Below are 72,089 nucleotides of genomic sequence, written 5' to 3'. Positions count from 1 at the left end.
AACATTGACATCTAATTAGAGATTAAAGATGTTTTGATAGGATTACTACTTGCCTTTCTCATCAAAAATGGGTTTTTCAATGGCTTCTTTGCTATCTCCTTATTGACCCATGAATCCAGGCCAATCTCACTTCTTTATCATAGAGATGAAATCATATCCCTCTTGAAACAGATCTCCTCAGTATTACAGGTCAGTGCCAGTGTGAAGATTTTCAAACTCTTCGACATAACGTAGCCATATGTTTTCAGAAGGGCTGACAGAGAAATAGTTGAAAGTTGATATTTAAAACAATGATTTAGAATCTTTTGTACAACCTTAAAAGTACACTGCCTTCATGCAAACGTGTTGAGGACACACATTGCTTTCCTATTAGGAAAGATGAGCAAATACATTCTCATATTACATATATGTAGCAAGGCTAGTTAGCAAGGTCTAACAGAATGTTTGTTTCAGCCATAATGATGAAAACAAATGCTTGCATTTGGGAAACTTCCTCAAGTGAAACCAATCATTTTAATGGAAGGAACTCATTGTAATGCTAAAATTATGTTCCAGTAAAAAATGTTTACTTGTGGAAATGATGCTCTATTTAGAAATGCTTACAAAGCTTGATGAGGAAGTAAAAGGGCCAATATACTGAAGTGTAGTATTAATTTCTTTGTAAGGCATTTTATGTGGCTTAACTGTTTTGTGAATTCGTGTAAGGCTGTTTGTTTTTGTTCATTTGTTTTAAAGGGGAAGAATTCATTTGCTGATTCTTTTCCCCTTTTTGGGTTTATTAAGTGATTTTCAGGCACATTATTTCAGGCCCTTTATTGGTAAGCTTTTGTTGGGTTATTATTGCCTTTATTTGTTTCAAAGAGTCGGTTCTATGGTTATTTGAGGTGAATTTGTTGACACCTAGGTTTTTTTGTGAAAACAAGAAGCTTTAATCGCAAAGTTGTGAATAAGACATGTGGGAGTTTGTGATGTCCACTTTGCTAACCACATTATGTTGCAGAGAAACCCAATAAAATTTCGTTGATGCTTACTTAATTTTATTAACTAAGAGATGTATCTAAGTAATTTTATAAGACATCTCAGCACAGATTAATTAGAGATCTAAATACAAAATTCTCTCTTACCCCGATGACAGCATGAAGAATTACACATTGTTTGAACAAGTGTGTAAATTTCCAGACATTTCTGTGCATCTATGGAATAGTTTTTTAAAATTCTTTCATCAGTTAATTGCATTTAGTTGCCCAGAAGAGTATATAGTTATGTAAGGCTAATAAAATTCTGTCAAAATTAAATTTTCTTAGAGTTTGAGATATAATTTAAAACTTGAAGCTCATAGAAAAAAAGCATCACTTCTGATGCTATTGACTCTTGGAAAGTTTGTGTGCATGGCCAAAGGCCAATGTCATAAATAGCAGAAACAGAATTGCTTCAGTAGGGAAGATTTGGAGGTGAAACAATCATAGAAAGTGTTAGGAATGGAGGGTGCAGGTTGGGCTCCAGAAACAAGGATCCTTCCAGTAGAATCTGAAACCTCTAATGAAAATTCAGAGAAAATGGCTAGAGAAAGTTTGTTCTTCAGAAAGTAATGAGACAAAAGTCAATCTCCTCTTGTAACTTAAAGTTATGTGGCACTATTGCAGAGTCGAATCATGATAATAACAACTACTATCTTGAATCTAGGGCTTACTGTGTGCCAGGCACTTTGCATATTTTAGCTCATTTAATCTTCACAGTAATTCTCTGGGGTAGGCTTACTGTTGTTATCCCTCTTTTAATAATGATAAAATTGAGGTACAGAGAGATTAAGTGTAATCACGTGGCCAAAGCTAGACAGCAAAAGGACAGAAGGGGTAGGATCTGAACCCAGGACATCTCCAGAGTCTGTGCTCTGCACCACAGGTCTATGCAGGAAGTTGGTTACCACCATTCTTGCTCTGGGTGGCTTGTAACACTGCCTGGACTCATATTGGCTCAGGAGGCTGGAAGAACAATTCCAGCTTAAGGTTCTAGTGGTTATTCTGGGCGCTTCCACAAGGGTCGGACCCTCTTGCCCTCTGTTTCCTGTCTTGGTTGCAGGTGGTAGCAATCAGGTTAGTTTTATGAACTTTGTGAAGGGAGAGAGGAAGGGGAGACAGAACTAACATTTGTTCGAAAGCTAAGCATAAAGAAGGAAAGCTTATCAAGACACAGTCAGGACTTTTCAAATAAGAAACGTGAAAAAAATATAAAGAATCTTAGCATACATTTTACCATAGCCTTGAATAATGGCCCTCCATTAGAAATGCATAATCCACCTACACCAGGGTTTCTTAACCTCGGCACTACTGACATGTTGAAACATGATTTTGTTGTCGTTGTTGTGAGAGGCTGTTATGGGCATTGTAGAATGCTGACCAGCACTTCTGGCCTCTACTGACTGGATGCCAATAGGAGTTTGATATGGTAACCAAAAATGCCACCAGATGTTGTTCAATGTCCCCTGGAAGTAAATTTTTTCCTAGTTGAGAAGCACCCAAACATGTAGTTGTGATACTCTACCTAGGTAGGGTAAAAGGTTTCCATGACTTTAATTAGTATTAGTAGAATGATATGAATTCCTGCATTTTTGGAAAAATGAGAATTTTTCTTTCTTTCCTGATGCAAATTCATATTTATCTTTTAATTCATTAATTGATGGATTGATTTTTAGTAGCATGGTTAGTGTTATAAGATAAGAAGGTTTGTTTGCAGGGTATTAAATACTGAAGCCTAAAACAAACAGGAATGCTAAGACACTGACTTACTGAGAAATTTCAGAAATGATTCAAAAGAGATTTCTACTATAAGAAGAATGGAAGTTTTTCATATAAAAAGATAGGGCTCAGATGGACATAGCAAAAAAAAATCAAAAGTGAAATGTTGATTTTATCAGCTTTCTTAAAAGATTAGTATCAAGGCATGTCAGAGTCAGAAATATCATTTAAGAACCTCTTATTCAATTCTTTCATTTTAAAAAGAAGCAGCGGTAGGCCAGGTGTGGTGGCTCATGCCTTAAATCCCAGAACTTTGGGAGGCCAAGGCAGGCAGATCACGAGGTCAGGAGATCGAGACCTTCCTGGCTAACATAGTGAAACCCTGTCTCTACTAAAAATACAAAAAATTAGCTGGAAGTGGTGGCGGGCACCTGTAGTCCCAGCTACTCGGGAGGCTGCGGCAGGAGAATGACGTGAACCTGGGAGGCAGAGCTTGCAGTGAGCCGAGATGGCACCACTGCATTCCAGCCCGGGCAACAGAGAGAGACTACATCTCGAAAAAAAAAAAAAAAGAAGCAGTATAGGAAACCCAGATAGGAATGGGAGGCAGATCTGATCCTCATTTTCACTAAACACAGTTTCTCTGGTGAATGCATGAAATCAAGAAGTTTAGTTGTCCTAAAGAGCCTTCAATTCCTACTTGTAGAAACAAGGATTCCTTTTTTCTGTTCCCATTAACCATTTGGTTGGTTTCTCTTTCCCCAACTAAGTTTTGTTTTCTGTAGAGGAGAGACTATCTTTATGTCCTTTCACTACCTAGCACAGTAATTTCAGTGTTGGGGAAAACAATATTCTATACATCTTAAGAATGATAAATTCCAAGCCCTGTAGATTGATATAGAGATGGTTGCTAAGTGCCCAGTTGTACTTGTGCTTTCCCAATATAGGGTAAAGTATTATTAGACACTATCATTTTATTTGATTGATTTTTCCATCTTCCCAGACGGGCATGCTTCAACGTGGACAGGACCCTTTTCTCTCTTGCTCAATCTTGGTTCCCCAGGGCCTCACATGGTAATTGGCAAAGAGGAGGTCTTTAATAAATTTATCTGTTGGATGATGAAATAAAGCAGTAGATTTGCCAGGGTGGACACAGTGGAAATTTTCAAAATGAGTTCACATGGAACATAGATACTTGACAACCATTTGCCGAACAGGGTATATAACATAATGTCTAGAAGTGGCAGACTCCACCAGTCGGACTTGGATGAGAAAGCCAGTTCTGCTTGCTGGCAGCTTTACGACCCTAGTCAAGTTATTTAACTCCCCTAAATCTCAACTTCTGCATCTGTAAAATGGACATAATAGTAGTATTTATATATCAGGATTGTTATGAAAATTAAATGAAGCAATGTAGATATATTGATTAGAATAATGCTTGACACTTGGTAAGCAGTCGACGATTGTAAGCTGGGAGGGAAGGATGCCCCTCTCCAATCTCATCTGGCTATTCTTGCCTATGGAGAAAGTTTTATGGGCACAAACGCAGGTTTTTGGAAGGACTGTTATGCCGTCAATATCAGGAGATACACCTGGGCAAGTCTCTCATCACTTCAAACATCTGAGCTATAAGTGCCCTCTGCTGCTCTCCCTTCCTGCCCTAGGTGCTCCAGGGGCAGGACATGGGCCCTAGGCCAGGCCCGCCATCTTTATCCATGTGACTCACTCTGTAACTGGACCCAGAGCTCACCCACAGGACAGCCATTCTGGATTCACAGACATGGTGAAAAACAGCTCTCTGAAATTCAGCCTGAGTCCTGCAATTCAGCAGTGGTTTCCAGAGAAGCCCTGCATGAGGAGCGGTATAGAGTATTCAGTAACTCTCAATAAACTGCACTTCATTTTCCACTTGGCCATTTTTGTCCTTTGTGTAAGGAACCTCTAGAGACAGCACCAGGAGTGAGGCAACAAGCTCCAGCCCTTTTATTATTATTGAAGGAAATGTCGGCCTAAGGATCCTATCCTTTATCGAAATGAATAAATGAAATATACATAACAACCAGCTAAGGGGTGAAATATTTAAGTGAAGGAAATGGAACAAACTATATATTTAAATGCTGCAGAGAGACACTGAGAAATGCTGACTATATCATAATCTACCCCCCACACCCACAGCCACTGCCATTCACTTCATGCCAAATTGTATCATCTATGTACTTCTGAATGTTTCCTCCTATGCTGTGACTTTGGGGTTGCATATAGAGTTTTTTTTCAGTCATTCCAGACAGGGTAATTAGAAGATGATGAGGACTCGGAGTGTTGTGTGGAGGTGAAGCTGAAGCTGAGCCGTCTAGAGTCTGGAGCGCCCCCTTGAGGAAGAGGAAGGAAAGGAAGGTAGCACAACATAGCTGAGGCCTGCAGGAGGTGGAGAGAGAAGGAAGAGGATGGGAAAAGGTGGCCTCGGAGACTGCCTGTGTTCTGATGACCACTGCGATGCGGATCTGCGTAGATTATTTTTAAAAAGTTATCCTTTGTTTTTCCCTAGAGCATGGAAACCTTTTCTGTCTCTGGGACCACTTGTGGGCAAGAATCAGGAAGGTGACAACTTTGAAACTTAAACAGGCCTTGAACATTAGAAGAAAGTATTCATTCATTCACTCATTCACTTATTTGTTCTTTGAATAAACAGTGTGTTTCTCTTCCAGACAAGAAAAAAAAATTCAGATATATATCTCAGTTGTGTCAAAGCTCTTATTGAAAATTCTGGGGATAAAAATTCTAGCAAGCCAGAGATGGTATATTAAAAATAACTGAGCTTTTACTGCAAATGAAGCACATAAGAAATATCAAAACACTTCTTTGTTATTTTATTTTAGTGAATATTAGGAAAATATTCTATCTACATTTTGTTGTAACTGCTTTATCTTATAACAGAATGATAAAAATAAATGCAAGACTTTTTTAGAGAAAATTATCTATCACCCACTCATAACTGGGTGATAGATGATTTATTTTAGTTCATACTGTTGATTGGCTGTTTATGATAATTGCTTTTTGATTGGTTTGTGCAAATTAGAACTTGAAATTCCAAGGTGAGATTTATAATACTAGGAAGATTTTTATTAAGCCCTGAACAAAAAAAAAATATATGTTTATAACGTGAATTTTAATTGCGTTCCACTGGAAAAAAAAACAAGTTCATATTTCACAATTAAATGAAAACCACTTAGGATTAAGAAATTCCTATTGCTGAAATATTCTAAGTTCCTTAAAAAAGGTAAGCATTACTGGCTTGTTCTAGCACTACTGACTCTAATAATCAAAATCACATATAAATTCCAAAATAATAATACTGATAGCTTACATTTATTGATCACTTAGGGTGTGCCAACTTCTGTGCCAAGCACAGGTCTGCTAGTTATTTTATTTAATACTCACCACAGCCACATGAGACAAGTATCATTATTCTCACTTTACAAATGAGCTGCTGTGGCACAGAGATGTTGAGTAATTTGTCCAAAGTCACACAGCTGGTAAAGAGTAGAGGTTGGATTTTCCGGGTCTGTCTGGTTCCTTAGCTTACTAGATTAACTAAGCTGGATGTCATTATATAGAAATTACTTTCTTTCACATTGTCAACTGACATTTGCATTAAAGAAAGATAAACATTCTTACTATAATTCTTGTTTGAATTCAGAACATGAAGGAGAAAATGGAGAGGAGAGTGGGGCCTGTCTCTTGGTGAAAATTATAAATGCCATCTCAATGGGACATGCCCTTTGATAGTTATTCTATTTTGCATCATGGCCTCCCACTCGGCTCTAAGAACTTTTAAGCTTGAAGAACAGCACATCCTAACCATAGTGAGCATTTAAGAAAACTCCCTCAAGTATGCATTATAAGGGGAAAATCCCAAGTGAATCTAAATAAAATAAAATGAGAAAGAATAAAATGAAACACACACACACACAAACACACAGACACACACACACACATACACACAAGTTCAGCTCTATTCTTCCATTCTGCTCAACTCACTTTTTTCCCCACCATCCCCCACTTTTTTCCCACCATCCCCCACTTTTTTCCCACCATCACCATTTGGGACACTTTTTCAACTTTCTCATGGTTTGAGCACAGATTTAGCTTTTTTGAGAAAACCATATTTGTCTTAGGCTAGAATATCTTTCATAAACATCCCCTGCCTATTTATTGAGGAGAGCGTCTGTTCCTTCTCACATTTTCTCCCTCCAAATTCTCTATTGTGATAGCAAGCATAGCCTCCAAACTTTGATAATTAACATTAGTAATAGGAATGTAGGCAAATTTATTCTCTATTTCTCTTACCCCAAAGTGAAATTGCTTTTTCTTTAAGATCTCGAGGGAACACTAGGTAGTGTGGCTGTCTTTTCTGCATCTCATTCTTGAAAAATTCCAGTGTTGGAGATTAATCAGTTAGTATTGCGTTGAGAATAGATTCTTTTCCTTAAAAGCTCTTGACTGACTAATGCCACAAAAATGACATTTTAGCCAGAGAGCCCAAACTGAATTGAGTCCTTCTTTCTCACTATTCTTAAGCCAATCACAGATGTCTGTAGTATTTATCCATTTAAAATGACAGGCCAGACAAATGCCAGATTGATCAAATAAAGATGAAAATAGAAAATGGGGCTGTAAGAGAGACTGGGAATTAAGATGAATGCTACAGAAATATGCTGTGGTTTCAGATGAAACATCAAATTTGTTCGTGGTATAACCCCAAGTATCAATTTATGAATAATATGTTATTTGGATAATACTTACATTTGAAAATATTTGGAATTCTTAATTTGATTTTTTTATAGCTTGTGATATTTTTTTATTTTCAGTTTTATTATGAATTTCTTTCCCACAATCTTTCAGCGGGACTGGTAATCAACTTTCCCCAAAACTAGTGCTAACTAGCCTTTGAAAACTATTCTCACAGTTCCCATCTAAGCCTGTTAAATTAAGCCTCTTACAATGTCCTCCCTCTTCTTACCCCCGATGCTAGCTTGAATCTACTGTTTCTTTACAAGAAATCCTTTCCACATTCCACATTCTGTACTTGTTAATAATTTCTGCTACTCTACTAGTGGGAAGAATATTTGCCCCCACTTTACTGGGGAGAAAAGATAGATGAAATATTGTACCTTTTGGGGCTGAAACATTTTGATTATATAATTTCAAGACATTGTTTTTTGTTATGTTTTTCAGTTTTCTCGAGAGTGGCAAAATTGTCAAAATGTTAGAAAAATGTAATTGTCTCTTCAAGAAAATACAAAGAACTGATATGAAATATTTGGCCATTTTCTGTATTAAATAAAGCAACAAATATATATTAGCTTTCTCATCCTAATCATGAGTAGAAGATTTGTTTTTGGGATATTCAGAAATGTTAACCACTTCTACTCAGGAGATAGAAAAAAAATTCCTATTGATTTTTTGAGGTTTAGCTGGAACTATAGTTGTCATTTTGTTCTTGAGACACCTATATCTTTATCACACTTGAGAAAACTAAAGAAAACAGACAATATAGATCTAAACTCTTGAAAATAGGCAGGTAAAGTCATTAACATGTGATGGGTTTTGAAGGATTCTAGAAGGTTCTGATTCCTGCCCCTCTCCCACACTCTCTCTACTCTTGCCTATTCAGAAACATGTCTACATGTTGGGTTGACCCTCTGTTTTCTTCACTTAAATTACCCTTTTTTAATGTATGGTTTCAAGTCCTGTCAAAATGCAAGAGCATCCTTTTTCTTGTTTTGCAAAAACAAAAAACACAACAATGAATGTATTTACTTTGCAGAGATAGCACCATTGTTACTGCAGAGTGTGACCATGATTAATAGCAACTTCAGGTGTTGCTTGCCTAGGAGGTAGCCTCATTAAATTGGACTGCATCCTCACCTTCTGAATGAAGAATCTGGGTGGTTTTGATAAGACAATAAAAGGTTCAGGGAGAGAACGTAACCACTTGAAGTGCAGGTGCAGGTGATGATGCCACAGAAGAGGTTCAAGGACACAGAAGGAGACAGACGCTGAGTAGAGACAAACTTACTTGCTTCACAATTTTGCTGAAAGCAGCTTTGGCAGAAGGCTGCATTTATTGTCACCCAGCTTGTTTATAGTTGCCAGCCCACATTTTAACCTCACCTCAACCTTCAAAATGCAGCTAAAAGACATGATTAGAAATGAGAACACCTACCACTCAATAAAAAACTACTAGGTCCCAAGAATCCACAGTGACAAAACGCAATTTCAGATAGATACAATTGTAAATTTCCTTATTTAAAATCTTATCTCTCATTTAAACTCTCTTCATTTCATCTTTTGTAGGCAGGGCTTTTCTGCAGTAGAATCTGAATATGAACAGTCAATATGCCTATTAAAAATATATTTCTAAGATAAGGAGGAGTTGTTATTCTTTACCCACACCATTAGCATATTATTAGCAGGATATTTTAAGATTACATAAATAAAGTGTCTTTATGTCACTGAATTGTATAACACATTATTATATATATATAATATACACATATATAAACTCATGTACACATATACGATATACACAAATACACAGAAATGTGAAACAACTTTTTACTTTTGTATTAGCCTTAATAACTAGTAATACACGACCTCCTACGGGCCTAAGATTATTAATATTGTTCTCATTTGACAGAGGAATTACCTTGGATAACCTGTTCCCACAGAGTTTTATGGTCTGCTTTCCAAATTGTACAAATTACTCTGAAGTGAAAGTCACAATGGAAAAGTTCCAGAATCACATTCTTGGCTCTGGAACACAGTGCCTTGGTTGTTTGCCAACTTTCTTTTCTTCATTGTTCAGAATAGTTTGTGAAAAATGTTTATATGTGTCTATATTGAGCACTAGCTCCATTGTGCTCTTTAAATTTATTGCTGGCAGCTTCCAAGATAATTTGGGAAGGAAAAGATCAGTATCAATTGAATAGTTCATTGATATCTAGGAGATCTCGCATTATCCTAAATACATGATTAATTTGTATTACAGAGACTCCATCTGAAATGTGTGGTCAGAGAGCAAAGGCATGAACCAAGACTTGTAGAAACTTGCTGATAGAAAAAGATGCTACTGCCAATTTATGATCTTACCAGGGTAAATCTTTCAATGCCCTGAAGTTTCATTATAAGCATCATTAAAAAAAAAATCATTTAGCATTCCATACAACGTTCTGGGCACTTAAACACAGTGCTGTATAAACAATGCAAGGAACATATATTCTAATATTAATACCCTATAGAAATTATAATACAGTATTACATTGAAATAGCATAAAATATGATTATGTAAAGTTCATTCAAGAATGCAAAAATGTTTTACTGTTAGGAAATCTGCTTATCTACTTACATAACTCATCATATTAATAGGATGAAGAAGAAAAATATGTAACTCAATAAAGAAATTTGGTAAAATTTCATAACCATTTCAGTTAAAACTTGTTAGAGTGGTCATCTATTTTTCTTAATAGGATAAAACTAATAAAATTCAACTAATGTCTTACATCACACTAGAAGGATTATTATAAAATAATGAACAAAATGTGAATTTACTCTCATCATCGTTTTTTAACATCATTCTTCAAAAGCTCACCAGTCCATTAAAAAAGAATAAAAAAAGGAAGTGGTATAAGGACAGAAAAAAATAAGGTACAATTGTCAGTATTTTATTTTTTGATTTTATGTCTATAGATCCCAAGATAATCAACCAGGTGGAGGGAGGGTTGTTAGAACTACTCAGAGTTCAGCAAAAATAAGCCATTTAAAAATTAATTTACAAAACTATTTTATTTTGACAATAATCCATTGAAATATATTGGAAACAAAAATAAAATGTTCTAAGAAGAGCAAGAAACGCGTGACACCTTCATGAACAAAACTATAAATGTTTTCTTGAAGTACATAAAGTAGGACTTAAAATATGGACAGTTGGTTTTCCAAAGATTTCAAATTTTTAATGAATCTGTGTTAAGTCAATCCTAATGAAAATCTAAAGATATTTTGTTTATTTTCTAGAATGTGATCAACTGATTCTAAAGTTGATGTGGAAAAGAAAATATCGATTATACACAAACATCTGAAAAATATGAATGTTGAAGGAAATTTTAAAATTCATTGAAAAGCCATGGTAGTCAGAAAAGTCTGGTACTGAAATAAATATAAAGATATAGGGGAATTTAAATCCACTATTATGCTCCCATAGTGCATATTGAACAGAATAATCATTTCCTGGGCATGGTTTTTAATCACTTTACTCCCATTGACCTTGGCTCCATAAGCAAACAAAATTCACTGGAAAATTTACAGTTCTTGCTCTTGTATTCAACAATCTTTTTGTTTTTCATATGGATAGACAGGTTATATGAATGCAAAAAAAATCACTTTGTAATGTCAAAGGTGCTAATTCATTAGTTCTAATTTCCTATAAACATTTATAGATTTTGCTGCTGTTTACATGTTTTATAATTTTCACATATTTAAAAAGTTATATGTATACACACACGTATACATATGTGTGTGTGTGTGTGTGTGTATATATATATATATATATATATATATAAAGAACACATATTTACAGACAAATGAGAAAATATAGATCTTTACCCACACTAGACATAATTCTTATTTTTCATCATTGGCAATCTGATGGACTAAAATTAATATCTCATCTTAAAAATGTTATATTTAATTACTAGTGAGTTTGAAATTTTGCCTTGTGTTTATGGGCTACTTATATTTTCCTGTGTGGATTGAATATTTATATTTGTAAGCTGTTTTTCTTTCTAATCTGGGTTTATATTTTTACAAATTGATTTATAAAAGTATATTTTCATACTAAAGGTATTAGGCCTTTATCTTTCAAACATGTTGCAAATGATTCCCCATATTGTCATTCGACTTTATTTAAAATGCATTTCATAATAGAGAAATTGTATTTTTTATGTAGTCAAACCCGTCGATCTTCTCCTGAAAGTTGGAACAATGGAAAATGCAGTGGAGGAAATGAATGCAGAATATTTGTGGACAATTAGGGAGCAGTATTATTCTCTCTGAAATATTAGACATTTTAGTAGTTTTTTTTTTCTACCATGATTAACTCCCTACATGTCTTACATTTACCACAGTATCACTAGCTTTCATTTAATTTTTTTTTCTTGGTTTGCCTATTTTTGTTTGTTAAATAATGCAACTCCATGAAATGGGACCTTAACTTTATTTGAATAAAAATGTTTATGTACAAGAACTTAAAAACAAATCAGTCAGCTTCACTTAATTCCTGAGAGGGCCTCAGCAATAGTGATTGTTTCCCTCCTATGCTAATCATAGGCAGCATTTCCCAAAGACTATGACTTGGAACTTCTCCAGAGGTGACTGATAGGCCTATCCCCAACAAAGTGTTCCAGGGCCAATGAATCTCTGGGAAATTCTATATTAAACAAAGTTAAATATGATTTTTTTCTCCTCAGCATGACTTAGAGTCTTTAATACACTAGTGTACACTATGACTTCCTCCCCAGTCAGGGGTATTCAAGGGTATTTTATTCAGGGTTTCTCAAACGTAGTTAGCCACAACCCCTGTTTTCCTCAGAGTCGTCAGGAATACAGGCCCGGGGATCTTTGCCACATCTTAAGGAGTCTCTGCTTCAAACGCCACCCTATCAGAGAGATTTTCCCCTGTTCCCGCCTACCTGACTTACTGTCACACCCACATCAATTTCTACCCTCTCATCTCACTTTTTGTTTCTTCAAAGAACTCAGTACCTGGCATTCTTATTGACTGTTCCTCACTACCCCTTGGAATTGAAGGTCTATCAGAATAGAGTCCTGCTCTCTCCTTAGTGCTTGCCACATAGTAAATACTGAAAAACTATTTGTTGCCTGTGTTTGTTTCTGGCTTTTGACCCCCGAGTCTACAATATGGCTGCCCTGGTTCCAGGCGTCATAATCATATTCTAGATAAAAACGGGCAAAAGGCAAAAGCCATGTGCCTGCTGGGCTTGTCCTTTCTGTCTGGAAAACCACTGTGTTCCAAGTAGGTCTACCCTGCAGACTCCTAAATTGATCAGGACCATGTCACATGACTGCCACAGCTGCAAGAGGGGACTGTTTTAACTAAATTGCTATGTTAAATGAAATAAGATTTCTGTTAATAAAGGAGGCTTTGCTGGGCATTTTGTGCACAACGACTCCCAGAAATCTGTGATTGTCACACACTTGGCTTCACTCATGTCACTTGTTTGGCTCTCATAGGCATTTGAGTTTGCAAATTTGAACTAGAAATTTCTTAAAGTCATTTGCAATCTTTAAATTTAATGATTTTATGATCTATACATCTCCAGAAAATGCCCCAGACTTATCTGTATGCAGACGATTTTCATGTGTTGAGTTTAAGGGCAAAAAGGCTTTCTTTTTTTCCCTCCCATTTAAAAATAAGTCAACACTTCTAGGTAATGGTCAGCTCTGCTCTGAAGTCATTCTTGGTCATGTTCACTGAAGTAGAACAAATGCTCTGGAACAAGTGAGCGTCCCTCCCCTGGGATGGTCTGTCATGCAAACATCACGAGTCCTAATCACAGTCTCAGGACAATGATGACGCTGTCACTGGAAGGTCAGGAGAGGAAGCTGAGAAGCTCTGAAGTCTAAGCCAGAGCAAAAGTGACAAGGACACATTTTTAAAAAATTAGACCCACATACACAAAAAAATGAAGACACGTGAAGAAAACACTTTGTGAAATGTGTTGAAAATTGGAACATTTGGTTCTATAAAATATCCTGTCACCTTCTAACAACTTTCCATTTTGCTGCTTGATAAGTGACAAGTTTCACATTGCACAGGTGGCCAATTTCACTAAAAATAGTTTCTTGAGCCTTATCAGTATCATTTATCAGAAGCAGCAGGGAATGTTGCCTTGCACTGGAGACATTTTTTCTGGGGCTATCTAAACTCCTGACTGGCCACCGGACTTCAGGATGGGCTAAGATGAGATGAGGACATTTATTAAGTGGCTGCTAAGTGGGAGGCATTATAGGAGACTTGTTCACATTTATCATACTATTTATTCCTATTATAACCTTTTTCAATATACTACAAAAGAAGAAATGGAAACACAGGGTTTAGATGTAGGCAAATTATTTGAATCTGCTGGTTTCTCTTTTTCTGTAAGCTTATTGTGATTGGACTGGGTGACACTCTTTTTCATTCATTTAAGACTAATTTTCAACAAGTGTCTTCCTTAAAATTTAGTTTCCTCATTTGTGGAATGGAGATAAGAATAGCTACCATACATCCCTCGCTGGGTTTGCATAAAAATACAGTGAAATAATATGTAAAAGTGTTGTTGTTGCTGTCAACAATATGTAAAATTAAGTTTGTTTTAAAATTTTCAATTTATGTTCTTATGAAGTTTTCACAAAACAATCTAGAATTGCATTTTTGTTTATGATATGAGACTAGTGGGTGAAGACATGTTTTTTCCCAGTAAGTATATCCAGTTGATGCACCATTATTTTTAAATTAATGCCAACCCCTTCCCACTGTTCTGCTGTGTCACCTTTGTAATAAGTAAGGTGACATATAGCTACAAGTCTGTCTTAGGACTCTGTTCTGTTCCATTAGTCTGTCTAGCCTTGTTTCAGTGCTATATTGTCTTAATTATTATAAATTAAGTAAATAGACAGCTTTAAAATAATTTTCAATGCCTACTAGTGTTAGTCTACTAAATTTGTTCTTTTCTGGATGGCCCTAGTTATATTTGGACCTTTACAATATTGAGTTTTCCAGTCAAAGAACATAGACTATCACTCCATTTATATGGGACTTCATTAATTTCTCACAATAATGTTTTATAATTTCCAGTGAGGGAATCCCACATACCTTTTCTTACATTTATTTCCATTCAATTTTTTTTAAGATTTATGTTTTTTTAATTTTAAATATCATTTTTTAGTTTTTCCAAGTGGTATATAGAGACACATTGTGCTTTTTTATATTGACCTTGTATCTAGTATCTTAGTAAATTTACTTATTTATTTTAGATGTTTGTCTGAAGATTCAATTAATCTTTTTAATTTACACATCCGTGTTATCCATGAATAATCATGACTTTATTTTATTTCTTCATTTCTAGTCCCTATGACTTTGGTTTTGTATTCTTGTTTTTTTTGCACTGCTCAGAGCCTGTAGCATATTTTTGAATAGAAGTGGTGACAATAGGTGTCCTTGTCTCATTCTCAATATCAAGGGGAATATTTGCAATATTTTATCAATAAGTATAAAGTTTGCTTAGGTTTTAAAATAGATGTTATTAGATTTAGGATAGTCCATTAGGTTCCTAGGATGCTGAGATAGTTTTAAACCATTGAATCAAATTTTTAAAAATCTCTGCCTCTCAAATGTGACTGGATAGCTAAATATCATCAAACATATGTTGGGAGTTTGTGATGTAAAAGATTCAAACACGCAAGGAGAAACTATAAACGAGGAACATGCATTTCTGGAATGAAAAGATCCACCAATTGATTTCACAGTGAATTTTAAAAAGCCCACTCCAGTGCACATCATCGTGAAATTTTAGAACAGAGATTTTAAGCATTTACAAAGAAAGAAAAAAAGACATAAATAACAAGGAAATATATAAGCTCAGAATCATACTGTCTTTAGATTTTTTAAGAGCACCATAGGGAGAAAAATACTAAATAAATAAATAAAACAATCACTTCAAAATCTTCAAGAAAAATTATTTTCTCCTAGAATTCTGTACCTTGACTAATATCAAGACAGTATGAGGATAGAATAGAGATATTTTCAGAACTGCAGTCTCCAAAAATTCACTCGGATTTCATGAGATCTCACCTGCCATTCCTCCATCATCTTTTCTCCCTCTGTTCCACCAAAATTATTACAGCAGTGCCTCAAATATAAGATTCTTTTGTGAAATTCAGTAAAAAAAATGAATTACTGGAAAAATTAAAGTTTTATCAAGACATAGGCACACACATTAAATTATATTCCAATAAATATGATCTGAACAAACCTAACATCAGGAAAAAAGATCTCAACATCTGTATGTGTTGTTCATTGAAAGTGAGTGTAAATTAATAACAGGAGGAAAATTGAAAAATTCACATATATGTGGAAATTAAACACACTGCAGAACAATCAAAGAGTAAAAGAAGAAATCAAAAATGGAAATTTAAAAATATTTTGAAAAAAATGAAAATGGAAACACAACATATTAAAGTTGTTCAATGCAGCAATAGCAGTTGTTAAGAGGAAAGCTTATAACTGCAAATGCCTATACTAAGAAATGAAGAAAAATCTCAAATGAACAATCTAGCTTTATATCTGAAGGAACTAGTAAAAAAACAAAGCTCAAAGGTAGCAGAAGGAAGAAAAAATAAGGATTGAGTAGAAATTAATGAAATAGAAAATTAAAAGACAGTGAAAAGATCAGCAAAATGAAGAGCCGGTTATGTGAAAAGATAAACAAACCTGTAGTTGGACTAACCAAGAAAAAAAGGGACAGGGCTCAAGTAAAAACAATTATAAATGGAGGAGGAGATATTACAACTGATATCCCCCAAATCCCAAGGATTGTAGGACTATGAACAATTTTGCACCAACAAATTCGATGACCTAGAAGAAATGAAGAATTTCTAGAAACCTACTAAGTCTGAATATTGAAGAAATAGAAAATCTGAATAGTTCAGTAAAAAGTAAGGGGATTAAATCAGTAATCAAAAACCTCCCAACAACAACAAAAAACCAGGACCAGATGGCTTCACTGACGAATTGTACCAAAAATTTAAAAAAGAATTAACACCAAATCCTTGTCAAACTCTTCCAAAAAACTGAAGAGGAGGGAACACTTCCAAACTCATTTTATGAGGCCAGCATTACACTGATACCCAGGCCAGACAAGGACACTACAAGAAAAGAAAATTACAGGCCAACATCTCTGATAAATGTAGATCCAAAATTCTCAACAAAATACTAGCAAACCGCATTCAACAGCACACTAATAAAGGATCATACATCACGATCAAATTGAATTTATCTCTGGTTTGTAAAGATAATTCAACACATGCAAATCAATAAATGTGTTATACCATATTAACAGAATGAATTTTAAAAATCATGTCATCATTTTAATAAATGCAGAAGCAGCATTTGACTGAATGCAACATCCTTTCATAACAAAAAGTCTCAGCAAATTGGGGGTGGAAAGAATTACCACAACATAATAAAGGCCTTATATGACAAGCCCACACCTCACATGATACCCAATGTTGAAAAGATGAAAGCTTTTTTTCTAAGATCAGGAACAAGACAAGGATGTCTACTCTCATCACTTCTATTCAACATAGCACTGGAAGTCCTAGCCAGAGTAGGCAAGAAATAAAAGGCATTGAAATCAGAAAGGATGAATTAACATTGTCTCTGTACATGACATGGTCTTGTATATAGAAAGACCTGAAGAGACTTCATTTAAAAAATGAACTAACAAATTCAGTGAAGTTGCAGGATAGAAAAACATATCAAAATCAGTTGCATTTCTGTATTCTAAGGAAAAACGATATAAAAAGAAATAAAAACATTAACAGTAGCATTAAAAAGAGTAAAATGCTTAGGAATAAATTGAACCAAGAATTGAAAGATCTGTACACTACAAACTAAAGCATTGATGAAAGAAATTGAAGACACAAGCAAATGGAAAGAGATCCCATGTTCATCGATTGAAAGAATTTACATTTTTAAAATGTCTATACTACACAAAACAGTCTATAAATTCAATGCAATCTCTATGAAAATCCCAAAAGTGTTTTTCACAGAAATAGAAAAAAAAATTCTACAATTCATATGGTGGAACCACAAAAGGCCCAGAGTGGTCAAAGCTATCTTAAGAAAGAACAAAGCTGGAAACATAACACTTCCTGGTTATTACACTTGAAAATTGTAGTTGCTCCACATTTGTAACTTACAGTTATTACTGAAATAGTAATCCCTTATTTTAAACATCTGTATTTATAATAAAATGAACACTACATATATGAATATTTAATGTTTGTAGTGCCACAGATGTGCTTGCTTTTTGCTTGTTAATGTATCCATTCTAGGTTGAATTGATTACAACAGTATTCTAGGGAAAAATGTATATCTAAAATGTTTCTATCTTTTTAAAAAATTACATTCATAATAGAAAAGTCAGTTTTCCAGAATATGTGACAAAAACTAAAGAAGAAATTTCAAATTAGTTTCAGCATGCTCAGGATATTCAGTTTTACCTTTTATTTAAAATGAAGCAAATGATGCTGTAATTTCAACAATCATTTTCAATCTTTCACCAGTAGAAAGTTACATCAATCTATGCCTTAAAATATAAACGTTTTCTTTCCAATGAAATAACAAGGTTCTAGCTCATGAATGTCCTGTTGCCTTTTTTTGATATAAAATAAAGATTAAAATGTTCTATCAAATTTGTGAGGTGTTCAGTATTAACTTTTTTAGATTTATAATATTAAGATTACCTTCTACTTTATTGAAAATTGTGTTAAATTATGAAGTATATATCATAACAACCTGCAAAAATTCTCTAACTTGTAAATTTTTCCATTGACTTTCAATTTGATTTACCACTGAAAAGTATGTTGCATTCCTTCTTCACGTAGTAGTCAGATAATTAGAAATATCAGTGATATTAAACACATAAGCAAATTTGTAAAATTTGTGTTCAATTTATATCTTTAAATTTGGGGGACCCAACAAATTTCTTATTTTTCAGGAGCACCAGAGTTGATTCCCTATTTCAATTTAGTCTAGAGTGAGTTTTTCCCCTTGATAACCATTTTACTTCAGCATACAAAAAAGCTGTTTGCAATTGCTTTCCTTATTGTTCCATAATTAGTAGAATAAGGTGAATATAATACATTAGCCTTACAGCTGATAGCTTTTTTTTGGCAATAAGACTTTTTGAGTAAAAGATGCTATGTTATTGATGGACATATTGATCCAAAATGTAATACTTTATAGTTTATATTCTAGACTGCAAACCTAGGTAAATTATTTTCTGCAATGAAAAAGCTTTCTTCAATTTTTACACATTTTAAAATAATTACTACATTAGCCATATATGACCAATTCTCAACTTGTACTAAAAAGTTTAAAAAAAATACTCGCGGCCGGGAGCAGTGGCTTACGCTTGTAATCCCAGCACTTTGGGAGGTCGAGGCGGGCGGATCATGAGGTCAGGAGATGGAGGCCATCCTGGGTAACATGGTGAAACCCCGTCTCTACTAAAAAATACAAAAAATTAGCCGGGCGTGGTGGCGGGCGCCTATAGTCCCAGCTACTCGGGCGGCTGAGGCAGGAGAATGGCGTGAACCCGGGAGGAGGCGGAGCTTGCAGTGAGCCGAGATCGGGCCACTGCACTCCAGCCTGAGTGACAAAGCGAGACTCCGTCTCAAAAAAAAAAAAAAAAAATACTCGCTGGGTTGATTTGTTCCAAGTTAGAATTTGCTATGTGCTAATTGCAAACGTGGCCCTTGATAAATGTGTGCATGCAGTCCCACTATGAAAGTATTATAAAAGCCTTCGAGTACTTACTGTTGATTTCTGGATCCCTCTCATCACAGAATTGTGATAGTCTGTGGACCAGAAATGTCTTGCAGACTCTCTAGTCCACATGGCACTGTATTAGACGATGTACTCCACCAAGACAAGGAAGCAAAGGAAGAACAAGAAAGACCAGACTTAAGAGAATTCAGAGTAAGTGAAGTTATAGAACAGCAACTGTTGAGTAGACGTAGAGCAATTTCTAGACTGGGCAAGGAGGCAATTTCCAGAGGACCAGGAAGAGGCTATAAGGAAAAAAGAAAAACAATTGAACTGTTAGCTTCCCTGATGTGCTTGGCAATGTGACAAGGTGAATTCATGGGTGTTTTTAATTCACTTGGAGAGCTTGGGATGCATTAATTACAATGACAAAAAGTCATGAAAGCAAACAAATAGATATGATTATTAGCAGCAGAAAAAATGAAGTAAATCATGCTTCAAATGATCGTCACAAAAGTATGACATAACTGCTGGAGAATGTAGAGAAAGGGATTTGAGGATGAGGGATGTTAAGGGTGCTTTTTGTTCTCTTTAGAAATTCAATAGATAATACCTAAAAATTATAAGTCAAGAGGTAACAGGAAAAGTATGTTATTCAGAATTGTGGAAGCATATACCTGACTAAAGAATTGTCTGTAGTTACTTCTGATGAGAAGCAGGCCAGAGTAAAGCGAAGTCAGAGACTTCTGATTTCTGGATAAGGTTCCTAAAATAATTTGACATGGAAAAATCTGTATGTGTATAAAATAACATAATGAAAATTGCTAGTCTAATTTAGTATTTTTATTTTTAACTTTATTGAAATTTTGATCTACCAAAATATGTTTCACACAGAGTTCTTCTTGCTAAGTATATGTACATACCAATCTCTATACACTGTTTAAAATTAAACTCAGTTATCATAACTACATCTAATATTCTAACGTGATTTTGAGTCATTCTTAAAACTTCTAAAATTTTATGTGGAGAATAAAATAATTCCCACATCATTGATTTTTGTGTTTAAAGTTCAAGAATCTTTATATTTTAAAGGTTCAATACGGGTGATTGTATTTTGTGCTTATGACTAAAAAGTGGCTCAGAAGACTTCAAATTATCTTTTTAGACATTCATCTCACCTCTGAGCAGAGAAACCCCTGCCCCTTAGAGAGAGAAAGCATTTGTACAAATTTCAACTGAGAAGAAATGAGGTTAGAGTGGAAAGTATTTGGCAATGATAAATTTTAGATCTTGCCAGAATTACAGTTATTGTGTTTTAAGTTTGTAAAATTTCATATTGCCATGCTTAGTATAAAATACGGTGATGTTCTTTGGGTACATATATTGAATGTTGCACTAAAACAAGTGAAAGCATAGGTGAGCTTGGTTTCATCAGCTGCTATCATATCCTGACAATATCTTTTCCATGATTTCTTTTTCTATTATTATTTTAATTATAAAGGTAATGCCAAGATAAGGCAAAGAGCTTAAACCTAAAATGAATTTCATTCTGCTCAGTGACCTAAAACGTCTCCCTGGGACATTCTTACTTCAGTCATATGACCCTTGTTTGTTCTTTAGTCTTTGATGGCCCAAAATTTTTCAGTGATTCTCATCCTTCTAAATGAAAAATTACTGTCTGACTGCAACTTACAGTCTCTGAAATTCCCACTGGAAATGCTACCAGGGTATGTGGATAGAGGGATGCCTGGAGAAAAACACATGAGAAATTGCCTTGAGTTATTCTGGAGCAAAATGACGCTTGTGTTTGAAATGGAGAAGAGGTTGCTTTCTTGCTCAATCCCTAGGCTCCAAGTAAATTATACCCTCTATCTGAAGATTCACCATAGGGTTCACACTGCCCTGGAAAAGCCAGGGGGAAAGGGAAATAATGGTGTAAAAGCCAACTCATGAAATGAGTCTTTCATTCCCAAAATGAGTGTGCAGTTGAAATCAGGTTAATATGAATATCAGGGTCACAGCGTGGCATAAGGAGGCTATGTGGAAATGTAAGGGCAGAATGACCTGCTTTGCCTTGGTGATGGCAGGTAGATTAATCTTAGGCTGCTTTGGCAATATGTGATGATGATGAGACCGTCTTCTCTACTGGCTGCCTCCTCAAGGGGCCCTTTAGTCCTCTGTTTCTATGGAGTTCCCAAAGGCTCTGGGTTCAGATTCACAATCCAATTCCTACACCCTTGATGTAAGTAGCCACAGGGAGTAGAGCAAGAGAGATTTTAAGGACTGATTAGTTCCTATTTGATTCCAAGTCTTTCAATTACTCCAACCCACAGTTGATCTCATTCCATTTCCCCAAACCCACTATTGAAGGTTCAGTTTCCAGAACCACTTCTTCAGCCCTGTAGAGGGAGTTTGAACTAGCTTCAACTGTGTCCAGGGTAGTTAAACATTGCCATCCTTTTTCTCTGGGAAGCGCCTCGAGGCAGTGAATTAAATCCCAGACCTCTACCCCGATTTCTGGTTATCTTTTATCTCAGGCTCTAAATTTCCATGACCTGTCCAATACACTAGGTATACTAGGTCCAAAGACTTTCCAGGATTTTTCCGTTTAAATATTAAGAGGAATCTCAAATGCAAAATGTTCCAAACTGAAATAATGATTTATCATGCTCCAAACTCAATCTCCCCATCTGTTCACTTTCATTAGTGGTGGTAATTCCCCTCTCCTCAATCAACTAAACCAGAAATAGTGGTATTTTCTTTGATTCCTACTTCCAAACTTTGTTATTTATGTGACTTAATCACCAACTCTTGGTAATTCTTACTCTATCCTGTTTCTCCCATTGATTTATGTGGTCATATCCCTCCTCTGCTACTGAAATCTGCCTTTCTACTCTGCTCACCCTGCCCCCAGCCTTGTCTCATTCCTTATTCTGCTGGTGCAAGTCACAAATAGAATGATTAAAGTCTTTCAATGTCCCCCGATTGCCTCAGGATAAAATTCCTTTTCCTTAGCATAGCATGAAAGGCTTTTCTGATCTGATTCCTGTCTCTGTTCCACAGGATATCTCCTATTCTACCCAACCATTCCCTTCACATTAATGCTTTAACAATGCTAAACTTCTTGTGTTGTTGAAGCAAACCAAGCTGTGTAATGCCTCTGTGCTTTGTTTGTGTTCTCCCCTGTAAAGCCTTCTCTTCAGTCCACCTAGCAGATATCTAATCCTTCCTCAAAGGCTATTCAGGCTTCATCTTCTTGTGGGTCTGTCCCACACACAGAATCCCTAAGACAGTCTAATCTTATTGTCCCACTATGTCATTTTCTGATGTCTTGTTTACTTCTCAGTCCACTGTAATCTGGTTTGTGCTTTCATTATTCCTCTGAAACTGCTCTTGCCCAAACCCAAAATGATGTTCAATTTGCCAAATCCAATGGGCCCTTTTTGGAGCTTAGCTTACTTGGCACAACTGCTGTGTTTGATACTGTGAGTTATGTCCTTATCTGTGAGATCTTTCTGCACTAATTGGGTTGTTAGACCTCCCATGCTCCTGATTTACCCCCCTCTCTCTCTGTCCAATCCTCTGTCTAATTTCCCTCTGTTTACTCTCTTTAATTTGTAGTATTTCTTGGGTTACATTCTTAGCCTACCAACTTACTTACCTCTCTGATCTTACCCACTTTTATAAATCTTAGACTTATAAACCAACAGCCTATTAAACTTTTTCATCCAAAAGCCCAAAAAGAACTTCCAATCCAACATGCTCAAAACTGAACTCATCTTTGCCCTCTAAGACCTGATTTGCTCTTCTGTTCCTTTAGTTTGTGAAACAAAATTCTGTCTAATAATCTGAAATAGAAACTCAAGATTTTTCTTGATTTCTCACATTTCCAGAATCCCTAATCAGTCACAAAGTCTTATGGATTTTTTCCCCAAATGTTTGTTGACTCTGTTTTGCCATTCTATTCTGTATTGCTTCTTTTTAGTCTACTATGCAGACTTATAATTGGATATGTGCTCTTCCTATACTTGTTCAATCCCTCCTCTGCATAGCTGCCAGAGTAATATCTTCCCAGCATATAATTGTCCGTGTAACTCCCTTGCTGATATGGTTTGGCTCTGTGTCCCCACCCATCTCATCTCGAATTGTAATCCCCACATGTCAGATGAGGGGCCTGGTGGGAGGTGATTGGATCATAGGGGTGAATTTCTCCCTTGCTGTTCTCATGCTAGTGAGTGAGTTCTCATGAGATCTGAAAGTTTAAAAGCATGACACTTCCCCATTTGCTCTCTCTCCTGCCACCATGTAAAATGTGCCTTGTTTCCCCTTTGCCTTCTGCCATGATTATAAGTTTCCTGAGGCCTCCCCAGCCATGTGGAACTGTGAGTCAGTTAACCCTCTTTTCTTTATAAGTTACTCAGTCTCAGGTAATATCTTTATAGCAGCATGGAAATGGACTAATGCACTTGCCTAAGCCTTTTCAATAATTTCCTCTTACCTACAAGACTAAAGTCCATGCTTCCTAATAGCTCCAGTATAACTTGATCCCTATCATGCTTTATGTTTTCTCTTTTTACCATCTGCTTTGCACTTAATCAGCATCCACACTGACCCACTTATAATTATCATGCCCAACATGATGTTCCTCACTTTTATGTTTTTGCTAAGTATCAATACTTCTCCCTGGAATGCTACATTCTCACATGTGTAAAATTTCTGTTTATCCTTGAAGAGTCAAAGTTTCTCTGCCTCTCACTTTTACTTCAACTCTTACAACATATAACTACGGATTGAGTTATTTTATTCTCTTCTTTGCTCCATGTTCTTTTTCTCCATAGAAGACTCATTTCAGGCCCATCTCTTCTCCCCTAAGATCTGGCTTCTGAAATTATCCCTTGCTATTGTCCACAAGCATGATCTCCAGCTCCACTGAATATTTCCCTTCAGCTTCCAAATGTGTTCTTCCTTTTCAAGTGTTTTTAAAGTCTTTCCTTGATTCTACTCTCATCTATTTTCTTTCTTTTATCATCCACAAAAGAAAGAAGAGTAGGCTATATCTGTTGCTTCAGTTATGTCACCTTCTACTTCTTCTTCAGTCTGTTGTAATGTCACTTCAAATAGCAGCACATAATTGAAACTGCTGTCTCTAAGTCACCAATACTCTGCTGACTTTAAAGTCAAGGATTGTATTGTCCTTATCGTATACAATCCCTCTGAAGTAATTGTGCTTAATGCACATTTCTCTTCTCTGAAAATCTTTTTAATGTGACTAATCTACAGTGCACCATTTTACTTTTCCTCCTGTATCTACTAACTCTCCTTCTCCTACTTTTCCACTTATTCCTCTTCTGCTTTCCCCATATGCAGGAATGTCCTAAAGGAACAATCCACTTTTCTTTTCTCATTTTTTTTCTTATGTTGTAGCTTCAATCATCTCTTCTTTATCGATAGAACCCAAATGCATATTTTAAAACTTATCTCTTTTCCTCTTCTGCATTTCAGATCTATCTATCTATCTATCTATCTATCTATCTATCTATCTACCTATCTATCTATCTATGTATCTATCGTCTATCTATCTATCCATTTTTTTTTTCTGAGTCAGAGTCTCACTCCGTCACCGAGGCTGGAGTGCAGTAGCGTAAACTCAACTCACTGCAACCTCTGCTGCCTGGGTTCAAGTGATTCTCCTGCCTCAGCCTCCCGAGTAGCTGGGATTACAGGCACCTGCCACCACACCTGGCTATTTTTTTGTAGTTTTTAGGAGAGACGGGGTTTCACCATCTTGGCCAGGCTGGTCTTGAACTCCTGACCTCATGATCCACCTGCCTTGGCCTCCCAAAGTGCTGGGATTACAGGAATGAGCCACCACGCCCAGCCCAGATCTATATTTCTAATGACCTGTTGGACATCTCTCAAAATGAAAAAGTATGAAAATGGACTTAATAAATCCTTATCTTGTTCCTTTCTTGAATGACCTATTCTCTTGTGTCCCCCCTATTGATCATGTTTTGGAGCCTTAAATTCATCTTTAGAATAGTCTTTTTTCCTCATCTTCCATATCCAGGTAATCTCTCAGTGCTTCCAATCCTATCTCCATATAGCCATTTCCTCTTTTTTGTTCCTGTTGCCATGACACTGGTCCACAATCTCTCTTTTAAGGTTTTTAACTAGATGCCTCGTTGATGTCTCTTCTCTCCAATCCATTCTCTATGTTGCCATCATTACTCTTTCTAAAAGCTTAGGTCTGTTTACATCATTTTCCTATATACAAATCTGCTTTCTTTTCTGATTGCTAATAAAATAAGATTAAAGTATTTTTTAAAAATTGTAAAACCCTCTTTAGTTCACAGCTTAGCATTATCATATTTTGGATCAATCTCCTTTTCCAGACTTCATTTTTCCAATCATATCTCAAAATTATTAAAACATTAGTTGTAGAGAAATCTGCACTCCCATGTTTATTGCAGCATCATTCACAATAGCTAAAATATGGAATCAACCTCAGTGCCCATTAACGGATTAATGGATAAAGAAAATGTGATATATACACACAATGGAATATTATTCAGCCATTAAGAAGAATGAAATCCTGTCATTTGCAGCAACACAGATATAACTGGAGGCCATTATGTTACATGAAATAAGTCAAGCCAGAAAGACAAAGATTGTTCTCATTCATATGTGGGAGCCAAAAAGTGGATCTTATGGAGATGAAAATAGAGAATAGATTGGTGGTTACCAGAGAGTATGGAGAAATGGGGAAAAGCCTAACAGTTCTAGAAGTTGACCTGCACAGCTCCATGTTATCTATTTAGAAATAATAATTAAGCACTTGCTCTAAGCTGGATTCTATGCTATGTACCAAAGATATAAAGATGAATAAGACAAAAACTTCTCGTAATTTTCACAGTCCTAGTACAGAAAAATAATAAAATATAGTGTGTTAGATGCTATGCTAGAGGAAAGATAGGATTCTGAAGTATGTACAATAAGGCACCTTGCCTCATGCTTATAATAATTAAGCACTTGATCTATGCTGGATTCTAGGCTATGTACCAAAGATATAAAGAATAATAAGACAAAAACTGTGGAGGTTGCAGTGAGCTGAGACCGTGACACTGCACTCCATCTCAAAAAAAAATCCTATTTCTATTGGGAAGAATTATTCTGGATGCAGTGTGATGGATAAAATGGAAAGACAGGACCAGAGGAAGTGAAAATGTTTAGAAATAGTTGCTAAAATTCTTAAAAGCAGATTCTTTGTTACATGAACAGAGAAATGTGAACTGACATAGAAAACAGGCATACAAAAGAAGATTTTGTGATTGCTTTATTGTCTATGATACAAAATTAAGTAGAATGGATGATGGCCAATGGGTAGGGGTTATACTGTCTGGAGCTCGGAAAAGAGATCAGGAGTGGAGATGCAGATTTGAGATTCATTAGCATATAGGTTTAGCTGTAGCTATGGAAGCAGATGAGATCACTCAGAGAGGGTCTGTAGAGTGAGTACAGTACCTAAGACAGGACCTGCAGAAATGTCAATATTTTAAGCATTGTCAAAAGATGACCAGGTGGTCCTAGGAAACTCAGAGAAGCCATTGAAATTAGAAAAAGTTGGAAATGTCAAATGCAGCCAATGGTAGAAATGGGAGTTACATTTAAAAAAATTGGAGTTAGTCTTGAGGATATCATTTGTGAGTCTGGTGAGAGCACTTTCAGTGGAAGCTACATTGCTTTCTTCATTTACCTATTGTTAGGTCCACCCCTTGGACAGGCCACCTTGGCAGCAGCCCTAGCCTTCCCTTTGGCACTGGAGGTAGGGAGGTACAGAGACCACGGGCCACTACACTTTACTCCTCTCTTGGAGCATTATTACAAGGCAACTTTGACATTTCTGCCTCTATTGATGTGCCAAGTATCCTATAAAAGATGGCAGCAGCAAGGCTTCCTTTCAAGTGCGATTATCTTGGGCTCCCTGCCATTGAGTGTTGGCACAGACCCTCTTCTATCTCCACTTTGTTGAAATTCTATTCATTTTCAAGAGGCAGGTCAAATGTTACTTCCTCCTAAAAACATCCTCACTTCAACAGAGAATTATCGTTCTTCTGTGTTCTCAGAAGAATGATAAATGCTTTTATAAATTCAAATTTATTTGTATAAATTCAAAAAGCATTTAAAACATTTTTGCTTCATAGTTACATATGTAGCTCTGTCTTCCTCTGTTGGTTTCCATGATTTTATCTAGTGAGTTGAGGTATTTAATCCTTGTTTATGCAATTGAAGTGTTTACATGCCATGGTTTGCCTGATCACAGTAAATTATTTTGAAAGTTCAGACTTAGTTTTTCAAGAGAGAGAACTACATTTTCACAGGGAAAAAAAAATCTATGAGACAATTGAAATCACTTTTGCTCCATTTCATAGTATGAATACCTCTTCAGGTATAGCTCTGAAGTTGGACCTCTAGTCTTTGTATGTGAGAAAGACCTAGTGAATACTTTCTTGAATGAGGGGGAGCAAGTTAGACTCAATACTTAATATTTTGTGACTATAGTCTGTGGGCAGCATTCTGAAAAATGCACAGTAATCTTGGGCCTGCCTGTAAATTAGGTCTGCTTTAGACAGTCAGCTATATCGATATAACAAATAAGTGACTTGCTACTAGGAGCGATGGTCTACTTTGCAATCTTTACCTTCAAGGACATATTGGAGCTGAATAAGTCATAAAATTTTGCTCCTAAGGAAAGAAATTCTAAGCTTGTGACTAAATGAGGTTTATGTTTCCTGCTGATATTATGCCTTTTAAAAATGTAATTTTATTTGTATGGTCTCAAACATGGAAGAGTCATGTTTGATACTTTCAGCTGATTATTGCCAATGCGATGTTGAATTTGTGACATGTTTTTTCTGTAGTAGAGAAATATTGGAAATACGTATCAATTCTCAAGTCTCAAATGAATTATCAGGGTCCTTGAATGTAATAAAATCTGAATACCAATGAGAAATATGTGACTTTACAAAGTAGGCTTAGCCTTAAAGAAATCATGAATTTCCGAACTTTTTTCTTTCTTTCCAAAATACTGCCTTTCTATGAGCAAACTGATACTTGGCAGAAGAATTGATGAAAATAAGTAATATTGGAAAGTGCTAAGAACTCTTGAAATGTGCCCATGCTTAATTGTTATTTGACTCCATTCCTCTTCCACCAGACAGAGCATATAGTAAATGACATATATCAAATGCATAGTTGTAATTCATCAATTAGGTAGACTTATGCTGCATTTTCAAACTCAGTGAAAATGCCCAAGCTGATCAATATCTCAGTCAGTAGAATTGGTGCTAATATAATAGAGTGGTTTTTTTTTCTTTGAGTATATTTATGGAAGCAGAGTAAGGAGTAAATTTTATTTCTTATGATGGCAGGGGTAGGGTATCCTCACAGATGCAAAAAGAGACATGAACAGAATTTATATTCTGTATTTTAGAGTGTGTGTGTATGTGTGTGAGTGAGAAAGAGAGTTATTAAAATGGTTTAAATATCCTCAAGTGTTACACAAAGAGGAGAGTGTCATTGGAAAACAAATACTTATTTTCTTGTTAGAATTATAATCTTGTATTTTAATGAATGAGTTCCCTGTCATTAATGCCTTTAGGCTAATATTAAGCAAAACTGTAATGAAGTAAAATCATTTTTTCAAGCTAACAATGAAACTTTGTTTATATCTTTTTACAGTAGAAAGTAGCAATAGATATTTTGGCATTTTAAAACAGTTCATTGAGAGTTTTCCGTGAATAAATGATTTTTTTTTCCTTTGTCTAAATTCACTGCCAAAATATTTGGGACTGGACACCTGGGGCACTTGATTCCTCTTTGAGTGCAGGCCTCCTTCTCAATTCACCTGGTATTGACCCAATAAATTCTGTCTGTTACTGTCAGAACCGACATCTGTCCAAAGTCAAAGAGAAAAATCTTGATGTTGGTGTCTACAGCTTCACTTCCTGCTTCATGGACCCCACTCTGGAGTGCCCTCTAAAGCTCCATCCTTTCATGAGGCTGAGGCATTCCTGATTTCCTGTACCACCCTTCTCTGTACTTCAGACCAATTTCAGTCAGTTATGGCTCATTGTGGTTTTTATTTACTGGTACCTTTCTAACATTTCTGCATTTTATCCAGGCTCAGATAGATATGTGTATAGCTCTGTCCCTGTTACAGGATTTCCAGGCATCAATGTTCAGGGGAGAAAGAAACAGTCTTTTCCTGGCCCATAGAAGTCATGGGCCCACGCTTTAACCACACAAGTCTGTCTTCACTCCCAGGCCTGCGATGGACATTCAAGTCCCTGTGACCTAAAACCACCAGCAGCTCTTTTCTCCTTTAACTTTTGGTCCTTTCATAGTCCGGATTTCTTCAAATAACTTTAATAGCTTCTCTGATCTGTGGTCTATACATTGCATAAACATCTTTCTCTACATGTATAGATATAAACCCTTTTAAATATTTCTTGGAAAGAGCAATCCATTTTTACTTTATTTGTTCCCATTATTCAAACTTAGATGTGTTCTATGGGACAAACCAACCACTAGAGCCAATGTGGACCGAATAATAGGGTCTTTTCTCCTGTTTTAAAAAAAATATGTGCACACAACTTTTATGGGCTTCACCTCTGTTACCATTGGGCACACAATTCTGCTGAAGCCACAGTTATTTTGCAAGTCAGCGAGGACTTCTCCAGCACTGGGTTGGAGTTACATTGGTAACTTTGCTCTAAATTCCCCCTTTAATGGAAAAAAATATGGATAGAAGGCAGAGAAGCATAAATCTTGCAAGTTGCTTTTCCGTGACCAGCCAGAACCAGCCCTAAATGAAGACACTATGCTGCTGGCGGCTGTACTCTCTTCATTCCGATTTCAATAAGTATCCGGCAGCCAGAGAAGCATTAGAAGGTAAAAGGGGATCAACCAGTTGTTAATCCAGTTGTGACTTTGGTTTGGGCTTCATTTCTTCAAACAGCCAAGTTGTGTGTTGTTCTGTGATTGAGTGCTTTTGTCCTGACAGAACTTTTCATTTTCTACCTTTCACCATTGTTTTTGGCCACGGACCAAGCCTCACATCTTCTGGTCACAGAATTCCTTTCTGCAGACTCCAGTGTAGGCCAAGGCCTCTGGGTAACATGAGACGCCTCCATTTCCCAGTAGACAGCACATTAAAGTGAGGTCTGTTGGCCAGCTGCAGAGACAGGTGTTATTCTCTTTTAATTCACACCACCCCCGTTTATTTGTCCTAAGAATTCCTCTTACAGTGTTATTCACAAATGCTGAAGGAATTGGACAGATTTTATAGGTGGTGGAGTCTGGGCCCACGCTTTAACCACACAAGTCTGTCTAAAGTGCTTCACCTGCTTGGTAGTTTAGCTTCATGAACAATACTTCCAGATGTAGCACGCATTCTTTTTGTTGTTGTTTTTGTTTGCCCTCTATTAATGGGCAAGAAGAGGCACAGTGCTGCTCAAAAGTCCACCACACAATGTGTTTACCGACTCAGATTCCATCTTTGCTCTTTGATGAAGGCTGACTCATGCTGCTTTCTGAGAAACTGGAGAAGAAAAGTAAATGCTATGATCATTGTCCCTTTTTCATCCATATAGCAGAGCCATGAAAACCTGCACTGATTGAGTCCTATCAAATTTAAAGTTGGTAGGCCTAATCCAGATCATTTTTTATAGCTCTATTATGTAGATGGAACAGGATCAAATATCACAGTGTTTACTACAGACTTTGCTGTTGTTTCAAATATGACTTTGAAGAGTCCTTTGATTTTCATCGGAGAAGGAGCTTACAGGATGCATGAGAGTGCAAGATGTGGTCTATCTGGTAGAGATCACCACGTTCCACTCTTACCTCTCCTAACTGGGCAACTCTGCTTCTAAGTTGCATGGGTTTGTTTGTCTTCCTGATCTGAAATTTAGCCGTAAAAAGCCCTCTTTGAGTGGCCTCAACAGTGTTTCAGAAACAACCTGTCCAACCCTCTGGGTCTATTTGCATAGGCTTGGCTTACTGCTTTTCCTATGCCTGAATGTGCTTCCACCTTTCCTTCTTCAAGGCCCAACTTCTTAAATGCCTGCTCAGATAGGAGCTTCAGTGATATGCAGAGGCATCAGTGACATCTGTTCAAGGGCCTTTCTTTTCTTTCCATTATTTTTCATTTAAATCCATTATCCTATAAACTCCAAGATGACAGGAAAAGGGTCTTCTCACCCACACTTATGATGCCTCTGTCAGCAGTAACTATTTATTAAATAAATGAGAGTATAATTTTCCAGCTCTGGAGACATGTCTTGCATTAGTTTGACACAGTCAGAGGTGCAAAAGGTTGATTTCATTATTTTATTACAGTGTCTCTCTTTCAGGATAGTTGACTGGCAGGATTTGAGGTGGATAGCAATATTTATTAGACTAAAGGCTATTTAATGCAAATTTTTATGTCATTAGAACAATATATTAATTTATTTGATTTAGGTAATGTGTAAGTAAATGCTATATATCCAGTGAAACTATGAGATTAACAAAGTGACTATGAGTTCATATAATTTCTTTGTAACATCAAGAATTGTCTCTTTTAAGATGTTTGGATGTGACATAGGCCAAACAGGAGGTAATATCCAGCTCCCTAGCTTCCAGAATTCCCAGAAGCTGGTTTTTAAAGAGAATCAGCATGTTCTTCATTTAAATGCCCGAAGGCTTTTGCATCTGTGGACTCTTCCTCCCTTCCTTCAGGCAGGAAATCAGATGAGCCTGGATGGCAGCGAGACTTCATAAGTGGCCTCCTACCTTACTGTTACTTGTGACCCTCTGAAGAGACCTGGGCCATTGCTCTGTTTGCAAATCCAGTTCTGCCCAACACACACTGCATTCCAACCGTAAACATGATAAAGCATGCACTATTCATTTGATGTTCTTCCAGGCCTTGGTGTCTTTGCATGTGACATTTCCTCTGCCTGAGCTGCTTCCTGGCCTCTTCTTTTCCCTGTCGTCACCCAGTGAATCACGACTTTTTTTGTAGCGCTAAAAATCAAGCACCTTCTTATTTGAGATAACTTCCCACCTTTTCTAAGCAGAGCTGGCTACTGCCTTCCTACTTGGTTTCTTGCCCACACCCCGTTTTATAATGCGTCATGTGATCTTCTAATCTTTGTTTGCTTTGGAGTGTTTGTTTTATATGTAGGCCATGAGTTCCTTGAAGGTGAGAACTGTATCTTACTCACCCTTGTGCATCTTAGGCTTTCTTCACACCTTTCCCTCCCAAACTTCCTCTCCTGCTCTGTCTTGCAGAGTCTAAGACTCTGTAGGTGCTCAACTAATTTTGGTTAAATGAATGATTGAATAAATATGTGAGAAGTGAAGAACATCATACTGATAATTGGTCTTGAAAGGTTTGGGAGGATAAAGACAGCCTCGAAACTCTGGAAGGGGGTCAATGAATGAAGGATACAGAAAGGTCCAAACTTTAGGGACTCATTCACTTGGACATAGTACAAATTGGTTACAATGGACTCATCAGACCTTTCATGTAATTTTTTCCTTCCCATCTATTTATTACTACTGTGTTCAGAAGGGGCACAAGATAAGTAGACAGTGTGGACAATTACTAGTATGACATCCTCCCCATTTCCCAGCAACTGGTGATCGTGAACTGTTTTATGCAATGTTTTATATCTGCAAGTAAAAGAAGTTTTACCTCTGCTTCAAAATAAAATCAGGCTTAATACACTGCTGTACCAAGATAAATATTAAAGAGCATTGTATTTGTCTTACTGTATGGAAAGTGGTGATTTTTGATCATGTGGTCTTTCTGGGCTGATCTGTTTCATTCCTTCTGTTCTCAACCTCTGTGCATATTTACTGAGCTATGGGCAAACAGTCTGATAAGATTCTGAGTACTTTTTAAAATCCTCAAAACAACCAATTAAGAAAGATGCTATTAAATCCCAGTTTTACAGGGGGAGAGACTGAGGCTCAGAGAGGTTAAGTATCTTACCCAAAGGGCACACAGCTGTTAAGATGCAAAACTGAAATTCGAGCCCCTTCAGTCTGGGTTGAATCTGTGCTTTTAACTACCATGATAAACGGTCTCTTCTTCAGAAGTTGACCCTGTACTGTGTGAAGGAAAATTTATTTACAGGGACGAAAACTGGGCAGCTGGTTCAAAGGATCCCTTGGAACTACTCCATAGAAGGATAAAGAGTAGAGACAAATAATAAGCTCACTTGTAGTTTTAGACCCTGGTAAAGTTTTGGATGCTCCTGCAATTTCATACTTCAAATGAAATAACTGAATATTTCCTGAAGTAAGTAACCAGCTCTCTAACTTGGCAGAAATCTCTGACTCCACTTAACTCATGCAGAGGGCCATGACATACAGCCTAAGTGCCCAGGAATTTTAAGTCAAGATGTATCTATGATCTATGTAGTGAAACTTTGTGTGTGTGTGTGTGTGTGTGTGTGTGTGTGTGTGTATGTTTGTTTTACCCTTTTCTTCCTGCTTGGAAAAAAATGTAAATATTTAAAGTTATCTACAAATTTTTTTTTTCCCTAGAAAGCAAGGGTCACAGAGATAAATGTTAGCTGTCAGAAAAGCTGCAAATCATCTGAGATGAAGGTGCTGCTTTTTTATTACAGTATCTGAGAAGAAAAGCTTTCAGAGTGAAATTCAGTAATCCCTCCCTTCTGATTCCATGTCTACTGAGATGTTCAAATTTGAGTGCGGCCCTTGGTAAAGCATTGATTGCTGAAAGGTAGCTCTGTCCCATGGGAGGATTTGGAATGAGCTCTAGTAGAAATTTTCATTCAAGCTGAATAGAAAACAGAAAAGTGAGTGTTCTATGGAAAGCAGAAGTCTGGCAATGATGGATTTGCCCTGTGAATGAAAGTCTAGGAATGTGTGTCCTTCCCACAGTTGGTTTATTAAGAAAGTCCTGCAAGTTAATATCACAGTACCTGTTTGAATACAGGTATAAATTCCTTGAGAGTCCACAAATCAACTATCAGTGGAAATCCTGATACCCACCAAATGATGTTTTTACATCTATGTATTCATCAATCTAATAATTTTCTGAGAGATAGTAATGTGTCTGTTCTATTGAGTAGAATACTATTGTTTTTCTTTTCTCTTTTTTTTTTTTTTTTTTTTTTTTTGAGATGAAGTCTCACTCTGTCACCCAGGCTGGAGTGCAGTGGTGCAATCTCGACTAACTGCAACCTCTGCCTCCTGGGTTCAAGTGATTGTCCTACCTCAGACTCCCTCCCAAGTAGCTGGGAATACAGGCATGCATCACCACACCCAGCTAATGTTTGTATTTTTAGCAGAGACATGGTTTTACCATGTTGGCCAGGCTGGTCGGGAGTTTAGGTGATCCTGACCTCAGGTGATCCGCTCTCCTCCATCTCCCAAAGTGTTGGGATTACAGGCGTGAGCTACCACGTCCAGCCTGTTTTTCTTTTATTTGTAAATTTAGATATTTCTGAAGACAATATTAATTTACAGGGAAGTCATTATCCTTCTCCTTGGAATATGCCTGCATAAATCTATGGCATGAAATGCACACATTTCCCACAGGATTCCTTTAATAATACTCTCTCATTTTACAAGATTCCCTGACACCATAGCATGACTGGATGAATTATTCTCCAGACATAGCCTAATTTCCAATAGTCATATTTCTTAAATATTTTTGAAATTATTTTTAATAGAAATTTGTAAGATTATCAAATTCAGTATTTTACTGAAGGACAAAATTGTACCTGAACTGTCTTAAAAGTGCCACTTTTTATTTTTTAAAAGCAACAGAAAATGAAAGGCATTCATTTTATAACTCCCTAGTGTGGATCCTTCTCCTGTTAACAAACTCAAATTTTTAGGAAGCTTCAATTCTTCCAATTCCACTTTAATGCCATTTTTCTCTCATTGTGTTTTCAGAGGCAATGAAGAACAGCTGGTCACCATTCTCTGCAATAATAACCTTCATATAGTTGAAACCCAAATGGTTTTGGACATGGTACTTACAAAAACATCTTGCAAATGATGTAGCCTATTTGGTATTTCCCCTGTAAATAGCTAGATTCCTTATAGCCAACCCTTCCAGCAACTATCAAATTTTAGCTCTGTTTAGTATAATGCAAGCATTTTCTGCTTTGTCTACTCAGGAATGTCTTCCTAGGAGGTTTCACAATAAAATTTATTGTGTTTAATTTATGACGTACAATGTAAGAAGAATGGAATGCTTTTCTGTTAGGATTTGCATTGATAATGAAAGGTTACTATAGTGCTGGTCTGCTTTGACCAAATTTGCCAAATTCTGAAGAGAATGCCAATTAGAAGGCTATAATGCTTTTCACTGAAACAGATTGAGGCCAGTACCTGGTGGTGGAGACCTGTCATTGTTGGCCAGACTCTATTTTTAATTGGGAGAGAAGGCAAATGCTAGATCAAATACAGTGTTTACTAAGTGATACCAATAATTCCAAGTCATAGCCACACCCCAAAAAAACTGAGGAAGTGACTAAGTCCTTCTGAGGTCGTCTTTTCTATTAGTAGCAATGTAGCCAAAAGTCTGAAAACGCTCACATTTTGCTCTCTTTAGGAAAAGACAACATTGATTTTAGAGGTTTTCGTTATGGAGGCCAGGGGGATTTTTCCAGTGCAGCACAGAGAAATCTGGATTTGGATTGGGAAGCCAGACATTTCTTGGCGCACATTTCCTACTTGAATGGGATTCGTTTGCTCCCTCCTCACCTCTCCCCAACCCCCAGGCAGCTAGAAGCCCCACCTCCTCACTTGGACCATATGGGGAAGCTGGCTCGGTGGCTGTTATTCTACTGACTCCAAGTTCACGCAGCTGTTCATCCCCTGCTTAATGTACCGGTAATTACAGCAATGTGCTCTTCTCTTTCCAATCATGTAACTTTTACTAATGGAAAATGATTTGTTTTTAACAACTTCCATGCATTTCTTTCTTGTTTTAATAAGAAAGGGTGTCTTGTGGCATTGAGCGATTGAATTCTCTATAAAAATAAAAGTCTCTATATGAGTTTCCAGCTCCATAGGAGGGCTCTGTGGAATTGGCCAAAGGTGGTGGGGAGACTTAACTGGGTGTAACTAACTTGATATGAATAGGTCAGTTGGGAAACAAAGCAAGCTCATCGCCTTCTGCACATGGAGGTGTGAAAGAACATTTTTAAAAAATGTGAAACTGGGAAGGATCAAAAGTACGAATTGAGTTCTACTTTCATGATCCAAACTCTATGTACTCTCAAAGAATTTTTAAAACAAATATCTGAAGAGGTTTTCACTTATCTTCATTCAGTCTTTCAGAGCATGTAAATGTTCTCCTTTGATGAGAAATGTTGATGGTTGGGGTTGGGTGGGGGCTGAAATGATTACAACAAGTGCGTCTTTCGCTTTAGCCATGCTAAGCTACCAGGCACAGATCAAACAGGCATGTGTTCACATGATCGTTTTATTCGCAGATAAAATATAGACACTTTGGAATTTCCTTCCTTATATCCCCTAAATGGCACTGGCAATCACTCTAAAAGGATCATTTTTAAAGCAAAACTTTTCCAGCTCATTAGAGGATTTCAGTTTTAGACTTTGATTTTAAATAAATGATTGAGTAGCAGTTGTAACAAAGAATGCCAAGTCATACCCTTGTGTGTAGATGGAACTACTGCTACACAACACACAGAGCTAATTTTATCAGAAGGATGATAGCAAAAGGAATGTCTTCTTTACATGAAAACTCAAAAGTCAAGAGCATTGACAAGATGACAAACCATGATTGCGAAGTGGATTTGCCACATCTTGACATTTTAAAGATTCAAATAATTCGAGATTTAGCTAAAATTGTAAAATACATATCCTGAGTGCAAAATCCTTTGATGTTAACATGTATCCATATCTTTTAAAGACATTATTTTTATTCCTTGTGCATTTCCTTTCTTCTATTCGTGGCTAATAATGACATGGCAGCCAGAAATCACCTATCTTTTCCTCAGCCCTTCTTATCTAGCTCCCTCCAGAAGTCTTGTTTTTTCTTAGAGATTTCTTTGGAAATGTTATTAAGCTAGAGTGAAGTAATTTTTAAAAACACACATTGAAACTTAGAAATGAATAATTTTTAAATATTTGTAATAACTTTGGCAAAACCATTGCTTTCCTCAAGAACCACAAGACCACACCAGCAGCAAAGACGCGAAGCTCCTCGTGTGACTAACTCCAGCAAAGGGTGTCTGTGCTTCACTCCTCCATAAATGTAACACCAAGTCTAGATCTGATTTTGCCCTCTAGGAATTCTTGTGCCTTGCTTTATGCAAAGCAAAAATTACGTTTAATATTTTAAAACTAGCTTCAGGAATTAGGATCTTCAGAATTAGTGGTCTGACTCCAGTCATGTGCATGTCTTACATCATCTTCTATTTTTTCAGATGGTTGCATCAGTAGCTTTGGGAATATTTTATTTTTAAAGTTTTAAGTCATTCTGATATCCACCAGACCAACAAAAATATAACTATGATCTAATGAATACCCAAATAAGTGGTTGCATAAATAACAACTACTTATCATGTTCATTTTCCCCGTTATTCATTTATTCATTCAGCATTAATTGAACAACTCATATGTGCCAGGCATATTCTAGGGACCAAGGATTCAGTAGTGAACACAAAATTGTAGCTTTATAAAGGTTGTAGTTCAGTAGGAGGAGATAAACAAATAAAATATATAAGTAAAAAAAGTTAAATAGCAATGAGCTCTAAGGATAAAAAGCACTGTAAAGGGACAGAATGTGATGAGAGTTTCAGTTGTACATGGAGTAAAAGAGAAGACCTCAATATGTGACTTTTGAGCACACAAGGGAAGGAAGTAAGATAAAAGCTTTGTAGATATTTGAGGGGAAAACTGTCTAAGCAAAGAGTACAGCAAGAGCAAAGGTCCTAGGGGTTGTGAATGTAGAGTGTTCAAGAGTACCAAGGAGGTCAGTGTGCCCAGGGTACAGATAGTAGGAGATAAGTTTAGAGAAGTGAAGGAAGCCAGATCTTACAAAGCCATAGTTTATTATAAGGACTTTGGCTTTTGCTTTGAGATGGGGGAGGCTGCTGGAGATTTTTTAACAGAAAAATGACAGAATCTCGCATAACTTTTAACAAAATAATCTTGGCTGTTATGTTGAGAGTTGATTTAAGGGCAACAAGGGAAGAAGCAGGGAGACAAGTTAGAAGCCTATTGTAATAAGCCAGGCAACAGGACAAAGAGTAAAGGTGGAGAGGGTAGCTATAAATGGAGTTCCTACTATATAGCAGGCACTATGTTAGGCTTTGTGGATACATCAGGGGGAAAACAGAGGCTCTGTTCCCAGGGGCTTTGCATTCTACTGAGAGGAGCCAGGTAATCAACAAATAAGCCAGTGCATACATAAAATATCAGGTGATGATAAGTTATATTGAGCGAAACCCTAACATGTTCCAAAGTTCATTATGGCAAACACCTAGTAACAAACACAGTCCTATATAGTGGGGGCTGGAGAAGAAAAGTGTGGCATATTCAAACAGAGACTATTATGTAGCAATGAAAATGAATGATTATAACTACAAGCAACATAACAGATGGGTCATAGCAATATAATAGGAATACAAAATAGGTTATTATATATTTAAAGCATTACATTTTTCATAAAGCCAAACACACACAACCCAAACTAATACTTTAAAAGAAACACAAATAGATGTATTAGCATATATCAAATGAAATCAAGAACATTGTTAATACAAGATTTGGGGTAGTAGTTGTCTTGAATGAGGAGTGGCAAAGAAATTCTTGGGGTAGTCACATGAGTTTCTGTGAGTGTTCTAGCTTCACGTTGGATGTTGGATTATTGAATTTATATTATTTGCAGGGAAGGAAGAATGGAAGGAAGGAAGGGAGGGAGGGAGAGAGGGAGGAAAGAAGGAAGGGAGGGAGGGAGGAAGGAAGGGAGGGAGGTAGGGAGGGAGGGAGGAAGGAAGGGAGGGAGGTAGGGAGGGAGGGAGGAAGGAAGGGAGGGAGGGAGGAAGGAAGGGAGGGAGGGAGGAAGGTAGGGAGGGAGAGAGGAAGGAAGGAAAGAAGGAAGAAGGAAGGAAGGAAGGGAGGGAGGGAGGAAGGGAGAGAGGGAGGGAGGAAAGAAGGAAAAAAGGAAGGAAGGGAGGGTGGGCATTTTACAGGGTTAACCACTATGGATAATAATTCATGTAATTGTGTTTCCCTGTGGTGTAGGGTTGGGAAAAGTTATGGAGTATTTGCTTTTATATATATAAATTTGCCAGGGAAATCCTGTTTAAGGAAATGACATTTGAGCAGAAGCATGAATGGATTGGAGAAGTGGTTGGAGGAACAAGGAGAAACTACCGACTGGAGTGGAGTGAGCAAAAAGAAAGCAGCAGGAGGTGAAGTCAGGGAGGAGCAGGAACAGGTCATATTGACCTTTAGAAGCTGTGAGGAACTCTGACTTATACTCCAGTGGACACTGAAAACAACTGAGAGGTTCTGAGCAGAGGAGTAACATTATCTGCTGTAAATTTTAAAAGGATCGTTCCTGCTGCAGTGTGGGAAGATACCAGGCTTTCTCTGCACAACTGACATTTTGGACTGGATGATTCGTTGTTGTAACAGACATTCCTCTGCATTGTAGGATGTTTACCAGCACCCCTGGCTTCTCCCTAATAAAGCTATAACGTCACCCCCTACCCCCTAGTTATGACAGCCAAAATTGTCTCCAGACATTGCCAAATGGGGGGCAAAGTCATTCCGCTTGAGCACCACTGGAATGTGCTGAAGGTGGCAAAAGACAGAATCAGGGAGAAGGGGTAGGAGGATGTTGTTGCGTCCACCAGAAACAATGGCTGGGACTAGGGCAGAAAGGCTCTCTTTTCTAAACACGCATATTCATAGCTTGGGTCTGTACCCACGTGGCTGGAATCTCTACAATTTGAGGATATTCAGAAATTCCCAAAGATGAGATGTCAAATATTCATTTACACTCAAATATTTCCCAAGTGCTGTAGAAATGGGGTACATTTGAGCATGAAATCATCCATATGGTTATTCCTTAAAGACTAGGTCCAAACTGTCCACTTCTTTGCCTCTTGGCTTTGTCCAATCTGACAACTGATTCTTTGATTTGCATCCAGGTGAGTTCCTTGAAGCCCTGAACCGAGGACTTCTTGTGTACTTTGACATTTGTTATATCTGAAGATATTCTGATTGGCAACATTTTTAACATAGAGAACTGTTTAAAGAAAATACTGCGAGCACACAACTCATCCACAAAATGCTGTTTTGGAAAAAGATGGAGAGGCTGTGACTGAGATCATCAGAGAATCAGGCCGGCACCCCAAACATAGAGCAAACATAGGGCAAAGGAGTCAGATAAGAATTTTGTTCAGTATGAGACACTGGACAACAAGACAGGACCCTTGACCTCAGAAATGCAGGAATTCGGGAATATTATAGAACATGAAGTAGCAGAGCCATGGAGCAGAATTTATAGTACTAACCTTGAGCACTTTCCCCCGAGGACTCTGCGCTGTTTTCACAAAGGCCTCTTGGAATGCCAGGCTGTGAAAGGTAGAAATGCAAACATGGGGACAGGAGTGTCCTTTGGTCTAAAGAGTGAGCCACGCGGGTTTCTAGTTCCCAGCATTCCAGTAGTGGTACTGGGAAATGGTTTTATAGGAGAAACAAATCACCCAAATGCAGAAAATGCAATTCCACTGAAGCAAATCCAACTTCCTTTCCTGACGGAGGATGTAATTAAATCCTGCTTCAGGAGGACGGTTTATATCCTCTGCTGCTGGGGGTCTCAGCTCATGCTCATCGCTGGTATTTACAAGATGACATTCCCTGCCTCCTGTGACATGCTGAGGCAGCCCTGACTTTGAAGATGGGGTGGTGGTGCATGTGAGGGAAGGGGGATGAGTGAGGCTGTGTTTTATTTGCAGAGCTTGACTGTTCATCTCTCACATTCACATCTGACACCAGAAGCCCACATCATGCTTGGCTTTTCCAAAACAGTGATTCTAATGTAACACCCTAATGAGCTATGTTAACTCACCTTTCAGAAGGAGGCTGGGGGGACATACATCACAACAAGTTGAGAGGAAGGGGTGATTGTAATAATATTAAATATAATTATCACCAGCAGAAGTTCTATGAGATGAAGTGACTGAATCACAGCTCATGATGTCTTCAAAATACAATTAAAAGTGCAATTTTACTTCACTTATTTAGTTATTCACTTGTATTTTAAAAGTTAAGTCACTGGCAGTAATCTCATCATGGCCTGAATAAAAAAAATCTAAGAGGTTCGTGAACTTGCTACTCACTTTTGGTCCTGCAGTCACTTTGTAACACACAATCTCTATTTGGAACATAGAACGTTCTGTCCAAGATATTAATCAAAACTCAAGCTTGTTGTGATATCAAATATCACATCTTCTCCCTTCTCAGTTTGGATCTGCTTCTTGCTGGAAATAGACAAAGGGAAAGGGCTGTGGGGGTAGAGCTTGAGAGGCACCTGATTTCCTTTCTATCTTTTACACTGTGATCCTTATCCTCCCTTTAACAGCTCACCAGACAGTGTCTGTCATCCAGATCCCGGCAGCGGGAAGACAGAGGAAAAGCCTTATTTGAACTGCACCTTCCTTATCAGGCTTCTCATTTTCAGGGTTCAACAGATGGCTAAGGTTGATGTTTCTGCTCGAGAGTCATTTTCATGGATTTGCAGAAGACCCCGCTCCTGAAATGCCTTTCACCTGGGCAGATGCATCTAATTATGATGGTAGATTGCAAAGCTTTGCAGCTCCCAGGGACACAGCATTCATTTCCATCTTCTCCTGTGGGGATCCCTGGCCCATCTAGTTGGATTTCTTAGAAGGACTTAAGGGCTCTACCTTGGTTCTCTCTCCCACATAAAACAAGAAAGGGAGCATATTTGCTCCTTTATTCCAGCACTCTGAAGTGCAGGCTGGCCCTCCCCAGGGCAGTGACTGCTACGCCTCTACCTGAAGCCACTATTCCTTTGGCAGTCATGAGTCAAGCTGAGCCCATATTTCCCACACATTCCATGGCCCTCTGAATCATTACGTAGTCACTCCTCACTGGACTTGGGATAGAATGGGATACCACTACCTGTGCAAGAAGAATGACACCATGGCCAGTAACAGCTCTCTCCCAAGGCATCTCTCCACTGTGCTCTCTTTCTCTCTCCTCTGTAAATACTTTTATAGCCTTGAAATAAAGGAGGAGATACAAGAATTATGCAATAGCTTTTCTTTTAACCTTTGTAAAATCTGTTTATAGTAAACTCTCTCATACACTTCTTGTTATCTGATGTTAATTATTGGAACCTCATTCAAAGCTATGTTAGAAAGAGCCCCATTTAAGCCTCTTTTAAATTTATAAAAGAAAATTGTTCATAAATTAAATTATAAGGAAAAGAAAGTTGATTTTCTGTATTCTTCCATGTTTGGTCTTTCCACGTGGTCATGGAAACCACCTCACCCCTCTTAATTTTTTAGTTCTTTTGACAGAAAATACAGAAACTATGGTTCCCAATACCATAGGGCAGTACTACTACAGTCTTCACCACCTCAAGCAATAGACTTTCCAACCTCTTCTCTCCATTAAACTTCTCTTTTACCAGACTCTTACTGAATTATCTTACTAAAGATAATTTTTGAGTGTCTCTCTTGTGCTAAGAATTGTAGAGTTCTGGTGGCAGAAGATGACAGAGAGTTTTTTTTTTTTTTTTTTTTTTTTTTGGTCCTAGAAGAATTTATAGTTTATTCTAGTTCTTTCCATCGGAATCCAAAACAATATATAAAACAATGCAATAGTTTTTTTCAATACATTTTGATCAATGTGGAAATACGTTTTTGTAACAGTTGAGGATTCATATTATATATTATAATGTTGGTCAGAATAACTGAGTCTGATGATTGAGTTGGGAGGTGCAGGGTGGGGCACGGCAGAGTGTGCCCCTTTAGGTCAGAGGTAAGCTGGTGCCACCAAAAGGAAATTTGTTTATCAAAATCCACTAGAACTTTTAATTTCTTTGTGTTTGTATTTTCTTTCATAGGACAAGGTCAGGGAAAGAAGCATTTCTACTCAAACTCCCAAATAGTACTGAAAGAATATCAAATGAACAGGACTATAATGGTATATTTTAAACATTTTTTTCAAAAGAATTGGCATTTACCTTTTAATTCCTTCAATGTCACCCTAAGCTCTAGTGCTGGTAACTCAGAAAATTTAACAAGCACTGATCCATTCACTATTAAAGAAAATGTTATAAACTCATTTGGACTGAGGTGCTAATTGTTATTTTTAAGGTTAATGATTATTAGTTGTATTTGATCTTCTAGGATAACATTTGCATTTTAGGCTTTAAAAAAAAATCCCGGACGGGGCGGCCGGGCAGAGGCGCTCCTCACTTCCCAGATGATGGGTGGCCGGGCAGAGGCGCTCCTCACTTCCCAGACGGGGCGGCCGGGCAGAGGCGCTCCTCACTTCTTCCCAGACGGGGCGGCCGGGCAGAGGGGCTCCTCACTTCTTCCCGGACGAGGCGGCGGGGCAGAGGCGCTCCTCACTTCCCAGACAGGGTGGCCAGGCAGAGGAGCTCCTCACTTCTTCCCGGACGGGGTGGCCGGGCAGAGGCGCTCCTCACTTCTTCCTGGACGGGGCGGCCGGGCAGAGGCGCTCCTCACTTCCCAGACGAGGCGGCCTGGCAGAGGCGCTCCTCACCAGACGGGGCGGCCGGGCAGAGGCGCTCCTCACTTCTTCCCAGACGGGGCGGCCGGGCTCCCCGACTTCCCATGTGCAACCTTCCTAATATGTTTGATACGCATCTTTTTGTTTGTATGTATTTTTAGAAAATGTTTGTTTTGTGTGCAAAAAAAAAAATTAATAAAAAAAAAAATCCCAAATGTCCTTAAACCTGAAGGACTTGGTTAGATAAACATTTTGGGGAACGATGGCAAAGCCTGCTGTGGCAATTTTTTGATAGGGTGAATACCAGTACTGGCTGATCCTCCCACTCAAGAAACACACTTAAATCCAGTGTTGGCTTTGGGAATGCTGAGAAAACATTGGCTTTGGGAATAGAGAAAACATCAGTGGAAAAATGGAAAACAGAAGTGATTTGAAGGACAGCTTTAGGCTTCACCATATTCTGTACCCATTAAATAACTTCCCATTTTCCCCTACTCCTAGCCCCTGACAACCACCATTTTAATTTCTATTTTTATGAATTTGACTAATCTAGATAACCTCATGTAATTAAAATCATAAAACTTTTACCTTTTTGTGATTGTCTTATTTTACTTAGCATAATGTCGTTAAGATATATCCATGTTTAACCCGTGCCAGAATTTTCTTCCTTTTTAAGGCTGAATAGTATTTCGTTATGTGTATACACCACATTTTGTTTATTCACTCAGCTATGGATAGAAACTTGGGTTGCTTTTATTTTTCGCTATTGTAGACAGTGCTGCCATGAACATGGGTATGCAAATATCTCTTCAAGATCCTGCTTTCGATTCTTTTGGATAAATATAAAGAAGTGAGATTGCTGGATCATATGACAATTCTACTTTTTATTTTTTGAGGAACTTCCATACTGTTTTTCACAGTGGTGGCAGAATTTTACATTCCCACCAACAGTGTACAAAGGTGTCAATTTCTCTGCATCCTCACCAGCACCGTTATTTTCTTTTTTTTTTTTTTTTTGATAGTTGCCGTTTTCATGGGTGGGAGTGATATCTCATTGTGGTTTAGATTTGCATTTCTCTAATTATTAATGATGTCGAGTATCTTTTCATATGTTTGTTGATCATTTGCATATCCTCTTTGGAGAAATGTTTATTCTTTTGCCCATTTTAAAATCAAGTTGCAATTCTTCCTGCTATTTATTTTAAATGTGCTTTACAAGTTAGAATTTCTGAATTTTGACCAGCACGACGTAATGCCACTCAGCATGGCTTTTCAGGCTGGTGTCGGGCTGGTAGAAGGATGAGTTAGAATGAGCAAGGCCAAAACTCAGAGTTCAGACAGGGGCAGGGGAAGATAGATAGTCCAGAGAGAATCATTCCTTTCTTCCTTCATGCAAACACACGTGCGAATAGCAAGGATTTGTTCCATGCTGCCATGTGCTGGGCACTGAGCTAGAGATATGAAAAGGGATGCAAAGTGGGACGGGATACCTTTGGGGTTCGGAGGGTAGAATCTGCACTTAGACTGCTCGGGTGTGAATTTTAGCTGCAGTATCTGCAGCGTGCGGACATATTTTGACTGGGTTACATCATAAAGAGCTTTTATCTCATGCTAAGGGCTTACTTGTAAAGCTGTAAGACTGGGACCCATTGAAGGGTTTTAGGTGTTACAAGCTTCAAAGAAAAACAAATGAAATAATCTAAACTTTTAAGGAAATTATCACAGAAAGACAGATTTAGAAAACAGAAAGGGGAATAAAATCCCCCTAAAAGCAAGGGCTGTAATGGACACAATTAAGTGCTAGGGTCTTATATAGTTCTATAGTTGACTAGTTATATGACCTGACAAAGTCATTTTAACTCTCTGGCTCAAGGTTTTCTTATATATAAAACAGGGATAATGCCTTATAAAACTTAAAAAAAATAAGAAGGTGTACTCAAAAGTGTATTGCAAGGGTTTCTTTTTTTCTTTTTTCATTTTTTTGCACACAGGAGCAGTACGCTGTGTTTTAAAGGATATTTTAAAAATTGGCTTGGTTTCCTCTACTTACACCATTTTAGCCCCCACATTTGGGGCTATTTCACCCTCATTTGCAAGCTTAGACCTGAGCCAGGGTCTGAGATTCATCAGGCTCCAACCCATGCCAGTTTAGGTTTTTTCTGGTGTTTTCTTTTTTTCTTTTTTTTATCCCGGAAATTTGGCTATTATACTTTAAAAAAAAAAAAAAAAAAAAAAAAAACTCACTTAGACTGTTTGCTCCATTGTTTTCTTCTTCCCTTTCCTCTCAGCATCATGTATTGGAAAAAAAAGGTAAAAGTCTGGATTAATGAATCCAAAAATTATTGTTACCTTATATTTTTACCTGTATTGTTACCTGTATTTTTCTAAGGCATCATAATCACACTACAAAGAGGTGAAGACACACAACACTACAGTGAAGGATAGAATGCTAGTTCCAGTTTGATTTTCAATATTTTTCAAGATTTTCTTTGGCGCTGAGTATTCTGTTGAAATTTTTTTTACACTGAAAGATCAGGAGATAGAGTTTTAGGAGAATACACAACCAGGTGTATGCCCTGGACAGTCTATCTCAGAAACACAAAAGTTTTGTTCTTTCCGGAAGGGAAGGAAGAGAGCAGCAACTGGCCACCTGGCACTCCTGCAACTCGTCTCTGATCAGGAAGGAAACTGCCTGGGCTCCTGTGGAAAATTAGCTTATTCTCATGGCTTTGGAATATGTTTCTCCATTCATTAAGAATATCTTTCTATCAGAATGGGCTGGGGGAGAAGCAAGAGAGAAATTTACTTTTTGATCTAGAGATCAAAAACTGAAAAGCCTTTGTTTGTTTTTATAAGAAAGAGTAGCAGAACAGAATTAGAATGTAGATTTGAAGAAACATAAGGAAAAATAAGCCTGTGGTTATGTGAATTGATTGTTGTGTGTTTCTTTGACTATTTTAATTATTAATATATATAAGTCAGACTGCGGAAGACTAGGAGGAAGATTATGTCTTTCCTGATCAAATTATAGCCCCAGCACATGGCACAGTGGCTATAGTAGATATTCAATAAACATTTGTTAAATGAAAGAAGGTAAGGAGAAGGAAGAAAGGAATGAAATACATAGGGAAGGCAAAAAGGAGGGAATGATCAAAGAAGGCACATATACAATGTGTGATTTCTCTGTTGAAACTGACAAGAGTACAATTGCATTATTTACCTTGTTCAATAAAATAAATCTGAAGATTTTCACAAACAATGTTGTGGAGTGAGCATTCCATATCCTTATCTATAATAAATATCAGGGATGAAGTGAACATTTGAGGGAGAACCTTGGTGATGAATTACAGATAGATTATTTCAAGCAGTTTCCATTCACTTTTCAAAAACAAAGAGATTGAATTAGAATCATCCATTCACATTGACATTCATCAATAAAGTTATAGATGACTCAGCAATATCTAACCCAAAGCTTTAATTGAATATGCAGCTGTCTGGAAAGATTCTCCCCTGCTACTTCCAAAATACTTCCTTTAAATTTGAATTGTGGAATGTTTCTTTATTGGAAAAATAAGAGCTAACATTTATTCAGTGTTGATAATGTGGTGTGAACACCTATTCTAATCACACACACACACACAAAATCCTTTAATTTTCACTAGAACTCAAGATATGATAGATATTATCATAGAGTCCAATTTTACAGATGAAGAAACTGAAGAATGGAGAGGTTAAGTAACCTGCTTAGTAGAAGTAGAATTCAAGTTCAGACCAACTGACTCCAGAGGATATGCTTCTATCTACTGTGTCTCATTGTACTTTCTGATTATATTTTAAGTCTTTATGTGCATGCTTTGTTTTTGCTTCTAGTACAGTGGTTCTCAACTAGAGGATTGTTAGCAAATCTGGAGATATTTTTGAGGTGCAGGAAATGTGGTAGAACATTCTAGAATGCACAGGACAGTGTCCCACAACAAAGAATTATCTAGCCAGAGGTTGAGAAACCTTGTTGTAGAGTATTAGACACTAAAGGACAAGAATTATGCCTTACTTACATTTGTATAGCATTTGGAACAGAGTTGGCTGAAAATTAATATTTGTCCATGAAAAACTTAAGTTACCTAGTCTATTAAAAGGAAGGAGTTTTACTTAATAATCAGTAAGGTACTACTGAACTCTAACCCAGCAAATTAATGTCTGTGTCCTGGAAACATACAGTCTACCTATTGAGGCCAAGGTATTGGTTTTTCCTGCCTCTTAACTGTATGATGCTATGTGATGAAATTACATAGATTAAAAGCAAAAGAGTATAGGTATCATTAGAAAAAAAGGTAAGTAAGCATACAAAATATGGTTTTTATTTAGTGCATATGAGAAACAGATGGAAAAGTGATATCACTCACCTTAAGAATTTACCAGCTGCAAGGGAAGTATAATTTATACAAAATTTTGGAATGAATGAGTTTTATACCTAACATCATTAGGCTAATGGCACTACAAATCATAACAAAAAGATAAAATTTTAGTTTAACAAAGCTTATTATGAATTGTTCTTGTAAAATTCTTTGTGCTTATATGGCACAAGACACAGACTATGGTTCCTTAGTCTGCCTCAATCTGGGACTCAAATTTTTTGGAGTCTAACTTGTCAACAGAGAACCCTTCCCCAGCTCAAAGACAATAGCATCTCCCCTCCTTTTTGTTGACTTTCTGCAGGTAAGGTGCCCTGCTTTGTCACTCCATGAGAATACTAAAATAAAAGTGCTACATAAAGGATAATTGTTGAGAACTGATAATGTCTCTCTTTCATGGACTTTCAGAAAACAGGAGCTAAAATACACCTTTGAGCTAGCTCCATAAGGGAGAGAAAGTAGAAGAATGCTCTGACGTAACAATAAGGTACCACCTGATTTAATAGGAGTCAGGGTTCTCGGTAGCCTTCAGTGTCCTGCTAGGACACTTCATGAAACTGAAGAGACTCTCAGGTTCAGAATGTCTTTCTTTTAAAAAATTTAACAGTAGTGTTATCTCAAAAGTCTTGTAGCCTGCTCTATTTTTATGGTATTTTGAATGGAATTCTTTCTATTTTCCTGGAAATCTGAGTATCAGCCTCAAACCTGTGGGCAAAGTGAGCTGGAAAGTCAGACATTCCACAAACAGGAAACAAACATCTCCAACCTATTATAACCCAGCCCCAGTGGAGATAAGCAAAACACCAAAACACCAGCAGAGAGAAGTTTGCTGTGAAGTAATAATCACCACACACAAAAAAATGCAAAAACAAAATCCCCATTTTATTAGGAATTAAAGAGCTTGGGATTTTGATATACCAAGCTAAGATAATAAAATAATGTATTATGCCCTGTTGTTGAAATTCTGAAAATGCTGAGGGCAAAGTAGTCTCTGATCCTGTGGACTGGTTGATCCTTCAAAGGACCCCGTGAGGCTGTCATGGGACTTACCTGGACAGCTTTTGCAGTAACCACTGAATGAAACCACTGAAGCGCCTCTCTAAGGATCTGTAACTCTCTAGTTACAAGGGAGAGTTTCACCTTCAAGTGTCACTGAAAACACAGATTAAATCCCAAGCCCAGGTGGTTGGCTTTTCTTTCAAACTCCCAACCATGGCATTTTTGTGGGAGTGTACTCTTCAGAGAGATTCATTTGTTATATTTCATTATGTTCAGGTCTGTGATTTTTTTTTTTTGAAATAGTGCTTTTTTCAGATTTTTTGATGGCAGCTCTTTTAAGAGAATTGTTAGCTGGGCGTGGTGGCTCATGCCTGTAATCCCAGCACTTTGGGAGGCTGAGATGGGAGGATCACTTGAGGTCAGGAGTTTGAGACCAGCCTGACCAACATGGTGAAACCCCATTTCTACTAAACAGACCAAAATTAGCTGGGCCTGGTGGTGGGTGCTTGTAATCCCAGCTACTCAGGAGGCTGAGGCAGGAGAATCGCTTGAACCCAGGAGGCAGAGGTTGCAATGAGCTGATACCGTGTCACTCCACTCCAGTCTGAGTGACAGAGCGAGACCCCATTTAAAAAAAAAAAAAAAAAAAAAGAATTGTTGACTATTCCTAGGTAGGGACAAAAATTAAATGAAAAATGGCAATACCAGTAGACAATAATGCAGCTATGTAGAGTCACAATGTCTTTGATGTGTTTCTAATATCATTATTTTTATGACAATTTTTTTCTTTTTTTTTTTTGAGACAGTCTCCCTCTGTCGCCCATTCAGTTGCATGATCTCAGCTCACTGCAACCTCTGCCCACAAGATTCAAGCAACTGTCCTGCCTCAGCCTCCCAAGTATCTCAGCTAATTGTTGTATTTTTAGTAGAGACGGGGTTTTACCATGTTGTCCAGGTTGGTCTCAAACTCCTGACCTCAAGTGATCTGCCCGCCTCGGCCTCCCAAAGTGCTGGGATCACAGATGTGAGCCACCATGCCTGGCCAATTTTTATGATAATTCTTAAATTTATTCCTAATGGTGCTTCTTTTCTCAAGGATTCACATGACCTATTGTCTTTAATTATGATTCATTTTATAACCAGAAAATATCTCAAATAAGTTAATGGCTCACCATCTTCACTGTCCCGGCCTTAGTATAAAATATACCATTTCCTACCCAAGCTACTGCAACAGACTCTGAAACCCTATGTCCACACTTTCTCTTGCCAATCTATTATCCTTGAGGCAGCTATCATGTTTGATGATCTGAGACACTTGTTTTAAACCCTTTATTTTTAAAACGTTTATTTTCCTTAAGAAGAAATCTAAATTTTTAAGATATGACTGACAACGTTTATCAAGACCTGCCCCTTCTCCAGCCTCATGTTGCATCAACCCCTCATACATCCCCCACCATACCTACAGACTCAGCTCAGCCACTGTGGCCATCTTTCAATTCTTCCAATTCTCCAAATAGCCTTTGACATGCTCTTGCCTCTATCTAGGATACTCTCCTCCCTGCTCTCTGGCAAACTCACACTTATCTTTCATGTTACAACTTACATGCAACTTCTTAAAAAAAAAAAAAATCTCCCTTAGCTAACTCATCTAAACTGTCTGTATCTCATTATTATCTTCCAAAATACCTTGTATCCTAAGTGCTCCCCAGTGCTTGGTGCATTATAAATACACAGTAAATATTTGTTAAATAAGTTTAAAAGTGGTCAAATTTATAAATATGGGACATTATTTTTAATAATGCTGATGGTAGAATTAATGCATTTTTGCACCAGCAGTATAGTGAAAGGTAAAATCTTTTAAATGATTTTTCAACTACCAGGCATTTTAGTCTTTCAGCTTAAAAAATATAATCACAAATTACAAGCTATCAAAGCAATTTCTAACAATCAGCTGGGGGACTTGTCTGCACAAAGCCTATTGTGTTTGAGCCCTAGTGCCTCTCTGGATGGAAAAGGATGGAGTGTGTTGTGAGAAGTGTCTCATACTGTAGTGTGGCCATATGGGGCTGGTATGAGACTAGTTGGAGACTGAATGTGAGGAGAAAGTGTAGGTTGGGCAGAACTGGCTGTACATAGACAGACACGGGACCAGAAACTATGTGGAAGCCCAAGATTAAACATAAATATTGTAGCAGAGAATGCCTGTGTTGAGTAAACAAAGACAAAAGGCTAGAGAGTATTCAGCAGGTCTGGTTTCCAAAGGTAAAACAAAAGAAGCAGGAGCATTAGCAGGAATGTAGGTCCTCTGCTGCAATCTTGCAACTAGCAGGACCAGCATCAGACTCCAAGGAAGAAACCCTAAACTTTGGGCTACAGAGTTTTTGAGCACATGTCCCTTTCCTGATGTGATCAGAAGTTGGGATCAACATTAGATCATTTGGCAGAACTTTGGTTCCAGCCTAATTCCATTGGCTCAGCATGCATGGTTGCAACAGATCCAGCTCCTACTGTGCTATGATCAGTGGGCTGGAAATAAGCCTAGTGGATATAATTCACATGATATAGTGGATGGATAACTGAATTCATCGGCTCAGAATTCTTCCAGGATTGAGTGTCTTAAACGCTTGTCTATAGATGGTACCCATGGCACTTTATGACTGGCTAATCTGCAAGGAATCACTCTTAGACAAAGTACTCCTTCCCTATCAAGTCTTGCCCATCAATAGCCTTGCTTTTCCCTTGTTCCCTGACACACAATCAGACTTTGCTTCCCAGGCTCCTTGAGGTTAGTTGTGGCTACATTATTGAGTTTTGGCCGAAAGAATGTGGGAAATGGAAGATAGATACCATTTCTAGATCTGATTTCCACAAATTCCTGGGCACTCTTTCATATTTCCCAGTATCTGTAGACTGTAGGAGATCTAATGGAATATGCTAAGGCCTTAAAAGTTACAGGAGCCATACAGTTGAAGAATCCTGGCCTTGAAATGACTGTACAAAGCTAAGCTCCTTGCTAATACACATTAGATTTGGTATGAGCAAGAAATCAACCTGTGATTTGTTAAATCACTGAGATTTGAGGGATTGTCTGTACAGCAGCTGATGTTACATACTCTGAATAATAAGTACATAAAGTAAGAGGCTGGTAGTGGAAGATAAGTAGAGAGCTAAATATCACATGAAATGCGTGAAAGATCAAGGCCCACTTGGTAGATGGGCAGATTCTACTGGACAAAAAGTGCTATGTCAATGGGTTATTTTTGAGTTTTGTTCACTAAATTATAAAATCAGGGATATATATTTTGCCATTGGAACTCTACTTACTGTATCCTGATCTATTTAATGGAATTGCATGGTAAAGCACCCCTTGCCTTTTCTCTTTACTTTCCCCGCTACCTTGCCAAATATTTTACACATCCCAAAGTCGGTCAACATTAACATTTGCAAATGCTCCTGAGTATGTTCAGCTTACATTGATGAAGCTCCTACTCTGTCCTGTCACTGCTAAGTGCTGAGGCTGAAAACGCAGTAAGACTTGTCTTTCTTTAAGGCATTGAGAATCTAGTGTAGGATACAGCTGTTTAAATAACACGAACACTGCTGTAATTGAGAAGCATACAAGACAACAAAAAAGAACAGCCATCTAGTTAATATCAATTACATCATTAATATTTTTTAACATAGAACTTACAACTTTGTATTTATGTTTGTTTTGTTTATTTTATTTTCCCTGACCTTTTCCATTCCATATCCTTGGTGTCTAGAGTATTGCCTGGTGATACTCAATAAATATTTGTTGAATAAATAAATGAAACTGGGTCAGTGAACTCTGTTCTTATTCATCTGACAGAGGAGATCTAACATCAGGTTAGGAATTTGGACTTTATGCTGTAAATGGTGGGGGTTCAAAAGAGTTGTAATTCAGACAGTGACATGGTAAGAGTTGTATTTTGAAAATTTACTCTGAGATCTGAATGGAAGATAGATTGCAGACAGTCAAGCTGTAGGCATGATAATTAGTTTGAGAATGATAATAATAGATTAGAAAGAAGACTAAACAATGACAGTATCAGTGAGAAGAGAGAGAAGTGTAAAGTAATGAGAGAGACTGAGAAATAAAAAAAAAATGACAGGGCTAGAGTATCTATTGGATATGGTGAATAATGTTGGGGAAAGGAGGTAAATGAACCCCAGGTTTTTTGCTTGGATAATTATAGAGACAGGAATTCTGTTTGACAAACATTTTGGAGAAAACAAAATAATCAGTCCAACTTGGACAGTTTGGGCTAAACATAATGGTAGAACATGTAGTTTGAGTTGGCAAGAGGCAGGAAAATATACGGACTTGGAACTGAGAAACTAGATAAGAACTAGAGGTAAAAGTTTGTGAATCATCTAAACATAGGTGGTAGTAAAGGATGAAGCAAGGATAAGATCAGCCAGAAAGGGTAAGAATCTTGACCAGAGAAAGACAACAGGTCAAAATCACTGAGGTACTTTTTAAAATTAGACAAAATCTCTCACCTCCAACTTAGCTTTGCAAATATATGAGCTTCTGTTGCTATTGCATACTGGGACCCTCAGTGTACCTGGCTTGAAATACACTTGAGAACCACTGGGCTGAGAATGATACATGGAGACCGAGAAGAGAACCCTGGCAAAAAACAAAACAATTTTAAGAGTTAGCACACAAAGAGAGGCTTGGGAAAAAGATTGGTACCACTGCAAAATGTAGGTGAATACGCACAAGCAAAACAAAAACCAGAAAAATGTCTTTAAAACTGTGGGTATTGAAAGTTTCAAGAACCAATAGTGATCAACAGTGTTAACTACTGGTACATCAAGCAACACAAACACTTCAAGATCCCTATTAAATGTGACAAGTGGCAGGCTCTTTATGATCTTGGTGACAACATCCAGATTTTATGGTGAATTTACAAGTGAACAGAAAGTGAGGAGCTAGAAAAAACAAATGTTTTTAACTCTTTTTAAAAGGTTGAACTGTGGAAAATGTTAGTGATAAGGCAGCGAAGATCCAAGCATGATGAAAGTATTATTTTGTCCTGTTTTTTTCAGGTGAGGCTGAAAGAGATGAAGTTCAGAGGAAATAAATTGTTTTTAAGATCCATGGGAAAGGTTGATCAGGGATGAGACTGGAGAGTCAAGCCACAGGATCATGGCCCCATGCACATAAAGCCTCACCAAAAAGTCTGGGAACACAATGAAGGATTTTAAAATAGATGTTGAAGAGATCACATTTTTATTTAAGACAAACTACTCTGAAGTATTATGGTGATTGAATTAACTAAAGACGAATGAGAGAAAACTAGCTATAATGCTGTTGTAGTAATATCAGTGAAAAGCGATGAACTACATCAGTTGTGTTAGAGAAGAAGGGTGGCAACTGAAATGAACAAATACTTGGGAATGAAAATCAAGATGAACTTTCGATGGACTGGAGTTAGAAAGTGATGGAGAGAGACATGGTTAGAGAGTTCCCAGGTTTCTAACTTGAGTGATAGGATTGATATGTTACTGTTAATGAAAATAAGAAATAATGGAGGAGAAGCCAAACTGGAGGAAAGATCATTGATTCAGGGTGAGATATGTTGAAATTGTGGTTCAAAACATCTTTGCAAGTGGATATGCAAGCAGATATGTGGTAGGAGCTCAGTAGAGAGTGCTGGAATAGTTATGTATATTGGAGATTGCTTGATAAATTGTCCTGTAATAAATCAGGGCTATAGATAAGATACATCTAGAGCGAAAAGAAAAGCAGATATTGGATCACACATATGGGAAATTTATTCGAAGGGCAGTCAAAGGAAGAGGCATCTATAAAGACTGGAATACTATGATCAGAGAGTTAGGAAAAAAAAAACAAAACTAAGAGATATAAGAACCACAGAGTTTAAGACTCAGTGTACCTGACAGTCAGTTGGTAGCCAATGAGTGTTAAGTTCACTTCACTTGGTGATATAAAGTGGGACTGAAAAGGACCAATGAGACCAAGAAGATCAAGTTAGAGATGAGTTCAGAAATGTCCATTTGGCACAGTTGATTACCAGATATCTTACCGATCAAGTTTTTAAGTCGTGATCCAGATGGAAATAAAATTTAGTGGGGTTAAGGTAGAAAGGATTGTGTGGAAAACTCAAGACAAAATGTGTCAGTCTTTTGGACATTGTCTAAGGTGCTATTTACTCCTGAAATATTTCAAAAGGCTGATAGTAAATATTTAGGACTTAGAGTATTCTTAATAATATACATATCATGTCTTCTACATTTCTCTAAAGACTATTTCATAAGTAGGTTAGTGGAAAGTGGAACAGATTCTAACACAAGTCTAGCATGATGGTTTCATGTCACTGTGCTTTATCACAAACTGATGATCACCAGATCACTTTGGAGACATGTCTGAATATATTTTATCAAATAATGATAGCTACCATTTATAGAGGACTTACACTTTGTCACACATCATAGCCAGTATTTTAAATAGATTATCTGTTTCATTTAATTATCACATCACTTAACCAGTGAATACTATCATTATATTATAAATGATGAAAGTAGTTGCAGAAAAATAATCTGCCCACAGGGGCCCATCTAGGTGGTAGAGAGGTTTTGCCAAGAACTCTGATAATTGCACCTGTGATCTTACTCACTGTACCTCACTTTCTTCTGCAATTTGCACATTCTTTTTCTTTTTCTTTTTTTTTTTTTTTACACAAGCAGCATGTTATAAGCGGCAGTTTTAAAATTTAGCACAAAGGAAGTGCTTTGCAATCAATATTTTTTTCATGAAACAAAAAATAGTCAAGTTAGGAAGAGAAATAAAATGTGCTGCTCCTGCACCTTTAATTTTAGTACTCAATACAAGACAATCAAGAAGAATCAAGCAACTTATTTTGCCAAGACAAGGTAAGATTCCAAAAATCTTTCGTATTGTGGCTGGCAAAATTTGTTTGTGCATCCATTGTGAACATTTGTGTTCAGAATTTTTGAAAGCAAGTAATTTTATGCACCAGGGCTGATCTCTAGTTGTTCAGATTGGTAATTTTTCCAAAATTAAATTCTACCGATCTATGCAAACAACTACAGCTTATTTGAAACGCTATAGCAATCTTTATGGTAGTTTCAGCTTAAGTTCCAAAATTCCATTCTTACCTTTCCTAAGATGACATTGTTTAATATTTTGACATGCTTATTGAGCAGGAAGGGGTTTATCAAGAGACTGTGCCTCTCAGTATTCACTGAAAAATATTTAAATAGCATCTTCTAAATACTTATCACTCAGTTGTAGTGATAACAGTCAAATAATTAGACAAGACTGGAGTAATCCCACTGATACGCATTTCACAATTCCACATAATTACCTTCAGGCATTTTTTAAAATTCCATTGCTCAGTTGATTGCTAATCCTGATAAATCCTTTGTGGGAAACAAAAATAAATAAGAAAAGAAGAAGAAAAAGAGGGAATTAAAATGTCCTTGGAAAGTGTAGGCTTTTATTATTTGTCTCCCCAGTTGCTACTTCACTCCATCATTTGCTTGATCGATCTGTCTATCTATCTATCTATCTATCTATGCATCCATCCATCCATCTAGTCATCCATCCATCTATTAATATCATCTATGTATCAAATGCTTCCAAATACATACTATACATGATACAGTCAGAGAAAGCAGAAAGTTTAAAGATTGAGTGTGATTGTAGACCTATCTGTCTATTCAGAAACAAAATGAATTCAGAATCATTACAACTCTCACTGTGTAGTGAAATTGATTAGTTGCAGACGGTTTATGACAGATTCAAGCGAAGGTGGCAGGTTTCCATCAGTCACTACCTCTGTCAGCTACAGCTGACAGGCTCTACTGTGTTTCCAGGAATGGAGCTGCCACTGATTGCTCGCACTTCTGAATATGGAGTCATAACCATCATCTCACATCCTAGAGTCAATATTAAGAGAGTACTAGACATTCTTGTTCCTGAAAGGGCTACTAGAATTTCCAGGCCAGAGATGAAATGTGCTTACTTAATCTTTCTAGGATTGATTAATTTCTTCCTCTTCCAGAAAGCCTCTCCTTATTTCCTGTAGCAGGGACAATCCTGAGTGGTTCTTGAAGTCCTTTTCATTTTCTTCCTGGGCACACAAGAGGACTAGGTTCTGCAGTCTGATTGCCTTAGAGAAACTGAATTCTGGCCAATAAGATGTGTAGGGAAAATAGATTAATCTTTTTTTTTTTAAACAGAGTCTCACTCTGTTGCCCAGGCTAGAGTGCAGTGGCGTGATCTCGGCTCACTGCAACCTCTGCCTCCTGGGTTCAAGCAATTCTCCTGCCTCAGCCTCCTGAGTAGCTGGGATTACAGGTATCTGCCACCATGTCCAGCTAATTTTGTATTTTTAGTAGAGATGAGGTTTGGCCATGTTGGCCAGGCAGGTCTCAAACTTCTGACCTCAGATGATCTACCCATCTCTGCCTCCCAAAGTGCTGGGATTACAGGTGTGAGCCACCACACCTGGCCAATCAATTCTTTTACATCACAAAGTGTTAAGTTAAATATTCTTTTTTATCTTAAATAAAATGCTAAGATCTTTGATAAAAAAAGAATATGCTGTTTCTTGGCCTATTATTATTTTTAAAAAGAGATAGTTGGCCCAATCTGTGAGTCAAGGTATTTTTAGCCTTGTATAAAGGCTATGGATATACTTACAGTAACTTATTTCATATTTTTTAGCCTTGTATAAAGTATGGATATACTTATAGTAACTTATTTCATATTTTTTCTACTAAAATGATATTTCAAACCCAAATATACAAATTGTATTCTCAAACCTTTTTTTTTTGTTTTAAAAATGATGTCCTAAAGATGGCAACAGAAGAAACTGGGGACTACTAGAGAGGAGAGATTGGGAGGGGGACAGAGGTTGAAAAACTAACCATTGGTGCTATGCTCAGTATATGGGTGATGGGATTAATCGTGCCCAAAACCTCAGCATTATGTAATATATCCAGATAACAAACCTGCACATGTACCACTTGAATCTAAAATAAAAGTAGGAATTATTAAAAAAAAAAAATAGATGCCCATGGCTGGAATGATATGAAAGATACAGAACACCAAGCTGGGACAGAAGACCAGAGCATGAATGTTACTTAAGTCCAAAAGAAAGAAAAGGTTCTCGTGTTGTTGTTTTGCTTAGACAAACGGAGCTCTAGAGAAAAAAGGATAATGACAGTTAAAGAGACCCCAAAGGGCAGATGGAAGCTGAATTTTACCATAAGTCAATCAACTGGGCCTAGGTTGACCTTAGAGCTCATTAAACTCCTTTTCTGGGATCAGCTAATGGAAGACCAGTCACGTGGCCACCATTCCCCTTTGAGAGCCAATCACGCAGCATTTCGTCGGCCTGGTGTTGTGTTGCAGAGGCATGTTGGAGGGTGACTGGTGGCAAAATGTAGTACGTAGATGATTAACAGTTGTTTGCCATGGACTGGCCTCATGTTGAACGTGGTTAAGGGATAGGCATACGTGAAACATGGTCAAAAGCTTCCACTAAACTTCTTTTAGTTTCTCTTTTCTCAGCCTCACCTAATGTATAACATTTTAAAGCTTTCTTTGTGAAAAATAAAAATGAATTAGCAGTAGAAAAATCATGAACAGTATTTGGTGAAACTTCTAAATGTGGTTAAGAATAATTTAATTCAAACAGTAAATTTCCTGGTCTTAGATTTCTTCTTCCTTATTCTGACAACAACAACAAAAAAGACCCTCAACTTTCTTCTGGGAACACATTCTTCTCATTTTTTAGCCAGTTATTGGCTGGGATGGCAGTGATGGCCAGGGTGGGGCATAGCACCCAGGCTTGGCCAATGAGAATTCCCAATCCCCCTTGTAGTATGTGCCTCATGTCTCCCACGTGGTTCCAATCACAGCGAATCTGTGTTTCTGTGCCGTATGTACTGGGAATGGATGCTCTCTTATTCTGTTGGACTTAAATTTGAGAGAATGAACATAGAAAGCTACTGCTAGCTTCTTCCCATCACACGTAGCCTAAAGAGGTAGATAACACGGAGAGATGGGTAGAGACAAGCTAAACCAAAAGAAGGAGAGAAAATTCGTCATAATTGGCATCATTTTAACACAGGGATTTCTCAGTCATATGTGCCAATAAATTATCTTTTTCTTTCAGTTTGAGATTATTTTCTTGCAAGTGATTGAATAAATAGCTAAATAAATAGTGTATATTTCTCATTTTGAAAAAATAACTATACTACTGTACTGAAGCTTTTATTGACATTCTAACAGTATGTATTTGGGAAATTAATCAGGAATGTTTTTATTAGGTGTGTTTCAAGGGAGAAATTAAGTAAAATAAATAAAAACTTCTTTGGAGTGCCAGTTTCGGTATATATTAAATTTTGGTATCTATTCTCAGCAAAATACATATCAACAGGTAAGTCAGTACATATCCAAGGGAATATTTCATAGTTTTTCCTGTTTTGAAAATAAATATTTGGCTGGTCAAAGGGAAACTGAATAAAAGAATTAGAAGGCCCGTCACAGTGGCTCATGCCTGTAATCCCAGCACTTTGGGAGGCTGAGGTGGGTGGATCACTTGAGGTCAGGAGTTCAAGACCAGGCTGGCCAACATGGTGAAACCCTGTCTCTACTAAAAATACAAAAATTAGCCAGATGTGATTGCATAGACATGTAATCCTAGCTATGGGGGAGGCTGAGGCACGAGAATTGCTTGAACCCAGGAGGTGGAGGTTGCAGTGAGCCAAGATCATGCCACTGTACTCCATGCTGGGCAACACAGTGAGACCCCATCTCAAAAAAAATCAAAAAAAGAGTTAGAATAAATCACTGTCTATTGTGCCAGAGAGCTGTTGAAGTCATCATTCCTAGAAGAATAGACAGATGGTATTCCAAGACTTGATTTATAGCAATCATATTTAATCACAACTTAATGGTCCATAAATATATGTGCTGTTATCAGTGGAACTGTTTCAGAAAACAGACATAATCTTAAACTTGCTTTGTAAAGGATCAGCTAGTAAGCACGTTAGGCTTTGCAGGTCATACAGTCTTTGTTGTAACTATTCAACTCTGCTACTGTTTTGTGAATACAGCAATAGGCAATATGCAAATGATTGACCATGACCGTGTTCTAAAAACACTTTATTTATGGACACTGAGAGCTTAATTTCATGTTTCATGCCTCTGATGAAGTGCTCTTTTCTTTTAAATTTCTGTTGATTTTTTTTAACCATATCGAAGTATAGAAAACATTCTTAGCTCTCACACTAAAACAGGTGGTCTGCCCTTTTGGCTGATTTGGCCCAAGTGCTGTAATTTCCCACTCCTGTTATCTTAAAGGCAAGTCCAGTCTTCCATGATCCTCAGTGTCTCGGTAAACCAAAAAGTTATTTTCCCATATCTAACTTTTACTTTTTGGTAATCGATGAATCATTTGAAAATGGTCTATTTACAGTATTAAAATTCAGGTTTAGCTTTCAATTCTACATGTTTGATGACTCAAAAAGAGGTGTTCTTGTTTTCTTTTTAAATATTACCACAAGAAAGTAAATGAGAAGTATAAATTGATAAATGTTTTTTTGTTTTTGTTTTTGTTTTTGTTTGAGATGGAGTCTTGCCCTATCACCCAGGCTGGAGGGCAATGGTATAATCTCAGCTCACTGCAACCTCTCCTCCCCCTGTCGCCCAGGCTGGAGGGCAATGGTGCAATCTCAGCTCACTGCAACCTCTGCCCTCTGGGTTCAAATGATTCTCCTGCCTCAGCCTCCCAAGTAGCTTGGACTACAGGTTCCTGCCACCATACCCAGCTAATTTTTGTATTTTTAATAGAGATGGTGTTTCACCATGTTGGTCAGACTGGTCTCGAACTCCTGTCCTAAGGTGATCCACCTGCCTCAGCCTCCCAAAGTGCTGGGATTACAGGGATGAGCCACCACACCCAGCCTGATAAGTTTTTAAATTGGAAAAAAATTTATTTAATAATAGAATCATACTAGAGGATGGGTACCAAGAATTCTCTATTGTTTTTCAATGTTTTAGGAATATGCATAAGGAAAAGAATTAACCCAAATATTGAAAGATGTACAAAAATATGAGGGATGTCAAGAGGATATTAGTTACTAATGTTGGTTGATAGGTATTTGAGAAAGGCACAAAACAATGGAAACTTTTTTTTTGCATGAGTTCAAAAGTGGGGTATAATTTTGGCAAGTGTTTATCTGATTGACAAGGGGCTATTTTGTTGATGGCAGCTTCTTTTATTTTGATATCGAGAAAATATAGATTACTGGCATGTTTTGAACAGCATAATCTGCCTTAAATATGGTCGTTGGGAATAGGTTTACCAACAGTATTTCTCAGATAGACCTTTCTGTCTCCTGTCTTTCAGTGGGTAGGGAAGGGACTATGTTACAAACTTTAACCTCTAAAGCAATAACTGCAGTGATAAACAAGGGTAGAGTTTAAATTTCAAAAGATTTACTGCTTGGAAAAAAAAAGAAACAAAACGAAAACAAATCGCTTTTGAAGCTGACAAACAAATATCTCCTCTTTAAGTTAAATTTACCTTTGGATTTAAAAACAGAAAATGTCAGGCAAAGCACAACCGAACTTCCAATCAAAGAAGCTATTGTTTTACAAGCTGGGAAGCCTGCATTCTTGACATTCCTCTCTAAAATACACAAGACCCCTGAGACACCTTTTTGCTCCTTCCAACCTTGCATGAATTTTAAATAAAACTGAAATCTCTTTAAAGCATAGGCTTAGGATATTTACATGTAAACAGATAATATTCCGAGATTTATGTCCTGTAGATGCAGGTATGATTGGAAATAAGATTTTTATTTACATTTATACTAGAAATGATAAGAAATGGATCATCATATTTTCCCAGACTAGAAGTTACCCACAATTCCAAAAAAATAAAGAGAAATATGATGTATTGTTAACTTCAGAAAAAGACAGGTGATTTGCTTAAGTTCCTTATAGATTCTGGATATTAGACCTTTGTCAGATGCATAGTTTGCAAATATTTTCTCCCATTCTGTAGGTTGTCTGTTTGTTGATAGTTTCTTTTGTTGGACAGAAGCCCTTTCATTTAATTGGGTCCCATTTGTTGTTTTTTTTGTTTCTGTTGCAATTGCTTTTGGAGAGTTTCTCGTGAAATCTTTGCCAAGGTCTATGTCCAGGATGGTATTTCCTAGGTTTTCCTCTAGGGTTTTTATTGTTTTTGTTCTTATATTTAAGTCTTTAATACATCTTGGATTGATGTTTGCATATAGTGAAAGGAAGGGGTACAGTTTTAATCTTCTACATGTGGCTAGCCAGTTATGCCAGCATTATTTATTGAATAGGGAGTCTTTTCCCTATTGCTTGCTATTGTTGACTTTTTCAAAGATCAGATGGTTGTAGGTGTGCAGTTTTATTTCTGGGTTCTCTAACCCATTTCATTGGTCTATGTGTCTGTTTTTGTATTAGTACCATGCTGTTTTGGTTACTGCAGCCTTGTATTATAGTTTAAAGCCAGGTGGTGTGATGCCTCCCGCTTTGATCTTTTTGTTTAGAATTGCTTTGGCTATTCGGGCTCTTTTTAGGTTCCATATGAATTTTAAAATAGATTTTTCTAACTCTGTAAAAAAATGGTGTTAGTAGTTTGATAAGAATAACATTGAATCTGTACATCACTTTGGGCAATACGGCTATTTTAACAATATTGATTCTTCCTATCCATAAGCATGGAATGTTTTTCCATCTGTTTGTGTCATCTCTGATTTCTTTCAGCAGCATTTTGTAATGCTCATTGTAGGGATCTTCCACCTTGTTGATTAGCTGAATTCCTAGGTATTTTATTCTTTTTGTAGTTATTGTGAATGGGATTACATTCTTGATTTGGCTTGGATGTTACTGCTGTATAGAAATATTACTGATCTTTTACATTGATTTTGTGTCCTGAAATTTTACTGAAGTTTATAAGTCTGCAGGAGGCTTTGGGCAGAGACTATGGGGTTTTCAGGGTATAGAATCATATCATATGTGAAGAGAGATGGTTTGGCTTCCTCTTTTCCTATTTGGATACCTTTTATTCCTTTCTCTTGCCTGATTACTCTGACTAGGACTTTCAGTACTATGTTAAATAGGAGTGGTGACAGTGGGCATTGTTATTCTTGTTCTAGTGCTCAAGGAGAATGCGTCCAGCTTTTGCCTGTTCAGTATGATGTTGGTTGTGCGTTTGTCATAGACAGCTCTTATTATTCTGAACTATGTTCCTTCAGTGCCCAGTCTGTTGAAGGTTTTTAACATGAAGGGATGTTGAGTTTTATTAAAAGCCTTTTCTCAGAGAACTTAAAGCAGAATAACCATTCAATCCAGCAATCCCATTACCCAAAGGAATATAAATTACTCTACCAAAAAGACACATGCACTTACATGTTCATCACAGCACTATTCTCAGTAGCAAAGACATGGAATCAACCAAGATGCCCAACAACAGTGAACTGGGTAAAGAAAATATGGTTCACAGCCATAAAAAATAGAGGAAAATCAGTCCTTTGCAGCAACATGGATGCAGCTGGAGGTCATTATCCTAAGTGAATTATCGCTGGAATGGAAAACCAATGCATATTCTCTCTTATAAGTGAGAGCTACACATTGAGTGCACATGGACACAAAGAGAGGAATGAGAGACACCAGGGTCTACTTGAGGGTAGAGGCTAAGGGGAGTGTGAGGGTCAAAAAACTGCCTATCAGTTACTGTGTTCACAACCTGAGTGATGAAATAATTTGTACGCCAAACCTCAGCTACATGCAATTTACCCAGGTAACACACCTACACACATACCCCCTGAACCAAAAAGTTGAAAAAGAAAAAAATAAATTATATAAAAATGGCATATGGCAATTGTAAATAAGTGCTACTGCAAAAAGCAATAGAAATTAGAAAGGAATCAATGTGGACTGTGCATTTAGATAAAACATAGCTGAAGCAATGGGTTTGAGCTAGACCAGATGGGTAGGCAAGGTTTATATTGCAAGGGAAAGAAATGAGGACGCTTTCTGGACAAGAACAAACCTGGGAATGAACACTAGGAACTGACTGGGGATCTGGGATAAAGCAAATTAAACACAGAAGTTTTGTACAGCTGAGAAAAAAGACAAAAATCAGTATAAGCTTTATTCGGAAAGTATAGGATTTGTGGAGTGTAACCATAATGCCACTTAATTTTGTATTCTGTCTCTTTAAAATTCATTGGAGGGATTTCTTTCTCTGCCTGAGCTATATCTTGGGGCATGAGATGACTATGCAAATAAGTACCATGGATTCTTAAGTCACCAAACAGAATCTTCGTTCAGAAATTAGAATGTCCAAATGCATTTAATATGCAAAACTCCAAACTTGATTAAAGTTAAATTTTCTCACCTCCTCCAGTTGGAGCCTGCCTCAAACAGGAAGCCAGGAATGGAGATGTGGTCCTAATTACCTCCATCTCTCTTTCCCCATCGTACTGAGACTGGGTTCTGATCCACCCTAGCAGCAGGAGTGTGGTGGGAACTAAGGGCAAAAAATAAAGGTGAAAGGAAGGTATCCCTTGACCAGCTTTGCTGTATGATGGTGTTGCACTCCCTGGGCCTGGCAACTGTTTCAAGCTGCCTCTTGCTTTGTAAATGTCTACCTGGTTTATGCAGAGGTTTCCATGAAAAAAAAAATGACTGCACTGCAATGATGCATACTACCACCTTCCATTCACCCCTCGTGACTGCCCACCCCTCACAGACTGTCCCCGTTGAATCTCGTTACACATCTAGTTGTTCATGACCTAGGATATTTATTCTGGGGTGAGCGTGTGGTGGGATTGCTCACCAGTAACTCAGAGATTACTATAAGGGAAGTAAAATCCAGTTCTTAACCTCTCTCTCCTGAGCCCAGGTTTCTACAGACTGACAGGAGGCCTAGGAAGGGTCTTAGGTCTGTTTTGAGCCTCCATCCTCGACTAGGTTATGTATTTAGACATATTTAAAAACATAATGAGTCATAATAATATTTGACATATTTAAAAACACATCTTAAGATGATTTTAAATATCATTGTTTTTAGATGCCATTGTCGCATCTAGACTTTTGGTAATAGGAAAAACCATCTTTGAAATTGACTGGGTTCATCACAGTGATCTGAATGTGTCTATACCTGTGTACTGAGATCACACACACACAAACCCTGAAGGAATGAGGGGAGTGACTTTGCCTAATGAATACAAATTTAGAATAAGGCAAACATTCTTAAGCTTCTTGTGCTATGGACTTTGCAATATGGTAAAGCCTATAGACCTCTTTCTGAGAAAAAAAAAAGTTTTTTAAATGCATAAAATAAAATGCACGTGGTCCCAAAGGAAATAAATTATATTAAGTATAGTTATAAAATAATTAAAAAGTGATATAGTAATGTCTGTTTCTCTTTTTTCTTTCTTTTTTTTTTTTTTTTTGCCTTTACTTGGCATGAACAAAATGTGTTTCTTTATTATATAATAAGAGTTAGTGTCAGGGCCAAGAACATTATATTTTTGAAGTATTGGTCCATGAAAATGGTATTCCATAATATCTCCTACAATTGAAATGTGATATGTGATATGACATACATGATTTCCGTTGGTGACACAGTTGGAGGTGTTGCAAATACTGCTGCAGTTTGTTTCATAAATTCCTAGTTAAGTGCCGAATGTCAGAGAACAAGGGAAACAAAGGTTTCTGAATTCCATCCTGGATAAAAAGCAATCTGCTTGCATATTGTCACTACCTGTTTCAGTGAAATATTGCTAGTCGCTCCACTGAGGAGGTTTAGTCCATAGTATTTAATGAAAGATTTACCCTTTCGCTGAATCTTCTGTTTATTGATTCCTCCCATCCCTTCTTTTCTCCTGGTAGATTGTCACAGTCTGTTTACAATGCTCGGTTGGGCCTGGCTTCCCTCATCAGCAAGGCGTGGTCCCTAGCTATTGAAAAATATTACCATTTCACAGGACAGCAGTTTTTTGTTTTATTTCTCTTAGCACTTTCCTGTGCATTGGGGCACTCATCTACACTGGATATGACTTTTGAAAGAACAGGGAGGGATCTATCAGGACTAACAGTTTTCCTTTTGCCTAATAAGGTAATGATGACACCAAAAATAAAATCCCTCCCTTCCCTCTGGAAATGCAGGCCTCCTGATGGGATTTCTACTTTGCCTCTTCAGCAGTGTGAAATGACCCAGGGAAAGACTTAATAAGTAGATGTCAGCCCCAGTGTAAGCAGAAAAAAAAAAAAAATGATGAATGGACCACTAGGCAACCCTATCCCAGCACAGTTTGGCCGTGGACTTTGCATTAGGTTCTACAGTTTTTCTGTCTTAAATATCGTCAGGGATTCTCAAGTAGTTTCAGCCTGAGGCTATTACTCCTAATAATTGAGACTGATGAAAGGTCGTGGTATTTTTACAGCTTAGCTGTGGCACGCTATATATCACTTTGCTTCTGTCAAAGAAAATATTATACACTTCACTGGGAAAAGGTTTGATCCTGAGTTTTTCCTCTGCACGTTGTCTACAATGTATTTACTCGGGTTTACCTATAAATTTTACATTTAAAATGTTCCAGAAAATTGCCTGGTGCCAGAATGAGATCATTCAGGTAGAAAGCAAATGTTTCAGGATCATTAGGAAATTAATTACATGAAGTGATTGACACGTTCCAACTAGAGAGGAAGTGTTTCATACAGCAGTGCTTGTCTGAATACAACACGACAGATCCCTTGTGAAAAGCTGCTTACTGTGCTAAAACAGGAAAAGGGACTTAGGAGGAAAATCAACGGTGTTAGAAAATTATCTAGTCAGGGAGTTTCAGCTCTGTGGTGATTAATTTTCTTTTCTAGTTATGCCTAGTTATTGGTGGTTTCTGAGTTTCTATATAAAGGCTGGCACCCCAGTCATAAGTGCCTTGGAAATTTGTTGTTGTTGTTTTTAATCAGGAAAACGTTTTATTATTTGGTGGTGGGGGGATGGGGGGTGTACAAATTGAGGTGACTAGTAATAAAAAGAACAACTTCTTTATGATAAAGGAAATAGCACATACTAAAACCCAGAAAATCTGTCTGAAGTATTCAGAGGAAAATTCATAGTGTCAAATTCTGTATAAGTTGAATAACCCACACAGAAAAATAGAAAACATGTTAAGTAAGCCTGTAACTGAAGAATCCTCTGAAAGTCTTAAGGAGGATAAGAAAAAGTACCAATAAAAAGTAAAAATAAATATAGTTTTTAAAAAAAGATATACTGGGTTTAATATATCTTAAAATTATTTACTTATGAAAAATTTTGCAAATATTATACATTTCAATTTTTAAGAAAGGTTTTAAGTAGAAAAAAAATCTAAATGACCAGACATAGAACGCTATAAAAGTTTCCAGTACCTGCTATAATGGTGAATTTGAATGGACTGCACACTTTATTCTTCAGAATTAATCCTAGAGAAACTACAGAAGCTCAAGGAAAGCATAGGTTAAGGAAAATAACAATAATTAAGATAATAAAACAAGTTGAGATTGAAGACTACCAAGAAACAGTCTCTGTGTGGAGAGGGCTGTGGTGTGTCTGCAGCAGGGGCACAGGATAATAGGAGGCAGATAAAGGTGAGTAGTTTGGGGAAAGCTGTTTTAGTTTTGTTTTTCCCTTTCTATGTCACCTTGGCATAACCAGTTTCTTTGCCATGAAAAATATAGGACAGCCCAGGCCACGGAAGCTATCAGACGGTAGGTTTGCAGATGATGGTGGGTCTGGACTGCTGCTGCTCTCCAGCCTTCGTTTTTTGTGTCCTCTTCCTCCAACCTTCCCAATAAACTAAACAGGAAATTGCTTATTTAAAGTAGTTTAAAAGTGGATCTTTGACTAGGACACTTAGGTAGTGGTTAAGATGATGCTGTGGGGCCTGGGTTTCTCTGCCCTGGGGCATGTCCCTTCCCCTCTTTATAAACACAATGGAGAGACGCAGGCAAGGGCCTAGCCTTTGGGTCTACCCCAAAACATGTTATCAGGAATACCAAAATTAATAGACACCTGTGGAATACAATCATTAACCAGACAAATATTCAGATGTATATACATATATATGTGTGTGTGTATAAATATATACATATAAAATAGAATGGAATTTTGGAACAGGTAAACCAAGAAATATAACAAATATACACAAAGAGATAAGAGAAAATAGATACGTGTGTGTGTGTGTGTGTGTGTGTGTGTGTGTGTAATCTCCCTCTGACTTTATTAGGAATAAAATATAATACTTAAAGAACACATAGAAGGGATAAACACCAGGATGGATACAGCTAAAGAAAAAGCTGGGAATTAGCCAGCTGAAAAGTCACATGGAAAAACTCCATGGGAACAGAAACTGATGAAGAAAAATAAAATAATAAGCCAGGCTAGAAGATGGAGAATCAACATATAGTAATGGGAGTCTCAGAAGAGAAGGAAAAAAACAGAAAAGAGAACGTGTCTTTAGAAATAATGAAGATACAGTTTAAAAATTTCAAACAGATTACATATCTTGCATTAAAAAGGCTTTTAGAGTATCAGTTTGGAGAGAATTGAAAACCTACATCTTGACATATTGCAGCAATATTTTAAAACATTGGAGGGAAATAAATCTTCTAAAAGTCTCTATAGAGGAAGAATAAATCACAGCAAAATAATAATCAGATTGATGCCAAATTTTTCAGTACCAATGCTGGATATAAAATAGAAACATGGAGATATTTTTAAATTATGAAGAAAAACAAATTCTACCTCACTTTTATTTCAAGCCAAATTATTATTTAAATATGCGTGTAATCTGTTATAATAGCATAAAATACCTCAGAATGTTTACTACACAGTCTAAGAGGAAATATTGAGATTAAAAAAAAAAGAAATCAATGAGTAGCGGATGCCATAACATATGGGAAATACGTTTGAATAACTTGGCAAAGATTATTGTGGTTTAATAATCCTATAATAGATAGCCAAAAGCATTGAGATAATTTCAAAAGAACAAATCCTCCAAATAGTCCTGAACCAGGTTGAATGAGGGACTTATTCACCAAATTTCTGAATAATTGGTATTTATAAATATAACCTACTTTTTTCAATAACGTAGAGAAATATTTCAAGTGGACCTATCAATTTATCTTATAAATAAAAGTTTAAAATAAAATGTAATAAATAGAGTAAAATAAAAGATGACAACTAATCTCTATTTTAAATATTGGTATAAATATTACATCTAAAATATTGAATATAATATTTTGAAATAGGAATAGCAAAGAATTTATGACAGGAATATAACTATAAAGTAATATTTGGTTATATAAAACTATAGTTTATTTAAATAGGCTAATTAAGGAAAAACTCTTAAGTGTCACTGGAAAGATAACTGATATAATTCTACTCATATTTGTTATTAAAAACAAAACCTTTAAAATAAGTATAAAAATGGTTAAGTATTGGTTTGTTATTTGCACTAGGAGCCAGGAGACTTCTAGTTGGGATAATGTAATTTCAGATATGCAAGGACCCCATCTGCACGAGACATGTAGCATAATGGTAAAATATAAAAAGAAGAAATGACTATGTATATAAGCCACAAGTAAAAGTTAAATATTTCTGTGGATGAAAAAAGATAAAATGAACTTAAAGCTTCAAGTATGCAGGGATTCTGAAATGATACATGTGGCATTACCAGAATAAATATTGTTCACTGAGGCAGTCTCTTTACTGAAAACTGAGGGCTGAGGAAGCTCATCTCCTTGAAAAGAGGCTCAAAAAAACAAGCTAAGTCTAACTAGAGCCTGAAGCTACACTGTAGTTATAATTATAAACCAGGGACGTCAAAGGAGCAGGCATCACCTAGCAACCAAGACTTGGGTCAAGCTGCCCTCTGGTTTCATGAGTTGATCAACATTGTTCTCAGTATCGCTGTGGGAAAGGTCTCAATAGCCAGCATAAGATCTAGCCCCAGACTGCTATCCAACTTCAGGCAACTGTGAAAAATTGTTAAAGGAAAAAATAAAAGGGTGGGGTGAAAGTATGGAGGAAGAAAAGGAGAACGAAAATTTCCATTTAATATCAGCCTGCAACCTAAGCTATTAAAACACAGAAAGTAAACTAATGCTAAGACAGACAACCAACAATTTGAAGGTTAATTCACCCCAAGGAAAATGAAAACAATAGAATGTGCAAAAATAACTTTAAAATGAGTGTGCTTTAAATCCTGTAATGAATAAAGAACTTAGAATGCAGTAAATGAACAAGAATTTATGAAGCAAACATGGGTAGATATAAGATACCCAGGGGTTATTAAAATGAGAAAGACTGGAAATTTAAAAAAACCATAATTTAAAATAAAATCTCAATATATGGAATACTCGCAAGATAGCAGCAAGGAGATTTGGTGAACTGAAAAATAGAACAAATAATTCATCTAGAAGGTGGGGCACAGAAATAAAGCAGGATTTCTCATCAGCATTTTTGTCACTTGGGGCTAAATAATTATTTGATGTGGGGAGTGTCCTGTACATTGCAGAGTTTTAGCAGCATCTATAACCTCTACCCACTACATGCCCGTAGCACCCCCTCCCCAGTTGCGACAACCAAAACTGGATTGTCCAATGTCCAGGTGACTGCCCCTCGCCCAGTTAGAACCACTGAAATAAAGAGATAAAAGTATTCAAAAAGCAGTTAAAAGACATGAAATTAAGATGGGAAACCACAACAAAGTTTTAGAAGTTGCTCCACCAGAAGATTCTAGAAGAAATGGCAGAAGAGGAATATTGGCAGACATTTTCTGTAATTAAAGAAAAACGTAAGCCCTTAGATTAAAATAGATTCCATCTAGAGAAGAATAAATACAAATAAATCTAAACTTCACACCAGACTAAACTATAGATCATTGAGTATACACAAGTAATAGTAATGTTATTAAAAAGCATAATGGATTTCATAAAAAACTGTTAGAATCAGATGCAGCAAGCTTCTCATTAACAAAGTTTTCCAAATGACAAAGGGACTGTAATCCACAAATTGTATGTAGTGCTAAACTATTAATTAGAGATAGATAGATAGATAGATAGATAGATAGATAGATAGATAGATAGGGTTTTTTTTTTCAGGCATATAAAGAGTAGAGAGTCACTACCTACTGGTCTTTTCTTTTCTTTTTTTTTTTTTTTTTTTTTTTGAGACGGAGTCTCACTGCAAGCTCTGCCTCCCGGGTTTTATACCATTCTCCTGCCTCAGCCTCCCGAGTAGCTGGGACTACAGGCATCCGCCACCATGCCCGGCTAATCTTTTGTATTTTTAGTAGAGATGGGGTTTCACCGTGTTAGCCAGGATGGTCTCAATCTCCTGACCTCGTGATCTGCCCACCTCAGCCTCCCAAAGTGCTGGGATTATAGGCGTGAGCCACCACGCCCAGCCCCTACTA

The 72,089-nt window shown here is 37.1% G+C and overlaps 1 long non-coding RNA gene across 1 annotated transcript; it reads left to right on the top strand.

Moving 5' to 3' along the window:
- The first annotated feature begins 36,215 nt into the window (after positions 1-36,215).
- LOC105738197 lies at positions 36,216-41,653 on the top strand. Its single transcript, XR_001113951.2, has 2 exons — positions 36,216-36,267; positions 40,566-41,653. It is a non-coding gene; the product is annotated as an uncharacterized LOC105738197 (long non-coding RNA).
- Positions 41,654-72,089: the final 30,436 nt, after the last annotated feature.

This window comes from Nomascus leucogenys, chromosome 22a (assembly GCF_006542625.1).
Source record: "Nomascus leucogenys isolate Asia chromosome 22a, Asia_NLE_v1, whole genome shotgun sequence".
NCBI lineage: Eukaryota > Metazoa > Chordata > Mammalia > Primates > Hylobatidae > Nomascus > Nomascus leucogenys.
This window is presented reverse-complemented; position numbering and strand designations above follow the sequence as displayed.